At 50.3% G+C, this 65,837-nt stretch overlaps 3 protein-coding genes across 5 annotated transcripts; 1 reads left to right on the top strand and 2 right to left on the bottom strand.

Moving 5' to 3' along the window:
• Positions 1-13,525: 13,525 nt before the first annotated feature.
• On the bottom strand, positions 13,526-25,504 carry TMEM127 (transmembrane protein 127). Of its 2 annotated transcripts, none has more exons than XM_023211488.2 (4): positions 25,343-25,504; positions 24,608-24,982; positions 14,726-14,890; positions 13,526-14,010 (listed from the first exon to the last, which is right to left on the bottom strand). In XM_023211488.2, exons 2-4 carry the CDS (start codon positions 24,849-24,851, stop codon positions 13,703-13,705), a joined length of 717 nt encoding a protein of 238 aa, XP_023067256.1. In that variant the 5' UTR covers positions 24,852-24,982; positions 25,343-25,504; the 3' UTR covers positions 13,526-13,702. The 2 variants fall into 2 exon arrangements, with proteins under 2 accessions (XP_023067256.1, XP_023067257.1); XM_023211489.1 differs by having other exon boundaries at positions 24,608-24,959; positions 25,343-25,503.
• Positions 25,505-25,552: 48 nt separating this feature from the next.
• On the top strand, positions 25,553-31,473 carry CIAO1 (cytosolic iron-sulfur assembly component 1). The gene is made up of 7 exons (XM_023211487.2): positions 25,553-25,979; positions 26,806-26,954; positions 27,110-27,221; positions 27,324-27,412; positions 27,955-28,156; positions 28,799-28,886; positions 30,554-31,473. The coding sequence occupies exons 1-7, from the start codon at positions 25,841-25,843 to the stop codon at positions 30,792-30,794; spliced, it is 1,020 nt and encodes a 339-aa protein (XP_023067255.1). The 5' UTR covers positions 25,553-25,840; the 3' UTR covers positions 30,795-31,473.
• Positions 31,474-33,901: 2,428 nt separating this feature from the next.
• On the bottom strand, positions 33,902-64,434 carry SNRNP200 (small nuclear ribonucleoprotein U5 subunit 200). Of its 2 annotated transcripts, XM_023211485.2 has the most exons (46): positions 64,277-64,434; positions 63,592-63,755; positions 62,025-62,196; positions 60,125-60,317; positions 59,599-59,654; positions 58,224-58,322; positions 57,714-57,866; positions 57,502-57,601; positions 57,178-57,314; positions 56,228-56,311; positions 55,954-56,127; positions 55,525-55,662; positions 55,130-55,285; positions 54,077-54,247; positions 52,017-52,210; positions 51,675-51,798; positions 50,450-50,599; positions 50,092-50,202; positions 49,374-49,505; positions 49,018-49,206; positions 48,491-48,688; positions 47,922-48,074; positions 47,732-47,812; positions 47,359-47,442; positions 46,570-46,676; positions 46,125-46,243; positions 45,697-45,851; positions 45,420-45,609; positions 45,043-45,216; positions 43,918-44,078; positions 43,097-43,324; positions 42,556-42,747; positions 42,278-42,456; positions 41,945-42,096; positions 40,582-40,690; positions 38,676-38,784; positions 38,035-38,224; positions 37,773-37,937; positions 37,494-37,615; positions 37,067-37,210; positions 36,787-36,963; positions 36,334-36,494; positions 36,157-36,238; positions 34,818-34,910; positions 34,568-34,719; positions 33,902-34,144 (listed from the first exon to the last, which is right to left on the bottom strand). In XM_023211485.2, exons 1-45 carry the CDS (start codon positions 64,319-64,321, stop codon positions 34,576-34,578), a joined length of 6,411 nt encoding a protein of 2,136 aa, XP_023067253.1. In that variant the 5' UTR covers positions 64,322-64,434; the 3' UTR covers positions 33,902-34,144; positions 34,568-34,575. The 2 variants fall into 2 exon arrangements, with proteins under 2 accessions (XP_023067253.1, XP_023067252.1); XM_023211484.3 differs by lacking the exon at positions 33,902-34,144 and having other exon boundaries at positions 34,294-34,719.
• Between the last annotated feature and the right edge of the window lie 1,403 nt (positions 64,435-65,837).

The following is a 65,837-nucleotide window of genomic DNA, read 5'->3' as shown; positions in this document are numbered from 1 at the left end:
AAAGGATAGAAGAGGGAGATGGGGAGTATCGCAGACCTCGAGCACAGCTGCAGTGGTGGGGGCTGTGGTCATCTGATGAACCGTTAGTTTGTTGCAGAGAAAGACAAGCTGCCCCAGAATGTAGCCAGAGGAGTGGATCTGAGTGGCACAAGAGGCTGTGGATGCCCTGATACATAATCCAGATCCTCCTCAAGACAGAGGCTCTGCCCCAGCTGCGGGGAGGATTGCTGGCTCACCGCCCTCCTCAGGAATTGCCCCCAAGTGAAGAGAGCTTACCCACCCAGTGTCCCACCTCCTCTCTGAGGACAGTATGCACCCAGTGACTGGCTGAAGCTGGGGTACAAAGGTCTGGCCCCTCAGCTCGGTGGGGATGGGGGCATCTGAAGCTGGGACCTCCATGAGACTTTTCTAAGGCTTCAGAACCTTCCATGGGTTCAGCTGAGGGGACTGCCTTGCAGCCCCGCTTCTCCCTCTGAGCAAGTCGGCTTCCTTCCCTTCTCCTGTAGGTGTGGAACCTGAGAGCAGCCCCAGTACACTCCCTGCCTTCAAATCTCCATCTCAAAGTCAGCCTCCAGGGAGCCCGCCCTGAAACAGAGTCTGTCGTGAGCTCTACAGAGTATCCCTGTGTGGATAACCAGCGCTGGGCGTTAGAGCAGGGCTCTCTCCACCTGCAGGGCGCTGGGGCTCTGCCCACCCCTCTGCAGCCATCTTTGCTGGTGTCCCTTAGCTGACACCCTTGCCCTCTCTGTGTCCTTCCTCATGGCCTGCAGGTTTCAGATCCCAAGCTACAGATCGTGTCTTCTAGTTTGGGCTCTGGCAGAGAGTTCGGAAGCACCTGTTCATTATCTTAGCCGCAGCACATATGGAAATCATTTCTTGTGACCGCGGAGGGCAGGCATTGTGCAGAGGGTTACGTGGGCCTGCTCGACGTTGGTGGTGGTTAGCTCTCATGTCTATGCCTTGGTCCCTTTCCCCGCAGGACTTGGAGAGCAAGCTGTTTGAATCTGATGCAACCCCTGGGGTTCGACTATCATGCCAAAAGGCAGCAAATAAGTGCCTTTTCTTCCCTTCAGAATGCATGGACAATCCAAAGCTCTATTAGTCTATTATTCAGAATGAAAAGTGTTTACAATATTTATCCTCTTACTCCTCAGTATGTGAGACTGTTCCTCATAGTAGGTAATTTCTTCCTAATTCAAAAACTCCTCATGGAAGCATCTGTTTTTGTCATCAAAGAGGGGGCTGTATGTGGAATTGCAAGGCCAAAGACACCGCGGGTCAACTCTTCTCAGGACCAGATCCAAGTCACCAGTGAGAACACACGTTCAGGCAGCCGCCACCAGCGCCCCGCCTCAGGAACGAGGCTCCCTGCTTCATGTGGGCAAGAGTTGCCCCTGTTTTCCCAGCAGGCAGTCGGGGGTCTGGAGCCTAGGGAGCAAAGTGAAGCATACACTCCTGCTTCCTTCCTTCCCTGCAGTTGGTGAGTTTCTGGCTCAGCTTAGATTAATACCATCTCTTCAGCCTGGCCCAGTTTACCACTGTGGGAAGGAGCCCAGCAGCCAGGGCTGCCAGACCTGGAAATAGACCCGCTCATTGCAGTATGGCAGGTGCAGAGGAACACAGCCAGCCATAGCTGGAAGAGAATCTTAGGGCACAGAGATGCACAAACACATAGGAGCAAGTCGAGACCCAAGTACCAAGCTGTAGAGTTACTGCACCACAGCAACCCAGGCCAGGAGGCAAGGTAAGAGGGCGGTTACTACAGAGAGCCACGGGGCAAGAGTGGAGCCACCTTGACAGTGGGGGTGACCAGAAGCCACATCTAGGAGTGTTGACCCAGAGTCTGCACTTCCTCCTGCTCAGGACTGTAGGAGAAGCCCATCTTAAATGCCACTGTCTCCGTGAGCTTTTGGAAACCTTACCGGCTTCCTCCCATGTTCAGGGAGCTCCGCTAAGGTGACCTTCCCGCCTTGTCTCCACCCCTCTATTACTTTGCCTCAGGGAAAATAAAAGATGACCGCTTGGATAGGTAGGTGGGGAGGGGAAACTGGTCCTGCCTAGGCCGGTTGGCCCCTCCATCACCTTGGGGGTGAGCACATGCAGGGTACAAAATCCCACCACTCTCGCTGAAGGGGCTGCACCCCTGCAGGACTAAAGGAGCCTTTCCTAGTCCAGGGCTGCCATGGCTGGGCGGGTGAGCTGCCTCCTAGTGGGATTTGCATTTGCAGTTTCACTTAGTTCACAGGTCTAAAGCTGTGTCCTCCAGTCCAGCCCTCTAGCAGTAATAAAGAGGAGATTTGGGTTCCTGTTGCCATTCCTTTGTTTTATTTCTCAGGGCCCTCAAAGACACCCCAGAATAGGTTTCCCGTCCCCTTCAGTCCTGCCCTTCTTTGAGTCCCCATTGCATTTTGTGGTATGTTCCTAGCATGAACTTTCATTCTTTCAGTAGTTACCTCCTTATTTCCTTACCCCCTGCATTTAAAAATAATTTTTATAGATGAGGTCCCACTCTGTCACCAGGCTGGAGTGCAGTGGTGCAATCATAGCTCGCTGGGCCCAAGCACTCTTCCTGCCTCTGCCTCCCAAGTAGCTGGGACCACAGGTGCACATGACTATGCCCAGCTAACTTTTGTTTTTCTTTTTTGTAGAGACAGGAGTCTTACTTTGTTGCCCAGGCTGGTCTCAAACTCCTGGCTTCAAGCAGTCCTTCTGCCTCGGCCTTCCAAAGTGCTGGGATTACAGGCATGAGCCACCGCACCCAGCCTCCTTCCCTTACTAGCTGAGAACTAAGAGAAGACACTCTGGAGACAGAGGAGGAAACAATGGCGACGCCACGCGATGAATACATCATGGAGGATGAAGACAAGGCTCCATCAGGGGCACCAGCGAGGGAAGCCCAGTTCTGTGGGGAAGGTATGGGGCAGCTTCACAAGCCCAGTGTCTGCTCTCTTTGTGGGAGATGTGTTGTTTCGGCATCCATTCCCCCTTCTTTTAGGAAAAGTGCTTGAATTTTCTTTTCAGGAACCACCCACCATCCTCTCATCCATGCATTCTATTCCCGGCATCAGGGGTAGACAAGTGACTGCAGGCCTGGCCAGTTAGGGTTCTGACTCTTGGTCAAATCGGAGTGAATCCTGAGTCATTTGTAAACTCCAAGGAAAGGGCTTGCTTTGTTTTCTGTTGAATGCAGTGCTGTGAGATAACTGGAAATGAAGTTGCTTTCTTGCCACAGTGAGGGCAACAAAAGGGCCTGGCTGGCAAATGATGCCAGCGATCGGAGTGGAGCTGGAAGAGGGGGAGCGAGGAGGCCCAGACATCTTGGGGGCCCCAAATTCACCTCAGGATTTAACTTCTCTGCTGCTCAGCCAATTAACTCCTTTCTTCCATGACTAGTTTGAGTTGAGTTTTTAGTTTTTGCAACTAAAACAGCACTGACTAATACACCCTTAGGTAAGATTAGAGCAAGAATTTCCAAAAGCTGTTTTCTGCATCCTGAAATTTGGTGAGAATCTCTAAGGTTCTTTTGTCTTTTAAAAGAATTCTGTTGCAATGGAAAGTATCAACCCATATTTTTCCATTTCTCCAAAATGTTTTAGTGTATATCTACAGGGCACAAACTTCTGTCTGTAGGCCCTCTGCCATAGTTGCTCTGTGCCACTTGTTAAGGGGCTGGTATCTAGAATATATAAAGAACTCTTAAAACTCAGCCGGGTGCGGTGGCTCACGCCTGTAATCCCAGCTCTTTGGGAGGCCGAGGCAGGCGGATCACCTGAGGTCAGGAGTTTGGGACCAGCCTGGCCAACATGGCGAAACTGTAGCTCTCTAAAAATACAAAAACTAACCAGGCATGGTGGCCCACTCAAGACTGAGGCAGAAGAACTGCTTGAACCCAAGAGGTGGAGGTTTCAGTGAGCCCAGATGGCGCCACGGCACTCCATCCTGTGTGACAGAGTGGCACAGGATGGCAAAAACAAACAAAAGCTCTTAAAATTCAACAATAAAAGACAAATAACCCAATTAAAAATGAGAAAAGGGCCAAGTGTGGTGGTACTACCAGCACTTTGGGAAGTTGAGGTGGGTAGACTGCTTGAGCCCAGGAGTTTGAGACCAGCCTGGGCGGCATGGCAAAACCACATCTCTCCAAAATACAGAAAAGAAAAAAAAAATTAGTTGGGTGTGGTGTTGCGCACCTGTAGTCCCAGCAACCTGGAGGCTGAAGTGGGAGGATCACTTAAACCTAAAGAGATAGAGGCTGCAATGAGCTGTGATTGTGCCACTGCACTCTACCCTGGGCAACAGAGTGAGACCCTGTCTCAAAAAATAATAATAAAGAAAGAAAGATAAGAAAAGCATTTATTTCTTTCCTTTTTTTTCTTTTTTTTGAGACAGGGTCTGACTGTGTCCCCCAGGCTGGAGTGCAGTGGTGCAATCTTGGCTCACTGCAACCTCTGCTTCCCAGGTTCAAGTGATTCTCCTGCCTCAACCTCCCGAATAGCTGGGACTACAGGAGCGCGCCACCACACCCAGCTAATTTTTGTAGTTTTAGTAGAGATGGAGTTTCACCATATCGGCCAGGCTGGTCTCGAACTCCTGACCTCGAGTGATCTGCCCACCTCAGCCTCCCAAAGTGCTGGGATTACAGGTGTGAACCACTGTGCCTGGCCATTTTTTGCTGTTGTTGTTTTTGTTTTGTTTTTTGAGACGGAGTCTCACTTTGTCGCCCAGGCTGGAGTGCAGTGGCTCAGTTTTGGCTCACTGCAACCTCTGCCTCCTGAGTTCCAGCGATCCTCCTGCCTCAGCCTGCTGAGTAGCTGAGACTACAGCCGAGGCGCCACCATGCCTGGCTAATTTTTTTTTTTTTAAGTAGAGATGGGGTTTCACCATGTTGGCCAGGCTGATCGTGAACTCCTGACCTCAAGTGATCTGCCCACTTCAGCCTCTCAAAGTGCTGGAATTACAAGCATGAGCCACACTGCACCTGACCTTTTTTTTTTTTTTTTTTTTAAGAGAGATGAGTACAAGGTAGGGACTCAGAGGAAAGGGTGGGAAGGGGGTGAGGGATAAAAGACTGCACATTGGGTACAGTGTGCACTGTGTAGGTGGTAGGTGCACCAAAATCTCAGAAATCACCACTAAACGACTTATTCCTATAACCAAACACCACCTGTTCCCCAAAAACCTATTGGGGAAAAAAAAAAAGAAAACTCACATAAGTAAATAAATACAGGCCAGGCGCAGTGGCTCATACCTATAATCCCAGCACTTTGGGATGCCAAAGTGGGCAGATCACCTGAGGTCAGGAGTTTGAGATCAGCCTGGCCAACACGGAGAAATCCTGTCTCTACTAATAATACAAAAATTAGGTGGGCGTGGTGGCACACACCTGTAATCCCAGCTACTTGGGAGGCTGAGGCAGGAGAATCACTTGAACCTGGGAGATGGAGGTTGCAGTGAGCCAAGGTCGCGCCACTGCACTCCAGCCTGGGTGACGAGCAAAGCTCTGTCGAAAGAAGAAAAGAAAGAAAGGAAAGAAAGATGCCGTCTGGCTGTGTGGCCCAGGCTGGAGTGCAGTGGCTATTCATGGTATAATCATAGTGCACTGCAGCCTCAAAACTCTTGGGTTCCGGTGGTCCTCCTGCCTCAGCCTCCTGTGTAGCTGGTACTACAGGCTACAGCTAAACGGCTCAGCTCCTCAGTCCTTCTTCATCTCCCACAGTGGATACAGAGCGTGGCAGCCCCCTCCCAGGACGTCACAGATCTTTATGGCTGCAGGGACTGTAAAGTCACCCAGTTCAGCCCCTCATTTATATATAAGGAAACAGTCCTATAGAGAAGGCGTGCCTTTTTAAGTCACACATTTGAGCAAATAAATAATTATCTCCTCACACATTTAAGATTGCTATTACATCCTTTTCTCTAGACCTTTTCTTTTAACCTTTCATCCACTCAGAATGCTCACCTGGACCCTCTCCAATTTCTCAACATCTTTCTTTTTTTTTTTTTTGGAGACGGAGGCTTGCTCTGTCACCCAGGCTGGAGTGCGGTGGCATGATCTTGGCTCACTGCAACCTCCACCTCCCAGGTTCAAGCAGTTCTCCTACCTCAGCCTCCCAGGTAGCTGGGATTACAGGTGCCCACCACCACGCCCAGCTAATTTTTGTATTCTTAATGGAGATGGGGTTTCACCATGTTGGCCAGGCTGGTCTCGAACTCCTGACCTCAAGTGATCCACCCACCTCAGCCTCCCAAAGTGCTGGAGTTACAGGCGTGAGCCACCGTGCCCAGCTCAACATCTTTCTTAAGTGGGCCCGAGGTTGGGGGGGCGGATATCTCACCGTAGAGATATTTGTTCGATATTGAGCATGTGTAAAGAAGGCATCTGTGATGGTTAATTTTATGTGTCAGTTGGACTGGGCCGTGGGGTGCCCAGATACCTGCTTGAACATTACTCTGGGTCCATCTGTGAGGGTGTGGGGTAGGATTGGCATTTAGGTTGGTGGAGCAAGTAAAGCAGGCTGCCTCCCTAACATGGGGGTCCTCATCCATCAGCTGAGGGTCCAAATAGAACAAAAGGCTGAGTTGGAGGGTGCCCCTCCTGCATGACCAACTTTCAACTGGTGACATCAGCTTTCTTCCTGCTTTTGGACTTGAACTGAAACATCACCTCTTCCTGGATCTTGAGCCTGCTGGCCTTCAGACTCGAACTACACCTTCGGCTCTCCTGGGTCTCGGCTTGCTGACTCACCCTGCAGAACTTAGGACTCGTCAGCCTCTTCATTTGTATGAGCCAATTCCTTATAGTGTCTCTTTCTCCACATACACATGTATCTCCACATCTTATTGTTCTGCTTCTCTCGAGAACCCTGAATCATACGGTATCATTCCAAGATCAGCAGAAATGTTAGTGCTTCTGGGGAATTACTGCGAAGGGCACCTGAATAGCAGCACACGCTCTCAGTGCCCCCGCCTTCTGTTGTCTGCTGTGGTCTGCTCCCTCCCTACCCTTTGGGTTGATTTCAGAATAGAGGTATGGGGATGGCACTGGGGTGGGGTGTGCAGTTACCCAGAACAGCCAGGATGTGTGCACGCTGTGTCCCGGGAGCAGGAGCATCGAGCACTGATGACGCTGCTTGGAAAAGAAAACAAAGGAAAGTGAGGAGCTGGGTGGGTGCTGGAATGGAGCAGGAAGAAAGGGGCAAGGAGAGAAGCAGAAGAAACAATCCCCGAGACAGAGCTGGCGTAACCAAGGCTCTGTTTGCCCCACCGTTTGAGGGAGCGGGTGAGCTGACGTCAAGGCCCAGCTCTGTTCAAAGGTAGGACACTGATTGTCTTCAAGAAGGCAGAGCTGGTGAGTGGCCTCATGTCTTATCATCACGGAAAGGGGAGGGCTGGGGGAGAGAGAAGGGGCAGCCAGGGCCTCCGAGTGGTGTAGGCCTCACCCTTGTGCTCACATGTCCCAACCACTGCCAGTGGTGCCACCCCTGCATCCCAGACCCCACGTGTAACCATCTACCTGGACCACAGGAGGAAGCTCCATGTTCTTTGTCACGGTTCAGGGTAAAGGCATGATCTAAGATGGGCAAAAGAGAGTCATCCTGGTACCTTAAAAAGGAGTCTGGGGTGAGCCCCAGTCTGCTGGTGGCCGTCTTCACCACCTTTGAGGAGAGACCACCTGAGCAGACACACAAAGGAAAGAGGTGGAGAGAAACCATGTCTTTGTGTCACTGTTTGAGTCCCTGGACCCAGTCAAGCCCCCTGGACTATGCTGAACTTTATTTTCAGTTGAAAATAAAGTCCATTTAGTTAAGAAAGTCTCAGTTCTGTTTCTTGCAGCCGTGAGCCTTCCGACAACCTTGATGTTCCAGGCCCCCTTGGGCTAGGTCCACGAGCTCATTGCTTGCCACGCGCCTCACGGCATCAACTCAGTGTTCCCCAGAGCCATGCCCTTCCTTTCCTGCTTTCACACCATGCTCTCATGAAAGCCTGCCCCTTCTCCAAGGCCCAGGTCAAGTCTCTCCTTTAGGAAGTGTACCTTGGCTGTCAGGTTTGGGTGTTATCAGGTTTCCTTTTTCCTGGTGGCTGGATTGGAAGGCCTTAGAGGGCAAGGATCATGTGTTAGAATCTCTGCATCCTCCACAAGGCACTTGTGTTCAGTCTATTTGCTGAATGAATGTCACATAAAAAAGCATGACCCGGTCGGGCACAGTGGCTCACCCCTATAACCCCAGCACTTTGGGAGGCCGAGGCGGGCGGATCACCTGAGGTCAGGAGTTCGAGACCAGCCTGGCCAACATAGCAAAACCCCATCTCTACTAAAATACAAAAATTAGCTGGGTGTGGTGGCGCACACCTGTAATCCTAACTACTTGGGAAGCTGAGGTTGGAGAATTGTTTGAATTGGGGAGGTGGAGGTTGCAGTGAGCCAAGATCTCGCCACTGCACTCCAGCCTAGGCAACAAAGTGAGACTCCGTCTCAAAAAAATAAGTAAAAATGAATAAGAGAACTTCTTCCTTTATTAAAATAAAACCCGTCCACCACCCCAAGGTTACTCCAGAAGGAAACTCTCCACCAGTAGTGGTGGCACTAGACATACACTGAGAGATCCCCAAGACGGAAGGGAAGCCCTGGGGGCATCTGGGGCTACAGGGTCTACCTCGCCATACAGGGAGGCCCTTTACAGGGCTAGCTGCCATTTTCTACCAAGACAGAAGGCAGGAACCTTCCAAACAGGGCAGCCTGCAGGCCCTGCACCCTTCAGGCCCCTTTCTCAGACACCTGTACAACCCCTTAAGCCAGACGGACTCACAGCTGTCTCTGGAAAGTTCTTCGTTACCTGACTGTAGACACAGGGTTGGCTGGAGGGGTCTCTGCCTCACCTCCAACATCTTATGAAGCCGCTTGCCACCCACTGTGTTGCTGTCCCATTCAGCTGAAGGGGGCTGGCCAGTCCCGCATCAACCCTCCAGCTCTGAGATCAGCCAGTCTTCCCTGGACACTGCTCTTTCCCCCAGCAAAAAAGCCAAGAATTTTCCCCAAAGCTTATGGTGAGGGACCGGCTGTGTGTGTGTGTGTGTGTGTGTGTGTGTGTGTGTGTGTGTGTGCTGACACGGAGTCTCACTCCGTCACCAGGCTGGAGTGCAGTGGTGGGATTTCGGCTCACTGCAACCTCTGCCTCCTGGGTTCAAGTGATTCTCCTGCCTCAGCCTCCCGAGTAGCTGGGACTCCAGACACCCGTCACCACGCCTGGTTAATTTTTGTATTTTTAGTAGAGACGGGGTTTTGCCATGGTGGTCAGAATGGTCTCGATCTCCTGACCTCGTGATCTGCCCACCTTGGCCTCCCAATGTGCTTGGATTACAAGCGTGAGCCACTGCATCCAGCCAGAACTGATCTTAATTCTCAAACCAGTGACCCTAATAAACTGTCTTCATTTCAGGTGGGCTCATTCAAAATGCCATTTTCAGGCTCGGTGCAGTGGCTCATGCCTGTAATCCCGACACTTTGGGAAGGGAGGCAGAAGGATTGCCTGAAGCCAGTAGTTTGAGACCAGCCTGGGCAACATGGTGAGACTCTGTCTCTACTCACACCCACAAAAAAGACATTTTCTCTTCTCCGCAAACCTCCCGCCTCCCATTAAAATGTCACTCCCCCTAAAAAATGCAGAGGAAGAGGTAAGATGGCAGGCTATTTGAAAACGGGGGCCTGAAGTTTGTCAGTTCCCTTATGTCTCCCCACAGCATCTGTGTTCCATTAGTGCAGCGGCTGAGACCGTGGATACCGCAGGCAAGATGCCAGTTGAAGATTCTCTAGTCATCTTGGGAAAGCCGCCCTGCCCCAAATGCACCACCTCTTCCTGTGTCCCTGGGTCCTCTCCTTGTGGCCCTTCACATCCCATGGCTTCTCGTGTGCGGGCCCCTCTTCGCCTGTGTGGCTGATGCCACCTTCCAGCTGCCATGTGACAGGTAGGCAGGGACTGGGGCTCCCGCATTCCCAACTCCAGCACCTGGCTGAGACACTGGGCCCTGGGACCGACTGTGACTGCCCTCTTCCCCTTTGGCAGGTCCTGTCTCCCACTTCTGACACCCTCACTTAAGGCCAGGCAGACCCCTTCCCACTGTCACCAGTCATTAAAATAAGGCTGCATCCCTCCCTTCCCTTCTCAAAATCCTTCCAGGGCTCGTTCTGCTGTTAGTGCCTTAGATGAGTGCCCCTCACCTTTCTAACCTCAGCTCTCACCACATCCTGGCCACCGGTGTGCTTTTGCTCTTGCCATTCTCTCAGCAGCAGTGTCCACACCCCAGTTCACTCCCACGTCAAGTGTGGCTCAAGCTGCGTCCTCCAGGAAGCCTTTCATTATCACGGAGGTCAGAACTGGCTCCCTTCTGGGCACAGCACTTTTCCGAGCGGGCCGCCCACTTCACTCTGCCTTTCTGTGGACAAGTCCATCTCCTGAACTTAGGACATAAAATCCTTGCAGACGGGGTCCTGCCAGTCACTGTATTTTTCATGGTGCCTAATGGTGCTTTGTCTGAATGGACATGAAATGAGAGAGGACACACTCCCGGCTTCCAAGAAAGACGTGTATTCTCCCCAGCAACAACAACAGAGACCTAAATGGGTTGCTCCCTGAAGGGAGCCCTCGGCTCTCACCGTGATGCACACGTGGGGCTGTGTGACCGAATGTATGAAGGAAGGAAACAAGGAATGGAGAGAATGTGGGCAATCAAGGCCTGGCACTGCCCTCCAGGAGGCTTACAGGCCACACTCCAGGACTGTCTCTGTCCCCACACCTCTCCCAGTAAGATTCACTGCCTATGATTTCAAAGAAAGTGCAGTTTCTAGGGAGTGAAGGAAAACATGAAACATAGAAAATAAAAAGAGAGAAAAACACACAAATTATTAAATAAAATTTAAAAATAGAGGGAAAAAAGCGTAGTTTGTTCTGCAAGCCACAGCCCAAAGAAGTCTATTTCCTCCCACAGGATGGCCAGAGTTTAGGAGCCGCATTCTCTTCTATAGCTCACCAGAGGACGCAGCGTGAAGAGCTCAGGTTTGAAGGTTGGGCCTGGGGCAGGGGTCAGCTACTGTTTCTAGCTGTTCTAGAAAGACCTAGAAGCTTCCTGTGTGAAAACAGGATTAGGAGGCTCTGGGCGTGAAAATGCCATGCACAGAGCTGGCCCACGCCAAGTCCCTTCTAACTATTTTAAATTACATCTTTGGCCAGGTGCAGTGGCTCATGCTTGTAATCCCAGCACTTTGAGAGGCCGAGGTGGGTGGATAACCTGAAGTCAGGAGTTTGAGACCAGCCTGGCCAACATGGTAAAACCCCTCTCCACTAAAAATACAAAAAAAGTATCCGGGCACAGTGGCACACACCTGTAATCCCAGCTACTTGGGAGGCCGAGGCAGGAGAATTGCTTGAACCCAGGAGGCAGAGGTTGCAGTGAGCTGAGATCACGCCACTGCAGTCCAACCTGGGCGACAGAGCGAGACTCTTGTCTCAAAAAAAAGAAAAAGAAAAAAAATTACAGCCTCATCGATGTCTCCTGCTTCTCTGAGATGAAGGGAACAAACCAAATCAGGAAAATTGTGACAAAAATGACAGGCAGCCATTGGCATTTCCATTCTTATTTGTGGTTTCTGGTTTTTTGGTTTTGTTTTCCTTTTTAATTTTTTCTTAGAAAAAAAACACAACCGGGGGATTTATATGACAAACTATCAGTGTCAGGATGGCAGAGGGAAAGAGAAAGAGGAGGAAGGCTCAGAGACATGGGGAGTGAGTAAAAAGTGGGTTCCGGATTGTGCGGAACGGTCCACAGGGTCATGTACAGGTCCGCAGGGGATGACCGGTCCCTTTGGCATGCATGTCCGGTGCCTGGTCTTCTGGTCTGCCTGCTCAGACGCCCATGGGCAGAGCGAGCTGGCCACAAGTAAACCTGCCAACGACAAACTCAGGACTCAACAGAAAGACTCAGTTCCGTTCCTTGGCTTTGTGCTCAGGCAGCGGGCGGCCTTTCTTGCCTGAGAGAAGAGTCCAGAAGAGCAGGAGAGTCGCCTTTGAACACACTCTGGCATCACAGCAGTGAACTGCAAGCAGCTGCCCGCTCGTGTGCAGGTGTGGCCCTCGCCACCCGCGCAGGCATCTGTCCGGACATCCCCAGTCAATCCGGCCAAAGGATGGGACATGACAGTCCCTTTCTAGCCACAGCGTCATAGTGTTGTCCATTCTCCAGTCTTGCTCAAACTATCGATCACTGTAAAGGTTCGAAGAGATTGTGATCCATTTCCTTTTCAGCTCAGCAGTGGACACTGAGTCCCAAGAAGCAAGTAACTTAACAAGGACAGGTTGGCCATCTGGATCTACATTGAAGGTCTTTCAAGTTTCATCCACTTTATGCCCAGATCTCGGGGCAGAAAATTCAGCCAGACCCAGAGCAAACAGGGTGGCCGAGTGATGGCTGAGCAAGAAAGGCCCAGCAGCGCACTGCAAGACCAGAGTACATTCAAGAGGGGGAGAGGGGCGCACGGCAGGCTGGAGCCCCGAGTCAGCGTCTAGGGCAGCACTGGGTCTGAAGGACACAGCCCGGCCTGCTGGGCTGACAGGGTGGGTCTGACGCCTCACGTGACGGGGCCCGACTGGTTGTATTCCTATGTGGAGGGTGGTGGGTTCCTGCCCTGTTGTGGCCCCTGTTCCTAAACTGAGGCCAGGTTCCATCTCAGTGCCGCAGTCCTGAGGAGCACCACGCTGGCCCGCCAGCCAGGTCACAGTCCTCAGCCCCTCTGGGTTCCACAAGAAGGCCCCAGGGAGCCACAGTCACTGGGAGGGAAGGGGCCCGGGAAGGGAGGCTGCATTCTACTGGGAGAGACTCGGGAGGGGCTGCCACGGGCTTGGAAGGAGCTACAGCCCAATATTGCAGAGCCAAAAGGAATGGGATACATGTCTAAAAAGGGACAACAGTCTTGTCCCTATTTTAAAAACAGAATATTGTTGCTGTTGCCTGGTTTTGTTTTTTTCCTTTTAAAACCACTCACATTTAAAAGGTGAAGGGCTGGGAGACGTCGTCACCCGCACGCTGGTCCTCGACAGGCACCAGGGCCTCACAGGAAGCAGAGAGGGCAGCAACGGCTCTGCCTTCCCAACAGCGATTCCCTCTCCCCATCCACCAGGGCACATGTGAGGAGAAGTCCAAAGAGTAAAGTGCACAGAACTCTCGGGAGCAGGTGGCCTGGGGGTGGGTCACTCCGAGAAGGAAGGGGTCTGGGGGGCGTCAGCCCAGAGCTGCAGCTGTGGAGCAAACACTGACCCCCGTGAGGTGAGCCTGCGGGCACAGTCCCCTTTCCCTTGGGCCCTCTGACACTTCTTTCTGGGACTGTCCACGCTCAGCAGCTCTCCAAGGAAAGATACGGCCCATGCTGCAGGGAACTGGGATGACCTTCCCTGGCTGGTAATGACTCACGAACGTGAAGGGGGCAGGATGCGGCAGGAGGGAAAGAGTACATTATAGAAAACCAGTGGGCCTCCGCTTCTAAGAGCAGGGATACTTGGATGACCCTAAAGGCAGAGTCTCTCCTGGGGAAGGTTTGGAGAAGATGGTCAGGATCCTACCAGTGAGGCCTGCTGGGGAAAGGAGCTCCTCTGGGTGCGAGAGGAGCTGCAGAGTTGGGGGAGGGCCTGCCGAGGAAGAGAGCCCAAGGCTGGCATTAGGGTGTGTAGGCAGGGGGTGGCTGGAACTGGTTGATGACCTCATATTCCGCCGGGTAGGGCTCGTTCTCCTCCATCTCGGAGAGCAGCTCCAGAGCCTGCTCCTCTTCCTCTGTGGGGTAGTGGCGCAGGAGGTTGGCTGCCGTGGCCAGGATTGAGGCTCCACCAGCTCCTGCCACCAGGTAGAAGCTAACGGCGAAGGTGACATAGACCTGGGATCCATGGTACTTCTTATGCTGCTGCTGCTGGGCCAGGATGAGTTCAGAAGCCCAGTAAGAAAAGCCAATGACGGTGGCACACTGCAGGACTAGGGGACAGAGGGACAGCACAGAAGGGGAATTAGTAAGCACGCCATAGCCGGGGTGCTTGAGGACCCAATCACAGCCTCTCTACCCAAACCCCATTCTCAGAGAACCTGCCTGGCCCGACTCTGCAAGGAGGAGCTCTCCTGGCCATGGGATTCCTGGCCCGAGGCTGGGGACAGCAGTCCGACCTGATCTGGGCCAGTCAGATTCTCTCTGTCTTAAGGAGCAAACAGGGTCATGCAGGTTGGGAGCTGGAGTAGGCACACCACAATTGGAACCAGCACAGCAGTGCGGGCATGAGGGAGGAGGGCAGCTGCATACAAGAAAAGGCGGGTCTGTAGGGAAGCAGGAAGCTGGAGAGGAGAGAATCTGACCAGGAGCTCCAGGTGAGACATGGGAGATTGCCTGGTTCCTTCTTCACTCGTGTCAGGTCTGAGCTTCAAATGCCATTTTAGAGAGCTGTGAGCTTCTTTGTGGAATTTCTAGCAACATTTCCCCTCTACAGCTGGGCTGAGTGGGTTTGTGATCCTGGCATGTTAGCAGCTAGACTGGAGCAGGCTGCTGACACCCTGACACTCTGGGAAAGACTGGAGCTTGGCACATGAGCTCCTGGAAGGGTGTTTGCTCAGAGAAACCGGAGCCCTCACCGGCAACTCAGACAGGATGCCCCTGCCCCATAGCAGTTCCTCCCCCACTACAAGCAGGCCCTCAGCTCACCCGTGAGGATATGGGCGAAGGCATAGCGACGGGTGATCTTCAGGGCGGGATGCTTGGGTCCAAAGACATCCAGAAGGAAGGCGGAGAGACTACACAGGATGCCCAGAAAACAGAAGGCGGCGATGACCCGCAGGAGCAGCACTGTCTGGGGATTCATGCAGAAATCTGTAGGGGGAGAACCAAATTTTCAGGGCCCCAAGTAACGCCTGGTGCAGGAAGCCCGCACCCAGAAGGAGTCTGATCCTCTCACCAGAGTCTCTGGAGGACACTGTCTTAGCTCCTGCTCCTGGGTCGTCTGCAGGGAGCTGGAACAAATTCCACACTAGCAAACAGAAGCCCTCTGGGCCACTGCTCTCCTATACCTCAAGTCCTTCTCTCTCCAACAGGACTCACCTGAGTGCAGGACTCTGCTTCACTGTCTATGCCATGCCCTTCTAACCATTTTTAAAGACCTGACATGTTAATGCTAGAGGATACTTTGAGCTGGCAGGAAAAGCCTGACTTTGGAGCTGAGACAGCCAGAGAGGCTAAGACCACACAGGTCAATTCATACTGATTCTCCATGTACTCATTCATTCCCTTTTTGTTCCAAAAAGAAGCTGAACTTGAAGATACTATGCTAAGTGAAATCAACCAAATGTAGGACAAATATTTTATAATTCCACTCATATGAGATACTTAGAATAGTCAATTTATAGAGACAGAAAATATAATGGTGGTTGCCAGCGGGTAGGAGAGGGCAGAACAGGAAGTTATCATGTAATGTGCACAGAGGTTCAGTTTGAAATGATGAAAAAGTTTTGGAAATGGATAGGCGTGATGCTTGCACAACAATGTTCATGTGCTTAATATCAATGAACTCAACACTTAAAATGGTTAATACTGGGTGGCTGAGGCAGGAGGATTGCTCAAGGCCAAGAGTTTGAGATCAGCCTGGGCAACACAGTGAGACCCCGTCTCTTTGAGAAAAAAAAAAAAATTAGCTGAGCATCGTGGTCTTAGCTCCTTAGGAGGCTGAGGCAAGAGGACTGCTTGCGCCCAGGAGTTACGGTAAGCTATAATCACACTACTGCACTCCAGCTTGGATGACAGAAAGAGACCCTGTCTCTTAAAAAAACAAAATATTGGCCAGGCGCAGTAGCTCACGCCTGTAATCCCAGCACTTTGGAAGGCTGAGGCAGGCAGATCACAAGGTCAGAAGATCGAGACCATCCTGGCGAACATGGTGAAACTCTGTCTCTACTAAAAATACAAAAAGTAGCCGGGCATGGTGGCGCGCACCTGTAGTCCCAGCTATTGGGGAGACTGAGGCAGGAGAATCGCTTGCACCCAGCAGGTGGAGGTTGCAGTGAGCCGAGATCCAGCCTGGTGACAGAGTGAGACTCTGTTTTTTTTTAAAAAAAAAAAAAAAAAAAAAGGTTGGCAGGGCACAGTGGTTCACGCCTGTAATCCCAACACTTTGGGAGGCCGAGGCAGGTGGAACATCTGAGGTCAGGAGTTCGAGACCAGCCTGACCAACATGGTGAAACCCTGTCTCTACTAAAAATACAAAATTAGCCGGGCATGCTGGTGCAGGAGAATCGCTGAGGCAGGAGAATTGCTTGAACCTGGGAGGTGGAGGTTGTGGTGAGCCAACATCGCGCCTTCACACTCCAGCCTGGGCAACAAGAGTGAAACCCCATCTCAAAAAAAAAAGGTTAAAAATGCTGTTTAATGTTATGTATATTTTACCACAATAAAAAAAAAAAGTAAAATAAAGAAAAGAGGAAGAAAGAAGTTGCAGCAGTTTAGAGAAATGTGCAGCTACAAGAAAGCATTACATAGATTTGTAAAGTTGGTAGACTACATCATCGCATTTAGTTTTGCTCCTTCCCTGAACTCTGCAAGAACAAAAGAATTCTTTTAAAGGGCAACCCACACAAAAAGAAAGGGAGGTATAAAACAAGGCTCCAAAAACTGGAAAGTAAAGGGACACAGACCTACCTAAAAGGGACTCGGCAGACTCGGCAGAGCTGGGGACAAGCCGTCAACAGGAAAAGCTAGAAAGCAACCACATTTATGCCACAAAAGCCCCAGAAGGTTTGGACAGTGCCAGTGTGCACACATCAAGGGTACAAATGAAGGAAAAGGAAGAGGCTGAAAGAAAAGACGCAGTACTCAAGGGGTTCCTGGGGGTCATGGTGCAGGGAGAGCCCATGACAACAACCACGCACCAGACACACAGTGCGACTTGTACTTCCCTCCGGTACGTCAGCCATTCTTCAAAAAGCATTTCAACTAGACGACACTGTCTGTCTCCTTTGATAACTATGCAAACTGCAAAAGCTCCCAGAAGCATAGGGCTGAACCAAAAAGAAACCAGGCCATGATTAAGTATTTTAAGCTTTAATAAAAAGTAGGAAATGGGGCCGGGCACAGTGGCTCACGCCTGTAATCCCAGCACTTTGGAAGGCTAAGGTGGGTGGATCGCCTGAGGTCAGGAGTTTGAGACCAGCCTGACCAATATGGTGAAACCCTGTCTCTACTAAAAATTTAAAAAATTAGCCAGGTATGGTGGCATGCACCTGTAGTCCCAGCTACTCAGGAGGCTGAGACAGGAGAACTGCTTGAACCTGGGAGGTGGAGGTTGCAGTGAGCCAAGATCACATCACTGCACTCCAGCCTTGGTGACAGAGTGACTCTGTCTCAAAAAAAAAAAAAAAAAAAAAAAAAGCAGGAAATGGGCCTTAACTTCCTCTCCTTCCTCTGTTACAGTCACTAGCAAGTTCTTCTTTTATTTAGGTCATGGGTCACCAAGTGACTTAGGAAAATTTGGAAAGGGCTGGCAAGACTCAGGCTATATAGCGTCCTTTCCTGAACTTGATCTCAGGCAGAGAGGGTGTGGGATGTGATCATCGATCTCTAGGACGCACCCAAATCACTGGGGCACCAGCTGAAAGCGTGTTCCCAGGTCCCCAGAGAGTCCGAATTCTAGGTCTGGAGCAGGGTCTAGAAATCTGGATTGTAACAAGCAGCCTAGGTAATCCCCATGCAGGTGATCCAAGCCTCACACTTCAAGCAGCACTGGTTCCAGACCTCAGAGGAAGGTGGACTGGTGAGGGAAGGTCCAGGAACCTGGGGACGGGACCTAAACCCAGCAAAGATGACTTAGCCCAACAGATGCCAGCGTCACAGGTTCTGGGGAGAGGGAAGCCCTGGGCCTTTGGGATTGAGCACGCAAACCCTGCCTCAGGCTCAGAGTTCGCCCGGCAGAGGCTGGCTGGGCCCACACAAGGCTCATAGGCCTCTGTCTGGCTTTGGGTCACCCACCAAGGAGCCCTCAGAGCTACCTGTCACGATCTCTTAAGAGAAATGTGCAGCTACAAGTAAGTATTACATAGATTAGGAAAGTCGGTAGACTGTATCATCACATTTAGTTTTGCTCCCTCCCTGAACTCTATGAGAACAAAAGAATTCTTTTGTCTGCTGACCATCTGTTTTGGGCCCAAGCATCCAGTCTGGGTAGCTGTCTACTGCCAAAAAGCCTGCCTGTGTGTGAGCCCTGCCTGCAACTGGGACCAGCCTTCATTGAACCCGCCCTGCGGTGCTGTAGTGCATGGCGCCTCAGTGAAAGAAAAGCTCTAGGAGACAGGGGCTATCTCCTGGCTTTATTGTAAATATTATTAAGAGCTGGGAGAGTTCTTCTTGGGGTCCATGTGGCATGTGGCAGGGATGGGGCAGTGCTCTTGTAGTTAACCTGCCAGAGGCCACACGCCGCTCTGCCGCAGGCCATGTCAGATTCCACTCTCATTACTAATGAGGCCAGGCACTTAGGAGTAAGAAAAGTAATACGTGGGGGCTTCAAGGAGCCTGTATTGTTTCTTTGGCTGGATGGTGAGCACAAGGATGTTCATTTGATTATCCTTAAAAATGTACATCCATGACATATACTCCTATTGCCTTATGTTTCATTATACATGAGTTTTAGGAGTAAGGAGACATGAACACGATAAAAAGCTTCCGCGAGGACGTCCCTTCCCTTGTGGGTGTCCACCTGCTCCTCCCCAAAGGCAAATATTGTTGGAGGGGCCTTGTACACCCCTCCTGGAACAGCCTGGGCACACAGAAGGGCCAAGTGCCCCCCGGGGGATTTACCACAGCTCGGATGAGGAGTTGGGGGCTCCAGGAGGTGAAGTGGCTTCCTCCAGGCCACACGCTGCAGAGCTAGATTCCAAACCATGGTCAGGCTCCCCTGCACTGTGCTGCTCGGAATCACCAAGTACCAGAGTCAGCCACTGTATTTTTGCCTGGAGATAACCAATCAATTCCTAAAGAGTTGTGCGTGAATGAGGGATCAGAAGCCAACAGGAATACCGGCGGAGCCATCCTCGGAGCCAGCTGCTAAGCTCACTAGAGGAACAGCTTGAAGCAATGAAATCTCTCAAAGAAGCAAAAAAGGTTTGGGTTATTAAGTCCTCACATGGGGAATTATTGGGCAAAGCCTGCCAGGCATGGTGTCCAAGCTCCTGCAGCACTGCGACCATCAGAGCCTGCTCCACGAAGCGGTCAGGACACCAGGAAGGCTCGGGACCCGTGCCGAATCCTAGCTCTAGCAGAGACTGTGTTACTCTGGGCAAGTCCCTGGACTGCGCTGGACCCCTGCTCTCCCATCTATCCACGAAAACAGTAACATCTGCCCCACCCACCACCAGGGCCTGCTGGGTCAGCCCGTGAAAGAGCAGCCGCCTGGACTGTTACTAACCAGAGGCTGCTTCAGCTGGGCCAGTGTGTCCCCTCGGCAGGCCTCTCCCTCTTCCACCAAGACCTCCCCGACCACACATGTCAGCCTGTGTGGACCAAAGCCTACTAAAGCCAGACTAAGGGCCCACCCTACAAGTGAGACAATATGATAGCGAGAAGAGACTTCTGACCTCACACTCCGACAGGTTTTGTTTCAATGTAACTGCCTTTCTCCACTCCAAAGCTGTGAGTAAACCCTCATGGTCAGTAGAAAACCAAGTGTGAACTTCCCGCTGGGTAACGTTAACAGACACCCCGGGGGCCTGCCCCATGTAACAGGCGGGCTTTCCTCAGAGGGTCTCAGAGCACAGCGGAAGAACAGGCAGTTATCCCAGGCAGGCTTGGAGCCCAGCTCAGAGGCTCTTCTGGAGTCAGCATCTCAGTGTGTGTCTCTCCTCCCTCCCTAGACATCAGGACAGCGGGGAAGGTGACAAGCACCTGCTCCCACGAGGGACTGCTAAAGAAAACCCCTGAAGGTTATGGATGTAGGATTTTATTTGAGAGAGAAATGGCACGCAAGGCAGGACCCTAACTTGAAATTCAAGCCAGTGGTATAGTCCACGATGCCCTGGCTAGACACAGAACACCTCCTCTCCTCCAGCTGTGCTCTGGCCTGTTGATTTTGGTAAACACTGCTTGGTGGTGCCCTCTAGTCATCAGGGAAGTAGGCAGCTGTAACAGGATCCCATGAACTGACTTTGCTCAAGGTCACTGGTGAGTCACCGGGCTAGATTTGTTTTGAAGGTCCTGCCTCTTCCTGCCTATCTGCCCATTGCTCTAACCACTCCTGACCCAAACAGTTTGCAGGCAGAAAGGCTAAAGGGACTCCTGTCCTACCCCGCTCCCTCCTTGCTGGAGTCCCTGTGAATTAGAGACACTTCCCCAACGCCCCAATCCCTCTTTATGCATCTGTGCACCCTGCTCAGCCTCTCCCCACTGTGACATTTTTTAGCTTCCAGACAGGCCTGTGCACAGGCCTCTAACAGAGCCCTCTAGTGCCCAGCCAGGTTATCCCACAGAAACCAACAGGCCCCGCGGGACCTGGCAGTGTCAGCTGCCCGGGTCACGACCTGTCAGGCACACAGGCTCTCCCTGGAGGCCTTTGAGCTTCCACTGGCTGCTGCCAATTGAGATTCACCTGACTTCTACTCCCCAACTTCCTCATTCTCCAAAGATGCTTCCTGGGGCTGTTGCCAGTGCTCTTTGGTGGCCACACTTGAGAGGCAGAGAGTCTCAGAAGAAAGGACTGACTACCTGGGGCCCCTCTTTCTGGAGCCATTAGAGGTCTGAGTCTGTCTCCACCCAGGGCCAGGTTGAGAGCTGTGTGAGAAGCAGGCACCGCGTGCTGGAGCACTGGAGAAAACCCATGATGAGGTCTTTTTTAGAAAAAGGGTCTCACTCTGTCACCCAGGCTAGAGTATGAGCCACAATGATAGCTCACTGCGGCCTCGAACTCCCGGACTCAATAGATCCTCCTGGCCTCCTGCTTCAGCCTCCCAAAGTGCTGAGATGACGGGAGTGAGCCACCACACCCAGCCCAGGATGGGGTCTTTGGAGCCAGCTTTCATTGGCTGAAGCCTCTGAAGCTTTGTGAATGACAATGGTAGAGTGGCTTTGCCCTGGGATCACCAACTAGAGCCTCAGCACTGCGGTGATGAAGTTATGACAAAAAGCACAGCTTTGGCTGGGCTTGTGATAAAACTCAACTAGAACAGGAAGGTGATAAGCCTTGGGCAGCTTTGATGGGAAGTAAACTCAGAGCTCACTAAGGTGTTGCGGTAAGAGTATGGACTTTGGAGTCAATGTCCACTCGGATTAGCTGAGCAAACCACCCAGCCTCCCTGCACTGGGAGCTTCGTGAAGTGGGGCTGATGACAGTACCAAACAGAGATGCTGTTTAGGAGGAAAACGCAGGCCTGGCGTGTGCTTAGTGTAATGTCAAAGTGTGGCACTCGGGCAGGGGCTGAGAAAGGGTAAGGCTGCTCCAGGGCCTGCTGGCTGCCTGACTGCCATCACCTGCAGAGACCTGCAGGGCCTGTTCTCCCTCTGGAAGTATCTATACGCGTCTGGGAGCCGTGGCTCACGCCTGGAATCTCAGCACTTCAGGAAGCCAAGGCGGGTGGATCACCTGAGGTCAGGAGTTTAAGATCAGCCAGGTCAACAAGATAAAAGCTTATCTCTACTAAAAATACAAAAATTAGCCGGGTGTGGTGGAGCACCTGTAATTCCAGCTACTCGTGAGGCTGAGACAGGAGAATCGCTTGAACCCAGGAGGCGGAGGTTGCAGTGAGCCGAGATGGCACCACTGCACTCCAGCCTGGGCGACAGAGCAAGACTCTGGCCCCCCCAAAAAAAATCTATATGCACCACATCTGCGCTTGACAGCTCTGCTCCCTCCTGAGATGTGGAATACTCCAGGCTCCCAGGTCAGGACATCTGTTAGGCCCACTGGGTATCAAAAAACCAGTAGGTACAAAGAAAAGGGAGAGAAGATGCAATCAGGGGCCTCCGTGATTCTTCTGTGATAGCTCATGAGGTGCCACTGCCAACTCTCCTATTCAAGACCACAAAGTGCTCCTAGGAGACGGCCACAGGCAAGTGAGTGGAAACTACACACACATCTCTAAATATGTGAGCAAACGTAACGAAAAGGTTAAGAAAACATGCTTTGCAAAAGACAAAACGGGGCCTGAATAATTTCTTCCTTTTTTCTTTTTTTTTGAGATGGAGTCTCACTCTGTAGCCCAGGCTGGAGTGCAGTAGTGTGATCTGGGCTCACTGCAACATCACGTCCCAGGTTCAAGCGATTCTCTTGCCACAGCCTCCTGAGTAGTTGAGGCACCAGCCACCAGGCCTAGCTAATTTTTGTATTTTTAGTTGTGATGGGGTTTCACCATGTTGGCCAGGCTGATCTTGAACTCCTGACCTCAGGCGATCCGTCTGCCTCGGCCTCCCAAAATAGTGGGATTCCAGATGTGAGCCACCATGCCTGGCCTGGCCTGAATAATTTCTTAGAAAGGGTAAATACACATGTGAACAAAGAAGAACCTGCACCAAGAATTTACTTCTTTTTTTTTTTTTTTTGAGATGGAGTCTTGCTCTGCTCTGTTGCCCAGGCTGGAGTGCAGTGGTGTGATCTCGGGCTCATTGCAACACCTCCGCTTCCGGGGTTCAAGCGATTCTCCTGCCTCAGCCTTCAGAGTATCTGGGACTATAGGCGCACACCACCACACCCGGCTCATTTTTGTATTTTTAGTAGAGACAGGGTTTCTTTCACCATGTTAGCCAGGCTGGTCTCGAACTCTTGACCTCAGGCAATGAACCCACCTCAGAAGCACGAGCCACCGCACCTGGCCTTTTTTTTTTTTTTTTTGAGATGGAGTTTTGCTCTTGTTGCCCAGGCTGGAGTGCAACGGCGCGATCTCAGCTCACTGCAACCTCTGACTCCCGAGTTCAAGCGATTCTCCTGCTTCAGCCTCCGGAGCAGCTGGGATTACAGATGCCTGCAACCACGCCCGGCTCAAAAATTTACTTTTATTTTTAACATGCCTTCGACAAGGATACACACCAAAGTTAAATAATTATGAGATTGTTTCTTATGACAGCTGAAGTAAAACAAAGGATAAAAACCATACATGACACAGCATCATTTTATATTGGCATCAACAGATGTGGGGTAGTCCCAGCTCTGCCACCCCCAACTGGGTAGCCTTGGGGACATCATTCATTTTTCTGAGCCACAGCTAAGCACACCCCATGCGGTGCTAGATTTCAGAGATCTAGCTTTCTAGATCCGATGGGTCTAGTGGTGGGAAGGTGGTATGTGTGCTTCAAAGAAAGCAAGTACAGGGCAATGTGCCAAAAGAAAAACCACCAAGACTCACTCAAGCTTAACGCTCTTTGTACCATTAGCAACATGACACAGAAAAGGCTGCATATAAGGCCTCTGTCGTGTGCATAACTTTGGCTTTAATGAGCCACCCCAGCAAAGAGTACCATGAAGGTGAAATCTGGAAACAACCAGAAGCCCCCAACCTTCTACAAAATCACCCTACAGCTTCTCAAACTCAAGAGAGATGGAAAACAGTAAGAGAACACTCAGAGAAAGGCAACATTTGGCCACAAGGATGAGGCTTTTCAGCCTAGACCTGCAGTAGCAGAGTACTGTCCAATGCACAGCGGGGAACTTGGACCTTTTCACCGAATCCTGGTGCCTGAATCCTTCAGGAGGGAACATGAAGATATCTAACAGGAGGTGCTTCTGATAGGCGGTGCAATAAACTTCTGGAATGCATCACAGCCAGGGAATAGCACGGAGAGGATATAAGACCTTCAAGATGGCTCAAAAGACCTTGGGGTTGATGAACTATGCTGTTCATAGTTGGGTAAAAAGCATTGTTAGGGTAAAAAGCAAGTGATACGGTCCAGTCCTGTCCTCACACTACACAATTTTTACTGGAGACAAGACTGGGCAGGATGAACTACGGGGCCCATAGGACCCTCCCATAGTCTGCTGTCTATCTGGCTGGAAAGCACGATGATGAACAAAGCAACCTTGCCTTTGTCAGGCACACTTATAATGGTTCCAAGAGCCAAATTCCAACTGTTGAACTGAGGGTGGCAATGGGACGGTCTTCCGATTACCTAAAATGCCACAGATCCCCTTCTCCAATACACATCCGATTACCATAGAACTCTAAAATACCTTTTAAATCCTAGCCATATCAAAAGTTCCTTTTTCTCCATTAATCAGTCTGCCCCGAAGAAGCTTTTCCGTATCTCACAGACTCTCAGAAGGGGCCAGCTAACCGTGATACCTAGCACCCTTATCTTTCCTCGATACACAGCGTCCTTCCTCCAGCAGAATCCGAAAATAGTAGCAGTCCGGATTAACATGGCTGTGAGGAGTAGGTGCTTAGCTGAATAACATCAGAATTAATGAGGGGCCGGACCCCAAACAGAGCCACCTGGTGGGCATGAACACCAGGCAGCTATGGGGCCATTTCCTTCAAGCAAGTGTCTGGTCCCTGGCTATCTCTGCTTCAGCCAGAACACATTCTGCCCCCCACCGAGGCCTGAAGGGCCAGCGCGCAGCGCCCTCACCTTTCAGCAGATCCGGGTGCACATAGCCCAACACGTCGGAGACCCCCAGCTCCTGGCGCGAACAGGTGCCTCCGTGGATGTGCAACCAGGCAGGCTCGGCGAGGGCAGTGCACAGCGCCGTGATGGACAGGGCGCCAGGCAGGGCCGAGGCCAGGCTACGCTCCGGCTGCTTGGGCAAAGCGCTGCCTCCCGGACTCCTCCGCCGGCGCCCGCCGGGCAGCCCTGTGCCTCCGGGGGCGTACATGCCCGGGGCCGCCCGCCGTCGCTCCGCAGTCGCTGCTGGTCGCCACCGACCTCCGCGGGGCGCGCAGAGCCTGACAGTCCGGTGGAGGAGAGCAACGCTCCGGGCTCGCTGCAGGTGAGGCCGGCACTGGGCTGTCAAGGTTGACACCAGAGGATAGGGGGGTGGGACCCAGTGCTGACGGAGACGGGGAGGGCTGCGGGGATTCGGGGGGCGGAGACAGGAGACTCGGGAATGGGATTGCGGGACGAAAACCGGACAGGGCCGGGGGCCAGATGGGGTCTGGGCAGAGTCGAGTCTCCGGGGGGCGGAGGGATCGGGGATCGGCTACCGCGGGAGCAAAGACCCGGACTCAGGGTCTCGGCCAGAAGGTGCCGAGGGGCGGAGGACCGGGCTGGGCCGCGGGGATCGGGGAACGGTGATCTGGGACCGGCGGTTTGGAATGTGACCTGTGCGGAGAAAAGACCCTCCCCACGCCGCCCATTGTTCCTCACCAGTCAGCAGGCCACAGGGCTGGGATGGCGCCGCTCAGCCCAGTCACAGGCTTCTCGGCGGCCGGGGGCCGAGCGTTCCCAGGCCCCAATCCCGCAACGCCCGGACAGACCCGGGTTCGATGCACTTCCGGCTTCCTCCTCCTCTGCCTCCGCCTCCTCCGGTTCCCCGCCCCGTCCCCCTCGCGCGTCACAGCCTGGGCGCGCCGCCGGCTCTGCCCGGGCCTCACGGGACTGGTAGTTCGAGGCGGTCCCGCGATGTTTTCCCTGCCGAAGTGAGGGGAGCGACTACAACTCCCAGAGGGTATCGCGGCCGCAGCAGTGGGCAGCTGAGTTCCCGGGGCGACCCCGGTCCTCCGGCGGAAGCGGGAGCCTCAGTTGGCCGCGGAAGCCTGGAGTGGGCGGTACGCAGACGCCCGCGGTGAGACCCGCTGTCTGCGCCGCGGATCCTGCCCGCCCCCACCTCCTGCCCGCCCCCACCTCCCCGTGCGTCGGGCCGCCATGAAGGACTCGCTGGTGCTGCTGGGCCGTGTCCCGGCGCACCCGGACTCCCGCTGCTGGTTCCTGGCTTGGAACCCCGCGGGGACCCTGCTGGCCTCGTGCGGCGGCGACCGGAGAATCCGCATCTGGGGCACGGAGGGTAAGGCCCAGCCTGGCTGCGCGGCCCTCGGCGCTGAGGGCTCCGCTTGCGCGTCGTGCGGGCGCTCAGCCTGCGGGGGAGGCTGACCCTGTTCCTGGCTGAGGGAGAGTCGGATGTTAGCCACCCCCAGAAGGGCTTTATAGGCAAACAAGTCTGCGACTGCTGGGAGGAAAAACGTCAGCAGACAAGTTGAAATGTCGAGGGAATTGTGGTAGCTGCTGAGGAAGGAAAATGGGAAAAGGAGGGTGTTAGGAAAGTGACTTTCAGAGTAACTTGCGACTGGATTGTCACATTTTATCCCGAGGGCATTGGGGAACCAATAGCAATTTTAGATTAGATTTGTTTTAGAAAGATGCCTCCAGAGGCTGGGCGCGGTGGCTCACGCCTGTAATCCTAGCAGTTTGGGAAGCAGAGGCGGGTAGATCACCTGAGGTCAAGAGGTCCAGACCAGCCTGGGCAACATAGTGAAACCCCGTCTCCATTACAAATACAAAATTAGCGGGGCGTGGTGGCGGGCACCTGTAACCCCAGGTGTTCTGGAGGCTGAGGCAGGAGAATCCCTTGAACCCGGGAGGCGAAGGTTGCAGTGAGCCAGGATTGTGCCATCGCACTCCAGCCTGGGCATCAGAGCAAAAACTCGGTCCAAAAAAAAAAAAAAAAAAAAAAGCCTCCAGAGGAAGTAGAGTCAGTTGCATCTTTGTAAAAGCTGTGAAAGACACTCCCTGAGCTTTCCCCCACTGGCTTGACTCCAGTGCTAGCCCCCAATATGGAATGGCTTCATGGTGCTGCACCCAGCTCCAGAGCCTGGCCTGCGCTCCACCTTTAGGTGACAGCTGGATCTGCAAGTCTGTCCTTTCTGAAGGCCACCAGCGCACCGTGCGGAAGGTGGCGTGGTCCCCCTGCGGTAATTACCTGGCCTCTGCCAGCTTTGATGCTACCACTTGCATTTGGAAGAAGAACCAGGATGACTTTGAGGTACCCAGGCTGGTTGGGACCAGAATTATTGCCTGTTTCCTCCCCAGAGCTGGTTCAGGAACCTGAGCCAACCTGCGCCAATTGGGCTGTACCCATGGGAAGGGCCTTAGCGGTGTTAGCTGCTGTTAATTCTCATTTTCCTTCTCCTTTCACAGTGTGTAACCACTCTCGAGGGCCATGAAAATGAGGTCAAGTCAGTGGCTTGGGCCCCATCTGGCAACCTCCTGGCCACTTGCAGCCGAGATAAGAGTGTTTGGGTCTGGGAAGGTGAGTCCAGGTCCCTCCAGGTGGATTGGGACCCACCTGACACCCCGCTCCGTGTCCGTGACAGGGTCGGCTCTTGGGTTCCCTTCTTTTTCTCTCCCACAGTTGATGAAGAGGATGAGTATGAATGTGTCAGTGTTCTCAACTCCCACACACAGGATGTCAAGCATGTGGTTTGGCACCCAAGTCAGGAGGTAAGAGTCAGGCAGGGTCTCTTGTGGGAAGGGCTCTGGTGTGCAGGCTTGTGCCCAGCCTTCCTCTGCTTTTCCGCCTTAATCTAGCTTTTACAGGGACCTCCATCTGTGAACAAAAAACATTAGTCCGTTTATAAAAACAGATCCGGCTGGGCGTGATGGCTCACACCTGTAATCTCAGCACTTTGGGAGGCCACAGTGGGTGGATCATCTGAGGTCAGGAATTCAAGACTAGCTTGGCCAACTTGGTGAAACTCCCTCTCTACTAAAAAGACAAAATTAGCTGGGCGTGGTGGTGCATGCCTGTAATCCCAGCTACTCAGGAGGCTGAGGCAGGAGAATTGCTTGAACCTGGGAGACGGGGGTTACAGTGAGCTGAGATCATGCTATTGCACTCCAGCCCGGGCAACAAGAGCGAAACGTCGTCTCAAATAAATAATAAAATAAAATAAAAACATAAAAGCAGATCCCTGGGACTGACCTGTCCTGCACTTCGTGGGCCACACAGACACATGTTGGGTCTCCTTTCCCTCTTCCCCCAGCTCTTAGCTTCTGCCAGCTACGATGACACAGTGAAGCTGTACCGGGAGGAAGAGGATGACTGGGTATGCTCTGCCACCCTTGAGGGCCATGAGTCCACTGTGTGGAGCTTGGCCTTTGACCCAAGTGGCCAGCGCCTGGCATCTTGTAGTGATGACTGCACTGTGCGTATCTGGCGTCAGTATCTACCAGGCAATGAACAAGGTGAGGGTCCATTAATAGAGTATTTCTAAAGAAGTACTCTACGTCTAAAGTAGACTCTACTTCTAAAGTACTTCTAAAGAAGACCCATCTCTCAAGGGGTTCACAGTCTGCTAAGACACATACATGAGTCGGAGCAAATGGGGGTAAAAGGTAAGATGTGCCACAAGAGGGCTCGGGATAGAGTACTGGAACAATCAGGAAAGCTTTGTGGAACAGGGGCCGTTGCATCTGAATTTGAAAGGGTATGTAGGATTTTAACATGAGAATTTCAGGTGAGAATTCCAATTGGAAACTCAACAGCTTTTGTGAGTAAAGATAACAATGGCGGGAATGCTCAGACTTAGTGAGGCGTGGTCATTCGTTTAAATGGGGCATAGGACATCAAGGGTTTGGAGAGGAATAAAGTGGGTTGGGTTGGCTGGTGGGTGGCAGCAGAACAGGGACGTTTCCTTCTCGGAATTCTGCTTGAGAAAGGCCGGTCTGGCCAGAGTGTGTAAGGCAGATCAGCAGGGATGGGTACAGGAATGGAGACGTGGACTCATAATCAGTTGAAGATGAGGGTGAGGGAAGCTAGGTTAGGTTCTCCTTTGAGGCGCCGGGGACATAGGAACGTCTGAAGTGTAAGAGAAGTCTGCCTTGCAGGGGTGGCGTGCAGCGGCTCTGACCCCAGTTGGAAATGTATCTGCACTTTGTCGGGCTTCCACTCAAGGACCATTTATGACGTTGCTTGGTAAGACTCCATCCCCTACCCCCATCCCATCATGCCCCATGCAGTCCTCTGCAACCCTGGGGGAGTGCTTAGGAATTGAGGGCAGCCACCCCCATTCCTTATCAGGCCTGACTCTAACATGCTGCTTTACAGCTGGCTGGGCTGGCATTCACAGGAGTAGGGAACAGTCCCGGGCTGTGAGGGCAGCACCAGCACTTGGGGTTCACACAGCTTGTGCCATCCAGAAGTTATCGAATCTGTGCATTCATCACTGGGTTGTTATTTATTTATTTATTTTGAGACGGAGTCTCAGTCTGCACCCCAGCCTGGAGTGCAGTGGCGTGATCTTGGCTCACGGCAAGCTCCGCCTCCTGGGTTCACACCATTCTCCTGCCTCAGCCTCCCAAGTAGCTGGGATTACAAGCGCCCGCCACCATGCCCGGCTAATTTTTTTTTTTTTTGGTAGAGATAGGGTTTCACCGTGTTAGCCAGGATGGTCTCGATCTCCTGACCTTGTGATCTGCCCGCCTTGGCCTCCCAAAGTGCTGGGATTACAGGCATGAGCCACCGCGCCCAGCAGTGGCTGGAGTTTTTATGGGTAACGCTGACTCTGCCCTTGCAGAAGCTGGAAAAGCTGCACCATTCATATAGGACAGTAGGTCAGAGGGTAGTTCTGGCCCTGAGAATTGATCCCTGGGAAATAATCTAAAACAGTGAAAAAAACTGAGTACTCAAGCTTGCTTTATATTAGCGAACATTTGAGAATCATCTATTCAACAAAAGTGAACTTAAGTAAATTATGGTAGAACTTAGCTTGCTATATCACTGTTTAAAGAAAGGGGTTAAGAGTACTTTATGATGGGGTGGGGAGCGATGGGTCACGCCTGTAATCCCAACACTTTAGGATGCCGAGGTGGGTGACTCATGATGTCAGGAGTTCAAGACCAGCCTGACCAGTGTGGTGAAACGCCGTCTCTACTAAAAATACAAAAATTAGCTGGGCGTGGTGGTGCGCGCCTGTAATCCCAGCTACTTGGAGGCTGAGGCAGGAGAATCGCTTGAACCTGAGAGGCAGAGGTTGCAGTGAGCCGAGATTGTGCCACTGCACTCCAGCCTGGTGAAGGAGCAAGACTCCATCTAAAAAAAATAAATAAATACTTTATGATGGCTGGGCCCAGTGACTCATGCCTGTCATCCCAGCACTTTGGGAGGCTGAGGTGGGTGGATCACTTGAGGTCAGGAGTTTGAGACCAGCCTGGCCAATGTGATGAAACCCTGTCTCTGCTGAAAATACAAAACTTAGCCGGACATGGTGGCACATGCCTGTAGTCCCAGCTACTTGGGAGGCTGAGGCAGGAGAATCGCTTGAACCTGGGAGGCGGAGGTTGTAGTGAACCATCTCAAAAAAAAAAACCTTTATGACATGGGAAACTGCTTATGCCAAGTGAGAAAAGTGCAGTTCATAATTGCATGTTGTTTTTTAGGGTAATCATAGTAGGGGAAAAAACTAGATTGCAGCATCTGTGGATATAAGTGGGTGATATTTGTGACTCCTTATTAGTTAAGGAAACATTTTAATAAGAGGTTTTTAGCCGAAGCCTGAGGTTAGAGAAGAGAACAGGCCAGGAACCATGGACCAAGTCTGGCCTAATTTGTCAGGTGTACCACTGATGTCACTTTCCTCCCAGGTGTCAGCTGACAGGGGCTCTGGCTACAGCTTGTGGGGACGACGCAATCCGTGTGTTTCAGGAGGATCCCAACTCGGATCCACAACAGCCCACCTTCTCCCTGACAGCCCACTTGCACCAGGCCCACTCCCAGGATGTCAACTGTGTGGCCTGGAACCCCAAGGAGCCAGGGCTGCTGGCCTCCTGCAGTGATGACGGGGAGGTGGCCTTCTGGAAGTACCAGCGGCCTGAAGGCCTCTGAGCTACCTCGATGTCGGACAGAGTAATGACTCCCCAGAAAATGTCGTAAGACTTTCCCAGCCCCTGAGAAGACCAGGAGGAGCATCCTTGACCTTCATTTAACTTGGCTCACTTCTCTTCAGACTTGGGTAGAAGTATGGAGCCCCAGAATTGCTCTCCTTCCCCTCCTTTGACGTGAGGCCTTCAGTAAAGAGCTACAGAACATCATTACCTTGTTATACCGCAGATTTTTCTCGCATTAGGGCACAGTGTTAAATTCTTTGGAGGTAAATATACTATTTATAATCGCTATATATAGTAGGAGGGGGTGTGTCTCAGGCCTTTCTAAAGTTGTAAGACTTAAATAATCCATCTGCATCCCAAGTCCTATTTTATAAGGATATTCATAGAAGAATTCCATGGTGAATCCTTGTCCGAAATAGGTCCTGCCTTCCCAGTTTGTGTAAATCTTTGCATTGAAGACATTCAGTCAATACTGAAGGAAATTTTTTTTCTGAATGTAGGTTTGAGTCAGGGGCACCTCTGCTTTCCCTTAGAAACCCTCATATACCTCCTGCACCGTGAAGCTGTGATGGCAACGGGGGATAGAAAAAATGGGGAAAGACAAGAAAAGGGGGAGTTATTACTGGCCACAAGCCCTATATTCTCAAAGGGATGCAAATTGGTTCTTCAGTAGGGATTAAAAACGCTGCCATCGGCAGGCAGTTTTCAGGCACACTCAAGTCGTCTCCTGACAGTTCTACGTGGACGTGACAGTGGTCTCCAAAGCTACAGCCTTCCCCTAAGTTTCAGCCGTGACCTTAGATTTTAGAAAGACAGTGGGGCGATACCTAGAGTAGTGGTCCTCGAAGAATGTGGTCTGCAGATCCTGGGAGTCCCAAGACCCTTTCAGGGAGGATGTGTGAGGTCAACTGTTGGCACTGCGGCGTGAATCAAGGTGGTGGCAGCAAACTTCTAGTAGTTTTGACATGTCCTTGTTAGAACAAATAACAGTGATGAACTATACTAAATGTTGACCTAGCCAGCGCTGTGGCTCACACCTGTAATCGCAGCACTTTGGGAGGCTGAGGTGGGTGGGTCACCTGAGGTCAGAAGTTCGAGACCAGCCTGACCAACATGGAGAAACCCCGTCTCTACTAAAAATACCAAATTAGCTGGGCGTGGTGGTGCCTGCCTGTAATTCCAGCTACTTAGGAGGCTGAGGCAAGAGAATCACTTGAAGCCAGTAGGTGGAGGTTGCAGTGAGCCAAGATCGCACCATTGCACTCCAGCCTGGGCAACGAGCGAAACCCTGTCTCAGAAAGAAAAAAAAAAGTTAACCTTGAGAACACTTAGACTCTGAGACGACTGAAAGCATGCATAAAGCCCCTCTGCTGTGCACTGAAGTATGGATGCCTTGAGGAAAAGCAGTGGTACCATTGAGTTGCAAGCTGAATTGGCTGTGTTCAAGGCATGCCCTTTAGAGTTGAAAGAACTAGCAGATTATGGTATTTACACTTGAATATTTGGCTGACATTTTCTGGGAAATGAATGGAATGAGCCTCTCACTTCAAGGGACACAACTGATAGTGTTGCCAATGATAAAAGAAAGCTTTCAAGCAAAAATCAGAATTTCTGAAAATCTGTACTCCACCATGAGCTTTATTGTTGGGGATATTAACAAATGTGATTTGTATAATAAAATGCATTTCATCTGGAAGAATTCAATGAACCAGTTTTCCAAAACCAGTACGTGATGTTACAAAATCATACGTGGCTCGAAGATTCATTCAAAAGTGTGACAGGCCAGTGGATTTTAATGTATTAACAATATAAGAGTGCATCAAGTTTTCAGAGTCCACATTGCCTTTAAGAAACTATCACTTGTAGGCCGGGCGCGGTGGCTCAAGCCTGTAATCCCGGCACTTTGGGAGGCCGAGACGGGCGGATCATGAGGTCAGGAGATCGAGACCATCCTGGCTAACACGGTGAAACCCCGTCTCTACTAAAAATACAAAAAATTAGCCGGGCAAGGTGGCTGGCGCCTGTGGTCCCAGCTACTCGGGAGGCTGAGGCAGGAGAATGGCGTGAACCCGGGAGGCGGAGGTTGCAGTGAGCTGAGATCCAGCCACTGCACTCCAGCCTGGGCGACAGAGCAAGACTCCGTCTCAAAAAAAAAAAAAGAAACTATCACTTGTAGTAAGCCGGGTGCGGTGGCTCACGCCTGTAATCCCAGCACTTTGGGAGGCCGAGGTGAGTGGGTCACAAAGTCAGGAGTTCAAGACCAGCCTGGCCAATATGGTGAAAGCCCATCTCTACTAAAATTACAAAAATTAGCCGGGCGTGGTGGCAGACCCCTAGTAGTCCCAGCTGCTTGGGAGGCTGAGGCAGGAGAATCCTGTGAACCCAGGAGGTGGAGGCTGCAGTGAGCCCAGATCGTGCTACTGCACTCCAGCCTGGGCGGCACCGTGAGACTCCGTTTCAAAAAAAAAAGAAACAGTATCACTTGTCTTGGCATCAGAGAACAGCCACAATTCGCTGAAGAGGCCGTTTAGAACCCGTCTTCCACCTGCGTGTCTGTGTGGAGTCAGCTTACTGCAACGAAAACCAGTTTGGATGTAGAAGCAGCTGTAAGAATTCAACTGTTTCTTATAACAAGAGACTAAAGATACTGTAAAACGCCACTCTTCTCCTTGGATTGTTTTGGAAGTTATTCTTCACAAAAAATGTTAACATGGACGGGGCATGGTGGCTCATGCCTGTAATCCCAGCACTTCTGGGAGGCTGAGGTGGGCAGATCACTTGTGCTCAGGAATTCAAGATCAGCCTGGGCAACATGCTAAACCCTGTCTGTATTTAAAAAAAAAAAAAAAGTTAACATGATGATTTAAAAGTGCGTTAACCTAGAAGAAAAGCTTTTTGGGGCAACCTCTGGAACTGAAAAATAGATTTGTTATTTAAAAAGAAAAAAACCTCTTTGAGGTTCTTAGTTTTTAGTAGCGTAAAGAGGTCCTACCACCAAATCATTTGAAAACTGCTACCCTGAGGAAACTGCCCTTCAGACTCATCTTTCAGTTTTGTGTGCATTTAGTCTAAAGAACAGAAGGTAAGAATTTGGAGACAATCAGATCTGGATTAGAAAACCTGTTTATTAAGACTGGGTCACATCCAACTGGTACATTTCAGTGTCCTTTCTGGTGCTGCCTCCCAGGAGCAGACACTGCAGATTTCAGAACACCCATCTAGAGAAACGCCTAACCTGTGATCTAGCTTCCGAGGCTCAGTGTTGGTTCCTGTGGTCGTCCTGATGTGTGGGTACCACTGGGGCCAGGCCACAGTCGGATGTTCCCTCCTCCAGGCTGACTCACAAGGCTGCAGGGAACAGCACGCCTAATGAGCAGGTGTGTCCTCCAGAAGCACTCATTACAAGCACGTTTCTGGCTAAAAAATAACCAGGTCTTTCTGGCCATGCCCTCAGGTTGGAGAAAGAAAACTTAATTTGGAATCACTGCAAAGACAAATGGTTTCTACAAATTATTTTATTAGAATATCAGACTCAAAAGAACTACCAGGAACATGCCTGAAAATGCTATCTATGATTTATGCTTCCCCCGTGACACCTGCTGTCACTGGATCCAGAGTGAGCAAGGGAAAAGGAAGTGGAGGTGGGCAGGGACGGCACCAGCCCTGGCTGGCCAGACCTCAGGCCCACAGACCTGGTCCCCACAACCAGGATCCCTACAAGGTACACATTCCTAATTCAGGCTCGACTCTCCTTTACCCAAGAGTACATGCCTCAGGACTCAATCTGAATCACTGTCCGTCTCAGCTTCTTTCACATCCACGCTGAATTTGTACTCCTGGTCACATCCCATGTAAGCGTCACTCATGAAGTACAGAGTGTAGTTGTGGGCGCCAGTGGCTGGGGCCACAAAGTCCAACTTCACCTAGAAAGAGCAGGCAGAAATCATGAGCATGGACACGGGAAGCATTCTCACCCTTCCCCCATGCCGGAACAAATGCTGGGGCCAGTGGACACACTCACCTTGGCCTTCTGCTGGAGGGTCAGCCTCTTGATGGAGATGAGACTATTGGACTTCGCATCTCCAATCACCACCCACCAGCCCTCTTCACGTTTCTGCAGTGATCCAAAACCAAGAATTTCAGCATGTAAAACTTGATGGCCATAGGCAGCCATGAAAACAGTTACGGTTACAAAAGAAATAACAAAAATCAGATAGCTTTCCAAAGTGTCTTCCCGAAATACAATTAGATACAACATTTTAATACTGTCAAAAGTTGTCTCAAACAGGCTTAATTATTTAAGTAAGTAGATGAACTCATTTGTTGGTTCTGGCTCATTTCCTTGTGCCAAGGTACCTTCTCCCGCTTAGTACCTGCTGTTAAGTCCAAGGTACTACTATTAGAGGTCTAGTCTTTGGGGCCTGGGAGCTTTGAGTTCCTTAGAGATACTTTTAAATACAGGGCATATCTGTCAGATGAGAAAAAGCTTAACCCAGAGCTGAATGTGCACAGAGATGATCGCCAGCAGGCCTTGCAGCCCTGTCTACCGGCCGCCCCACTGTCACAAAGACCAGGAGTCCTAGTTAAAAGCACTCGTTACTCAGAGCCTGTGAATTACACATGACAGGATCTGGTTTCCGCTGTCAACCTTCAATTCTTCTCCCATATAAAGAGAACCAGAATTAATTTCTGGTGGTAAAAAACCAAGCACCCAGAAACCCAGTAAGTGGCAGTGACAAAAAAGAAGAAACAACCAGGAAAGCCCAAGTGTCCTGGAGCCATGGGAGTTAAAGACAAATGCATCCGAAACAGCCAGAGAGATGGAAATATTGCATGACTGACGGGTTTAACAATGACCAGTCATCTAAATCTTTTTTTTTTTTTTTTTTTCTGAGACGAAGTCTCACATTGTTGCCTAGGCTGCTGTGCAGTGGGGCAATCTCAGCTCGCTGTAGCCTCCACCTCCCGGTTCAAGTGATTCTCCTGCCTCAGCCTCCCGAGTAGCTGGGCCTACAGGTGCCCACCATCAGGTGCGGCTAATTTTTGTATTTTTAGTAGAGATGAGGTTTCACTATGTTGGCCAGGCTGGTCTCGAACTCCTGCCCTCGTGATCTGCCCACCTTGGCCTCCCAAAGTGCTGGGATTACAGGCGTGAGCCACCGTGCCCGGCCCTAAATTGTTTAAGCAGAAATAAACAGAAAAAAAAAAAAAAACCCATAGCCTCAAGATTAATTCTCAGCCTTGTAAGCTCATTATCAGTCTAAAGTTTCCCTCCCTCAGGGACAGTGTGCGCTTGTACCATGCACCTAGCCAGCGGATAGGGGAGTTGACACCTGGCCAAGCCAGCTACCAGGACGCACCTGCGGGAAGAGGGGCGCAATGACGGGGCCTGTGACTTCCTCCTCGCGCTCCAGCTGCACCAGCACCACAACTGGCCCGCCACTGCAGGGGGAGAGGAGGGGCACACATCAGTGATGTGGCAGTGGGCTCCCAGCATACTATCATGCTGTGCCCAACAGGTACTACCTCTGGCTCACCTGCGGATGCTGTCCTTATCCACCACCTCATAAGACAGTTCGATATTAGGGTAGCGGTTACAAAAGCGAGCCACATCTGCAATCTGGCTGTCAGTCAGCTGAAGCAATGCGTTCCGTTCTTCATCCTCCATCTCCATGATGTCGAAAACACTCTCCACTCCCTGCAGTGAGTATTCAGACGTCAGGAAAGAGAGAACACAGGCCAACAGCAAATGACACAGGCGCCAAGAGCTGCTAATTTTACCTCCTACACCATCAAGTCATCTAGAGAAAACAGTTGAAGAACACGGCCCACAGTTGGCAGCCTCTCTGGCATCTCAACAGGGAGCACCTTCAGAGGAACCATAACTACAAGTTTCACTCACTGAGACCCACCTCCCACAACCCGCCCTCGGTCCACAACACTAGGCTCTCAGGCTCGCCCACCTGACCCTCTAGGCTGACCCGGCTCACCTTGTCTGTGCAACGTTTGATATGCTCTGAGGTGAAGTGTGGCAGCTGCTTCAGGTATGAGTCCTTGGACCACATGGCTTGGGTGACCATCTGGGCCAGTTCCATAGCTGCCAGAGCAGGGCTGAGCCACCCATTGCTGGAGAGGACATCCACACAGGCCTGGATAAGCCGGATTGCCTGCACACGAAAAGGCGTACCAAAGTGGGCGGGGTTGCAGCTGAGACGTCTGGAGCACCACTGGCCCCTCAGCCCCACACCCACACCCACACCCACACTCTACCTTACTAAGGATTTCCTCCGTATCTGACTGCAACTCAGCACTCAGCTGCATGCGGGACAGGTGAGCCTGCAGGAGCAGGTTGGTCTTGACGTGCGGATCATTGAACTTAGGGTTATTCAGCTTGTGGGGGACCTTCTGAGCCAACTACGAAGTGGAAGAAAAATAGTTGGTGATGAACAGGTGACCCTGCCTGAGACGGGCTCCGGCCAAAGCCCCACGTGGCCCAGGCTCACACAGCCCTTCAACACCCCGAGGCACGTGGGTGGCAGTGGGATGGAGATGGGTGTGAGGGAGGTATGGAGGGGAGGACATATGGCGGGGGTCGGGGGATGCGTATGGGGGTGTTGGTGGCAGGGATGCCATGTGCTCCGGGCACACAGGCAGAGTTTGTTGTCCCAGGATGTTCTCCTGACGCTGCTGTCCTCACCTGCCGCAGGAGGTTGTCTTCATGGTGCCGGATGGGAATGTTCTCGTACTCGGCCGCATTGGAAATGATCTCGATAAGCCCTCGCACCTTGGTCTTGGCATTGAGGGACATGCTAAAGAGCTCTGACAGAAAAAGGACATTTGAGAGAAGCCAAAAGCAGGCGGAGGAGGAGCAGAACTGCCTGGGCTCCCCTGCTCTCCCCTGCGGTGCCATCCCGCTGACAGACACGGGCGGACCTCTCATCCCAGTGGACAGGACACGGGCCGTGCCGGGCCTCACCAATGGTGGTGTAGTTGATGTAATAGTAGGCAGCGATCATGCCCAGGTTCAGAGGCGCCACATCCATCTCGTCCTCGATGCTGATGCACTTGGACTGCTCCAGGTCACTCAGGGTCTGCTCCACCAGCTCTGACAAGTGGTCAGACAAGTGACGATGGGAGATGCCTACGGAGGTAAGAGGTGAGTGGGGAGCCTTGAGAAGATGCCCAGCAAAGGCTGTGAGAACCACCAAAGAATCACGTGTGCTCCCGAGGCCACTGACCCTGCAGGTTGTAGTAATTGGGGTTCTGTGTCATGCGGCGGTACAGAAAGGTCCAGGTGAGGTAGTCCACAGCGTCCTGCTTGTTCTCAATGGTCTTGGTGACGATCTCAGCATTGAAGTGGTCATGCATACAGTGGTCCAGGTGAGACTCCACTGGCAATGGCTCATACAAGAACTTCTTGAAGAAATCCTGTGGGTTGGAGAAGGAGAAGCATTAATAAAGAATTAGTGACAACATGGTCACAAAGGGCCAAGGGCAAATCAACAGGGCATGGTCCCCGTGTGAGACCTAACTAATACCAAAATGGAAGAAGCCACACGTTTAGAAAGTGCGTTACTGGCGACAATACGCAGTGGGAACAGAGGCACAGCGAGTCACGAGGGCAGAGCAGTGGGCAGCCCAGTGAGGAAGGAGGGAACCAACTAGCGGGCGAAGCCCTCAACACGTGGAGCCAACGGCAGCAGCAAAAGCAAAAGGCAGCAAAATTCCAAATGGGTGGCAGGCTCGTTACAAAGAATTGTGTAAATAAGAGAGGCAGAAGTTAAGAGACTAAAATTACTGAAGACATCTATCAAAAGAAGGATTAAAGAATCCATTCTGAGGCTCCGGATCCAAGAGGCTGCATGAGTCCAGGACTGACCTTCTTGGAGCCCTGACACATGATGACGCAGCGTCCCTCATCGTCCTGCAAAGGGCGGTTGGCGTGACCCACCATCTGAAGCACGTCGTAGATGGGGTAATCCACATAGCTGGTGACAGATGCGGGGAAAGAAGGAAAAGCCGCCTCAACACGGAGACCATGCTCAGGAGGCCCGACTCCCTTCGCCAAGTAACAGTAAAATGTAAATACGGGGAGGCGTGGTCAAATCACAGCACGACTCTGTTTATGAATCTCTGCACTTAGAACTGGCTTCACTGGTTGGCCTGTACGTCATTTTAGCATTTAGTGTAACGGCCATGAATTTCCTGCTCAAGTGCCATGAACCAGGCTATAAAACTATCTAATGCCAAAACCAAAATAACTCCCTATTCGAGGATCAAATACATAAGTCAAACTTCCCAAACTTTTCTCCTTTAATTAAAAAAATTTTTTTTTTATTTTTTTATTTGTTTTTTGATAGAGCATCTTGCTCTACTGTCCATGCTGGAATGCAGTGGCACAGCCACGGCTCACTGCAGCCTTGACCTCCTAGGCTCAAGGGATCCTCTCACTTCAGCCTCCAGAGCAGGTGGGACTACAGGTGAGCACCACCACACTTTCCAAACTTCATAGCTGTGCATTTCATGAGTCATCAAGTCACCTGACTTTAACCCAACCTAGAAGTAGGTTCAAACATTAAAAATGAACCTGTAAATAAAATTCATTTCAAACTAATCTGCATTTCGGGAAAAAGTTATTAAGCATTGGGCCAGGCACCATAACTCACGCCTGTAAAGCACTTTGGGTGGGTGAATCATCTGAGCTTAGGAGTTCAAGACCAGCCTGGGCAACATAGTGAAAACCCATCTATACAAAAAAAAAAAAGGCAAAAATTAGCTGAGAGTGGCAGCACATGCTGGTAGTCCCAGCTGCTTGGGAGACTGAAGCAGGATGATTGCTTGAGCCTGGGAGGCAGAGGCTGTAGTGGGCCAAGATCATACCACTGCATTCCAGCCTAAATGACAGAACAAGATTGTCTCAAAAAAAAAAAAAAAAAAAAAAAAAAAAAAAAAATGCAGATGTTTTTCTGAGAATGATTGACTCTTCTAACTTTTTTTTTTTTCTTGAGATGGAGTCTCGCTCTGTTGCTCACTCTCAGACTGGAGTGCAGTGGCGCAATCTCGGCTCACTGCAACCTCCGCCTCCCAGGTTCAAGCGATTCTCCTCAACCTCCCAAGTAGCTGGGATTACAGGAGTGTGTCACCACACCTGGCCTTTTTTTATTTTTTTGAGATGGAATCTCACTCTGTTGCCCAGACTAGAGTGCAATGGCACGATCTTGGCTCACTGCAATCTCTGCCTCCCAGGTTCAACTGATTCTCCTGCCTCAGCCTCCTGAGTAGCTGGAAGCACAAGCGCGTGCCACCATGCTCAGCTAATTTTTATACTTTTAGTAGAGACAGGGTTTCATCATGTTGGCCAGGCTGGTCTGGAACTCCTGACCTCAAGTGATCCGTCTGCCTCAGCCTCCCAAAGTGCTGAGATTACAGGCATGAGCCACTGCGCTCAGCACTGTTCTAGCTTCTATATAGGTGTACGACCTTGACCAAGTCACTTTTCCTAATCTACAAGATGTTTGAGGTTAATGACATAATGTCAAACATTCCTCCTGGCTCTAACTTCCTACCTCTCCCAACTGCTCAATGTGGAAGCACAATGACTAAAAAACAAATGTGAGCCTAGGTATTGAGACACAAAACTCCCAAACACTTGGCTCTGGTGGCATCTCAGCTGTTAACTTCCCTAACACCTTTCCTTCATCCTAGCTTGCTTTCTGTGTGTCTGCAGATTCACACTCATTTTAGGAAGGAGGTCTGGGCTAACACAGACCACCAGTTGTACTCACGCGTGGATCTTGCCATTGTAGTACTGGGTGTCCATGATGATTACCAGGTGGGCAGCCACGTTCATGCCCCAGCAGAGACTCCGAGAAGCCACCACCACCTGGATAGCTCCTGAGCAGCAGAAGGGAGAGGAAGGCTGAGGACAGGGGTCTCTGGGCGAAGCAGGCTCACTACCTCATGGGCAGGCCATGGCTTACCCTGTGCTACGTTTCAGAACTCACAGCGAGGCTGGCTAGGAACAAGGTCTAACATGAATGAGAGCTAACACATTGCTATGAGATAGCTCCATGATGCTGGTGCCTTGCTGTGGGACTATCCAGGAGAAAACAAGTCATCATAGAACAGAACCCAAAGCCCAGGAACACCAAGGCATAACTACTGCTGATGGACTGCTCCTCTGACCGGAAAGTGCTAACACTCATGCAGCCACGGGCTGGCTCAGCCACGCCAGCAAACCGGAGATCACTCTAAGCATGCCCCAAACAGGCAGATTCAAGGGCCAAAGAGTGACAGGAAGTGATTCTGGCAGGAGGATCTCCAATGAGGCTCCATTAAGCAGTGTTAAAAGGTAAATCTTTGCACAGAATGCCACAGGTCAACAAGGGACAGTGGCCAGCAAGAGTGTGCCCAAGGGAGAATCAGAGCTCTCCTGTGTGCTAATCTCTAAAGTCTAACGATCTTGGTGAGATGGTTTGGATCTGTGTCTCCACCAAATCTCATCGAACCGTAGTCCCCAGTGTTGGAGGAGGGGCCTGGTGGGAGATAACTGGCTCACAGGGGCGGAGTTCTCATGAATGGTTTAGCACAACCCACCCTTGGTACTGTCTAGCGAGTTCTCACAAGATGTGGTTGTTCAAAAGTGTGTAGCACCTCCCCACTCCCGCTCTCGGTCCTGGCTCCTGCCATGTGAGATGCCTGCTTCCCCCTGGCCTTCCTTGAGGCATTCCCAGAAGCAGATGCCACCATGCTTCATGTACAGCCCGCAGAAGTGTGGGTCCATTAAACCTCCTTTCTTTGTAAATGACCCAGTCTCAAGTATTTCTTTATAGCAATGCAAGAATGAACTAATCCAGGGACAAGCAGCAGTCTAGTGGCCAAAGGTCCTGGACTCTAGAAAACCGGGTTCTGAAGTGGCACAGCCCGACGTGTCTGCCTGTTTTCTCACCTGGCAAGCAGGGACAGTGTTTGTCTCACCTGCCTCACGAGGTTCTTCGAGGATCAAATGAGTTAACAGCTAAGAGTCCCAGACAGTATTCTGAAAAGGTCTAGTGTGCTGTAGAGAAATACTGCCGCCCGGACCCCTCAAGTTTACCACCACCACTTGGTGATACCCTTGCTGTGCTCCCCTTCCATGGCCTGACTCACCTGAGCTAAAGAGCTGCTCCACTAGGCGCCGCTCCATGGGGCTGAGCCCCTCATGCAGGTAGCCCACCCCATTCAGCAGCGTTTCCTTGAGCGTGCTGTCACTCAGCTTCTCCAGGTAAGGAATCAGATCCTTCTCGGTGCAGTGCAAGAACCTGTGCGGCACAGGCAATGGCTCAGCTCAGAGTGGTCCCAGTCCTGGCAGACATCCTGCCAGCTGTGCAGAACCTGGCCCCGAGCCACATGGGCTAACCCCACCCTCATGAAGAGGACACCCTTGGAGTGGGCCAGCCTCACTTAACCTAACCCCAACCCCAGACACCAGGCCCCGCCCACCTCTGCCGCTGGATGTCTGCCGCACACGTGGTGAGGATGTCGATGGCAGTGAGGCGGGTCTGCTTGCGAGACGGGACAAAGACAATGACAGGCTTCTTGGGCGAGTGCTTGGTGATAGCATGGTACACGGGCTTGGCCATGGAGAGCAGGCGGGTTTGTGTATGGCTGATGTTGAAGCCCTGGCGGCCGGGGAGAAGAAAACACACCAAGGTTATCAGACCTGGGTCACTCAGGATCTAGGTGAGACCCCACAGACGGATGAGGAGAGTGGGTCCTACCTGGATGTGCAGCTCCAAGGGGACAGGACGCACATTGGGGTGGAAGTTGAAGGTGGAGGTGGCGCTGCAGCCCAGCCAGTGGGCCACATCCTTGGCATTGGAGAGCGAAGAGCTGAGTGCTACAATGCGAATGGGCCGCTCAATCTGGGAGGAGATGTAGCGCATTCGGGAGCAGATCACTTCTAAGACAGGCTGGAAAGAGGGAGGGAGGGTCACTGCAGGCCGAGGCTCCCATCCTCTGCCTGGAGGTCCCCTTTGTGAACAGCCCAGCAGCCTCAAAATGACCTCTTTCTTCCTTCTAAGTAGGAGCTCTCATGTTTTTGGTTCTACCTCCTCCACAGCAGCCAACCTCCACTGAACAATACTGTTTTCCTAAAGTACTACCAAAAAAGCTGACACTGTCCCTTTGGAACAGGGCAGCAGGCAGAATCCTCCAGGGAGAAGCCCTGAGCCTCCATCCTCAGACCCAAATATAAGGCCCAATGCCAAGGTCACTTGGTCAGTCGCAGTCCCTCATCTGTGCTGCAAGGTCACGCCATACCCCATTCTCGCCCCCGATAAGGTGGACCTCATCCACCACGAAGAGGTTGATGTTCTGCACGTTCTTGCGCTGCTTCCACCGCCGGGAAAGGATGTCCCACTTCTCAGGGGTGCTGATGATAATGTTCCCTTTGCCCAGCAGCTTCAGGTCTGTGCTGGTCTCTCCCGTCAGGAGCACCACCTTCTTGTTGAGCCTGTCCTGGAACTTCTCATACCAGTCCATGTATACCTGGCAGGCAGAGGAGGGAGGCAGAGCAACATGAGGTCATACCAGGCATCTTTCACTTACCTGAGGAAAACCTGAGATGCCAAACAGAGACCTATTGACCTGCAGATCTCAAGCTACGTTCTAATCCCACAGTAGCCTTTATGCGATGGGGCAGCTTTTCTTTCCTTTTTTTTTTTTTTTGAAATGAAGTCTCGCTCTCGTTGCCCAGGCTGGAGTGCAGTGGTGCAATCTTGGCTCACGGCAACCTCCACCTCCCAAGTTCAAGCAATTCTTCTGCCTCAGCCTCCCGAGTAGCTGGGATTACAGGTGCCCGCCACCATGCCCAGCTAATTTTTGTATTTTTAGTAGAGACGGGGTTTCACCATGTTGGCCAGGCTGGTCTCGATCTCCTGACCTCAGGAGATCTGCCCGCCTCGGCCTCCCAAAGTGCTGGGATAACAAGTGTGAGCCACCACGCCTCGCTGGGGTGGCTTTTCTTTAATACACAAACTGAAGAAATGACCCTGCAAATTTCCGGCCTAAAAAAGCCTTTATATGGAATCACAGATGAAATGCTTCTGGGCAAATTCACACGACACAGCGCCATATCATACCTGCTCTGCCAGGGCCTCCATGGGGGTGATGTACACACAGCGCCCCTCCGAGCTCTGCAGCAGCATCCGCAGGATGGCAAACTCTGCACAAATGGTCTTCCCACTGCCCGTGGGGGCCCCCACAAACACATTGTCGTCACTGTTGTACACAGTGTTAAACACTGGAAACCAACAGAAAGAAGCAGTGTGAGTATCAAGAGGGAAGAAGAGACGGACTGGGACGTGGACCACTTGTCAAAACAAAGGACAACATAAGAAATGAAGTCAGGCAGTTCTGGAGTGCAGACAGAGGAGCATGGCATCCGAGCCTCTAACTCCAGGCCGGCCCTGCTGTACCCCCTCACCTGCTACCACTTAACAGGTAAAAGCGAAGAGGTCAAGATCAAGAGCCCAGGTCCCCTGGAGATGTGTGGGATGACAACAAAAGCAAAGCAAAAGAAGCCACACATCCTTCTTTGCTTCTCAGGGACTAGGATGCAGGACAGAAAGGAACTGGATCCCTTTCTCTGCCCCTTCAACACTCCCCTGCATTTCCTAGAAATAGCCTAAGGTAGAAAGCAAGAGCCTTAGCTCTGGCATCAACACTGAATTAAAATACAAGTTCTATTTATCAGTTGGTTCAACTGGGGCACCACCTATGCCTCAGTTCCTCACCTATAAAATGGAACGCTAATAGCAGTATCTCCAATAGTGATTCCTTTTAGGCTTGGTGGGAGGAGTAAGAGAGAAAACACTGGTGATGTACTCAGCCAAGGACTGAGAACACAGTGCCTGCTCTGTGAATGTCCGTTATTTATCATGATGTGGGGGAGGAGGCCTCAGTGCCACCCCATGGTTCTGGTTCAATACTTGAGCGCCAGGGGCAGGCCTCTAAGCCCCCGGGCCCGAGAAATAACCATGCTATGTAAGGCCTTGCTCTGCTGCCCCTCCACAGTGACACATGCAGAGCAGCAAAGCAACCAAGGCTTCTGACAAAGGAAAAAGTCCTGGTGGGTCCCAGGGGTCACGCTGAGGAGCTCCCAGGCCTACCAAGTGCCTGAGCGCCCCCACTCCCCTGCCTGCCACAGAACACATCTGTCTCCCAGTGACTTCAAAAGCCTCCAGAGGAGGGATGGAAACACTTACCCTGGGTCTGGATGGGATTGAAGAAAGGAAATTTATCTTGGTAAAGACTCTCAAAGGCGCTGTTTCTCAGAGCAGACACGGGCAAGGGCTGCAGGTCCAAAAGCTCGGTGGGAGGTGGGTACTTCTCCGGCAAGATCAGGTGCCGGAAGGAGACAGGCAGCTGGGTCTCACAAGCTACCAGAAAAGAAACAGGAAGGAGATAAGCACTGCTCTCTTTACCTCACTCGCCTCTAGATCCCCTCCGTGAACACTGGAAACCTAGGCAGCGTATGTATCACTCTGTCCCCAGCAAAGGCAAGCCCGGGACAAAGTGCAAGACATTCTTCTACTGTCCTTGGAGGGACTGTTCCTGGGGACTCTAGAGAGGAGACACTCACAGAGCCAGCGGTCAGACACCACTCGGATGAAGTACTGAGGGGGCAGCGGTTCAAAGACAGGCACGAAGAACGTAATGAGGTGCTCGTCCTGGGCGTACTTGGCCTTGAGGAGAAAATACTCATGGTGCAGAATCACCTCGCTGTCCACGTCTTCCACCAGAATCCAGAAAGCCTCAGATGAACCATGCACCTGCCAACAGAAGCAAGGGTAAAAGGAATGCGAGTCAACGTAGACAGCGCGCCTCCGATCCAGCTCCTCTGCCCAGCAAAGCCTCACCTTTTCATCCCACTGGAAGTCTGGCGTGATGGTCAGCTCCACCTTCAGGGTGGAACGTGTGATAGGCTGCAGGTGCACTGACAACTCCAACTTGGGAAACAGATGGACATATTTGTGGATAGTCTTCCCCATCTTTGGCATGCGGATAAGCTCCCCTACGAGGAAATGAGAGTACTGAGGCTACAGCCCAGCCTGCCCACTATCCTGCAAACTGGGCCTGAGGGCCACTGTGGGAAAGGAGTAGGGTCTTCCCTTTATGGTCAGTGGAGCCCAGGATTCCAAGTCCCCAGACCAAGGGCCAGCCCTTCAATGGGACTTGGGGAGGGAACACAGGACACTAATGCACAGGGCTAGGAACAGGAAGACTGCGTAGGCAGACTGGGAGAGACACCCAGGCCGTGAAGACAAGGCAAGAGCATCCCACACACCGATCTCATTATGATTCAGGTCGTACAGACGCTCAAAGGGGAAATTCTTCTTCTCAATCTTCTTCACTACTTCCTCAGGGAGTTTCCGGAACTGGCGCAGAGGACACATGGACTGCCACCTATCCAGGAAGGAGACAAAGCTGTTGGTCCCTTCTGCAGGGATGTGACAAACCGTCCACATCATGGCTTCCAATAGTTCAGCGGTGACCACACAAGACACAGTCATTAAAGGCAGACACTGATGCTGTGCCAGCCCTGGCCTCCACCTTTCTCCTACTCCCCAGCCCTACCACAGAGGGCCTTCCCTCTTCTCAACATGCAACAAGGTTCAGATCATACTTCAGACGTCGGGTCTGGAGATCAGATGCACCGAGTTTTCCCCATCAGACCCTTGGGCTGGGGACCCCACTCATGGGGACCAGCATCCGGATCACTGGGTCCTTACATGCGTTTGTCGATCATCTTGCAGAGGTTCAGGGTCTTGTCTGTAAGCTGTGCCCATCCTCGGTTCAGGACAATTTCAAATATCGCTCGCATCAACCGGCCAGCCGACTAGGCAAAGAAGCATCATTCCCACTGTTAAGTCTTGACTATCCCCAAGCCTTGTGAGCCACTCTACACACTGTTTCACCACCTCCAGCTCTGACACAACCACCCATCCCAACTCAAAGGCAAAGTCCCCCGTCTTTACGCCTTTCTCCCTTCTATACAGTAGATGCCTGCCGAATGGGGAACAATTAGAAAAGTGTGGCTCAAGGTCACTGCACAACATTTTAACCTAACATTCACTGCATGATTTTAAAGCTTTTTTCTCATTTAGCGTTTAGAGTTCTAGGAAGAGTTGAGGGTACCAGTGACCTGTTCTTAGAGGTAAAGATGAAGAGCAGCTAATAAAACCCCATGCCATTTTTGGATTTATTTATGAGCTGTGCAGCAACAGTGGGAAATCACTCCGCTGCTGGGAAGCAGACACTGTGTGCTATGGCTCTTCCTGTCTCTGAGGGCCTGTGGAGCCTTGAAGCATTCCCTCTTAAGGTCTGACCTTTCCCACGTGCTCAAGATGTGTACTACAGAGTGGCCGCACCACACATGCACCAACGACCCCGCAAGAGCAGAAATGAACACTCCTTCCATCTCACTAGCATCGGGCCTCCTTTTCCCAGGATGCACACAGAACACAGGGATTGAACTGTTCAGGCCCCTTCTCACAGCTCCCACACAACTCCACCCTCACCTGTGTGACATACACCATGTCAGCCATCAGTGCAAAGCCCTCCAATTTCAGCTGCGAGATGAAGGCTTGCAGAAGAACATTGATCTGTAAAGAAGCAAAATCAGCCAGCAGGAGACCAATCACTGAACAGTCCAAGAAAGGGAATTACATTTCTGCTCTGAGCATCCAGGCCAGGTGAGATTTTCTACAGGTCTTGATTTACAAATACTAAATAATTGTTATGTCATATAAAAAGAACATGCGAGAAGGCTGCAAAAACTAGGAGAACTGAGCAGGATACCACACATGAACCCAAATTCAAGGTTCATCTTTTAGAAGATTATGAAAACCACTTAATCCTCAACTGATCAAAGCAAAGAGGAAAGGAGCTCACCTTGGCGCTGGGTTCCTCGATGCTCTCTTTTACAGGGATGGGCACCCTCTCCAGCAACTTCTGCAGCTCCAGCTTCTCCTCCTGCCACAAGGAGGAAAAGGTCAAGGGAAAGCCTTGTGGCCGAGGAGGGAAACCATTCAGTGACTTGGTGAGCACCAACTCCCCGCCCCACCACACTGCATAGGCTCACCTCTCTCACTGTGATGTTCTTGAACTCAGAGGATAACGAGAAGACTCTGAAAAGCTCAATCTCACTCAGGGTGGGCTTCAGCAGCTGGTTGTAAGTCTGCACTGTGTCATTGGTGATGTAGTAGTGGCTGGCTATACGGCCCAGTTCTGTCACCTGGAGAGAAGGTAGGCTCAAACCAGTGCTGACTACTAATGAGCTCCCACCTCTAACTGTGGACCGTAAGTTATTGTCTTATAGGTTTTCTTGTGCGATTTTTGGTCAAGTGTATGACTCAATGTCCTATAGGTTATTGTCCTAATAGGACAACTGGATGAAGTCACAGCAGTACAAGTGCCAGGCCAGGCCCAGGCACATGAAGAAAAATGGCACAATAAGCTGACCCATAGTGAAATGGTGTCTGCACGGACAAGACAGCTGAATTATCCACTTCAAGTTATGGGAAAAGCAACCCACTTTTCTGCTGTTCTAAGCAACAGGTAGTTGCTCACATCGAGAGCACTCTGAGAAATTTTCTCCCGGGCCAATAACTTTTGCTGAGACCTTTGCCTCAAAACCCTCACCCCACGCACCTGGAAGTTGCCCGTCTTCTTGTCGTACTTGACCAGATTGTTCTTGTCCAGCATCAGGGCAGCCGTGTGAACCAGATCTAGTCGGCGCTGGTCCAGCAGGGGATCTCCCTTGAGGTCATCATGAGAGATGCCATAGAGGGTTGGGGATCGCAGCATTCGGATATACAGGTAGGCATAGCCCAGCCAGTTCACTGCGTCCTACAAGACACAGCTCATGGTTCTTAGTATGAAGAAACTCTTGATGTCCAAATGAAAGGCTACCATGAATTGCTTGGAAATTAATTCCCAGCTACAAGGATGCATATTACATCATATTCTGAATGTGCTCAGCATTTCATTAGTAAAAAGATCTAAGCCTCTTCTAAGATCTTGTAACAAGGGGAACTATCTGCCAGACCCAAGATGCGGGTGCAGGGACGGAAAGCCCCGGACGCTGCTGGCCCGCGGCACAACAGGGACCGACCCACGCCTGGTGCCTTGGTGTCTGCGGGGAAGGCATGAAGCACAACAGGCAGAGCCTCCCCTACCTTGGCATTCTGGACATTCCCCAGCACGATTTCTGCGTTGAGCATGTCAGGAAGCTTTGAAACCATCTGGCTTTCAATAGGAAGTTGCTGGTTGAGGAGGGACAGGTAGTACTGCAGCTCCCCATGAGACGTGATAAGGATGCCTTCGCCCTTGGTGTCATACTGGGGTCTTCCAGCACGTCCCAGCATCTAGATCAGGGACAGCGAACCAAGAATGCTGTAGCAAGAGAATGTGTGATTTTGATGCAGGGATCTACATTACAGAACTAGGCCTCTGATCTGCCAGCTTTCCAGCATCTCTGCATTTCAGGCAAGGATATTGGTCCCCACTGAGAATAAACTCAAAGGCTCTGTACCTGCAGAATGTCCAGTGCTCCCAGTTCTGTCCAACGCCCCTTCTCTGGACTGTACACCTGGGTGCCTTTGATGATGACCGTATGTGCAGGGAGATTCACACCCCAAGCTAGAGTTGCTGTGGAAACTAAAACCTAGAGAGGCAAAGCAAGGCAATGAGAACAGATGCCACCATCAGGGGTTACTATCCCCGGCTTCTCTAGGCAGTTGCCTCAGAGCTTCTATCAGGACTAGCCAGTGGGGGTGGGGGGGTCCCAGTACTTGTCAATGTGACACCAGAATAAAGAGGAAAGGTTTCCTTGGGTTCCTCATCTATTCAGGAACAAACATTTCAAGGTTCCAGAGGCACAAGTGCAGACCTGTATTAAACCACCTTAAAGTTACTAGAAAAGGTAAAGCAGAGGCTATCCGGAAAGAGGGAGCGACACGGCCACGCATGCCCCCATGAGGCGCTGTTTGGAGCCATCTGAAGTCACCAAAGTGCTTGCTTCACTATGCTTCTCAGACTGTCCAAAACTCACTCACCTTCCCTCACACAAGGTGTGAAGAGTTGGGAGAGTGGTTTAAGGTTCTGTTTATTGTATCCACCACAACCCTCTGACCTGGGCTAGCTGGGCCAGAAGCAATAAAGTACCAGGAGTAAACATGGCACAACCTTGACACTGCTAGTCTTCTGAAGTATGTCCCACCTGCTCCTCCAAAAGCTTTGCACCCCCTCACCTGAATATGTTTATCAGCAAAAAGATCCTCCACAAGTGTTCGGTCAACCCTGGTCATGCCTGCATGATGAATAGCAAAGCCGTAAGGCAGAAGATCCTTCAGCTCTAGGTTCTGTGGAACAAACGACCGGGGATGAGGTGAGCCTTCCTGTAGGACTCACCCAAGGACTATGGAAATCTCTTCCCATGAGACCCTGCCCCTTAACTACTATGTGGAATAGTAATAATCACATCCAGACAATCAACCTGAACCATGGGAAACAACAGTCCCACAGTACAGTCCTAGAGGAGCTGTCTGAGGCCTCGGAGCGACACGGCTGCCAGGTAGGAATGAGGGAACCCCACCGGCCCCTCCTCACCTTGCACTGCTCCGCTTCTGTTCGCAGGACTTCCGTGGAGGCTGAGCCCTCCCTCAGAAACAGACCCAGAGTGTCCTTCTCCAGGCACATGTCCCGGATGGCCCTGGCCGTCTTTCCAGTCTCCTTCCGGGAGTGGACAAACACCAGCACCTGAGGAGAAGCCACAGTTAGTTTGCCACAGTCACGAGATACTAACAGCCCCAGGGCACCTGTGGCAGGAAGCAGAAGTTGCCCCATCACCACCAGAAGCCAAGGTCCTAGAGAGGGGAAAGGGCAGGAATGTGTACAGGCTCAGAGCAAGCCTCAACAGGGCTGGAGAGACTTCAAGGGAATGCACCCACCAGTTCACAGTTCTGGAACTGAGAAGTTAAACTAACTTCAACATTCTACCTTGAACAGCAAGTTTAAATAGACTACGACTACAAATTCAGGCCTCTCAACTCAGAATTGATGTTCAAGCACCTAACAAGAGTCAAAGCTGCATGAAAATGTGTCTGGAATATAACAGCTAAAACATTCTACTACTTATAAAAGGATTTAGGAAATAAGTCTGAGACTAATACAGTGTTGTAGGAAATGAAGTCTTCCTAGTATTTAGTGCCAAGAAAAGATCTGTCTCTTCATAGAAATTCATATGCTTCTTTTCATCAGACAAAAAGAAATACAAAACCAGTCACTTTCCCTTATTTTTTGTCTTAGTTTAACATTACTCAACTCAACTTTCAATTTAAAAATTCTATCTCACTGTCTAGTAAAATGCCCTCTTCACTAGCTTTTCATTTTCTCTTTTCATTGTCTTGTATTTTTAGTGTAAGCGACCCCAAACCTTCCATGGAGGGACCCTGGATAATGTGAATGGACAAAACGACTATCTGGGACTGGGGATTGCTTGTGGGGGGATTTTTAATTCTCCAAACTCTCTAATGGTTGTAAGGCTATTCAGGTTATCCATTTCATCTGGGCTGAGTTTTGCTAGTTAACTAGTAGTTGTTGGAGAACTGGTCATTTCTTCTGAATTTTTAAAGTTATGAGCATAAAACTACTCATAGTATTACCTTATTATCTTTCCAGTGGCTATAGGTTCTGTAGTAATATCCCATTTCATAGCTGACATTGGTGATTTATGTTGTGTCTTCTTTTAATTTCTGTCAATCTTCCCAAATTATTGGTAAATCAAACATTTGAAAGAACAGGGTTTAAGAGTAACCACAAACCATGGGCAAACCTGATTTTTCCCAGCATGTTCCATGATTTTTTCATAGACGATTTCATTCATGATCTGGAAACGCTTGATAGCTTTTTTCTCTGTGATACCCACGTACGTCTGTTCCAGAGGTACTGGACGGAAGCTAGAAGTTCAACAGTTAGACAAATGAGGCTTTGGCAGAAAATACTGAGAGAATAAACAGTCTTTCTCCTGCCCCAAGAGCAATATTCCTCCTCCTTGATTCACAGCACATCAAACCCAAAGGTCCTTCTAAAACCCAACACAGCAGCACTCCTTGGAAAAGGGGAAGGAGAGCAGGATGGTCACCTTGACAGAACTTCGCCCAGTCTTTTCTGATACCTGTTGTCAAAGTAAAAGAGACCCTTGGCAGGGTCAACACGCAGAAAGGTGGCTACGTCTTCATAGTTGGGTAGGGTGGCACTGAGACCAATGAGTCGGACATCCTCCTGGGTCATCTCAATGTTTCGGATGGCCCTGGCCACCAAAGCTTCTAAGACAGGACCTCTGTCATCGTGGAGAAGATGGATCTCATCCTGTGGAATTGGAGGACAGCAATTACCTCTAGCACTGGAGGTACGTAGTTCCTTTTCCTGGCCTTGTCCCATATTGTAGGCATATAACCTAATGCCTAAAGAAAAACACACGGGATCCCAAGCCAGAGATGCCCAAAGGATGGAGACAATATTTACCATGAAATACTCCAGAAAGTAACAGACTCTGACCATGAGTTGCTTTGGTACAGTTCAGTAACATACTTTGTAATAAGAAATTCTGAAACTCAGATAAATGAGTTTACAACTTTACTTAAAGGTAAACTTCTTTATGAAAAAGGATATAAATATGATCTGATCAGAAACTTCACCTCTGGCAGTTACAGTTCCCAAGAACAAAAGTTATCATGCATCAAATGATAAGTTCTCACGGTCTAAAGCAGTGCTTCTCAAATTTTATTAAGTATCCCAAAGCCAGGGGATGTTCTTAAAATGCAGATTGCATTCAGCAGGTGTGGGGTGAGGCCACAAATCCTGCATTTCTAACAAGCTCCTATTTCATGCTGCCGCTGCTACGACTCCCGCCGTGGATCAGGCTTCAAGCAGCAAAGCTCTAAAGCAGGGGCCAGAAACTTTTTTTTTTTTTAAGTCAGATGTTCCATCTCAAAGAAAAAAAAGCCAGGTGCAGTGGCTCACGCCTGTAATCCTAGCACTTCGGGAGACCGAGGTAGGTGGATCACCCAAGGCCAGGAGTTTGCAACCAGCCTGGCCATTATGGCGAAACCCCGCCTCTACTGAAAATACAAAAAATTAACTGGGTGTGGTGGTGGGCAACTGTAATCCCAGCTACTCAGGAGGCTGAGGCAGGAGAATTGCTGGAACCCGGGCGGTGGAGGCTGTAGTAAGCTGAGATCATACCACTGCACTCCAGCCTGGGCAACAAGAGCAAAACTCCACCTAAAAGAAAAAAAGCCAGATAGTCAGTATTTCAGGCTTTGGGCCATGCAGCCCCTATTGCAAATATTCAGCTCTGCCAGTGCAGCACAAAAGCCGCTGTAAATAATACATAAACAAATGGATACAACTATGTTCCAACAGAACAAAGCCAGTAGCCACAGACTGCCAACCCCTGCTCCAGAACACTGAAAACCAACATGTGAAGTCTCCTTTCTTGCTTTTCCCAGACAACTTAAACTACACTCACTTAGTCACTAATCTCTGGAAGCTTCTGTGTATACAGAATACCATATCCTGATTCCTCATTCATTCCCTCAGAGAATGGATTCTTTTACTTATAAAGCCCTTCATGATGTTGGATATGATGGTTTTTTGCCTATCTGTTTATATTTGTTTCAAAATATTTCAGATATCGTTTCTCGGCCTTTTGGCTAAGATCAAGTGTAGTAAAATATTTCAGACATAAAAAATATATAGAGAGAATAACGTGGCAGGCTGGACACAGTGGCGCACAGCACTTTGGGAGGCTGAGGTGGGCAGATCACAAGGTCAGGAGTTCGAGACCAGCCTGGCCAACACAGTGAAACCCAGTCTCTACTAAAAATACAAAAAGTAGCTTGGCATGGTGGCAGGCGCCTGTAATCCCAGCTACTGGGGAGGCTGAGGCAGGAGAATTGCTTGAACTTGGGAAGCAGAGACTGCAGTGAGCTGAGATTGTGCCACTGCACTCAGCCTGGGTAACAGAGCTAGACTCCATCTCAAAACATAAATAAATAAATAAATAAATAAATAATAAAAAATAAATAACATGGCAAACACAAGCTGACAATAACTGTCATTACAAGGGCTACTACCTACAGAAAAGGCAGCAAAGAAACATTGTGCATGAAAACCCAGCAAACCTTCCTTGACACAACTGGCCTCTATGTTCTACGAGCGCTCCCAACTCACCAGAATGATGAGCCGCACCAGCTGGGTGTAGGTGCGCTCGCCACCCTTGCGGGTGATGATGTCCCACTTCTCGGGGGTGCAGACGATGATCTGAGTGGCACTGATCTCTTCTTTGCACAGCTGGTGGTCCCCAGTCAGTTCAGCAACAGTGATGCCGTAAGTGGCCAGGCGCTGTGGGAGGAAAACTACATCAGACAGGAATGCTTGAAGGGGCCTGGACACCACACTTTCTGTTTGGGCGGTTGGAGTGTAGGGCCTTGGGAGCAGGCATCAACCCATCAGGTGAATACTAGGTGAATCAGAACGTATGAGCATATCTTCCTCAAGCAAACAGAAATTTAACTCAGGCAAATAAAGCAGACAAAAGATCTCTCGGGGCCAGGCACGGTGGCTCACGCCTGTAATCCTAGCACTTTCAGAGGCCAACGAGGGCAGAATGCTTGAGCCCAGGAATTCTAGACCATGGTGAAACCCCGTCTCTACAAAAAATATAAAAATTAGCTAATCTGGTAGCACACCTCTATAATCCCAGCTACTAGGAAGGCTGAAGTGGGAGGATCAGTTGAGCCTGGGAGGTCAAGGCTGCAGTGAGCCATGATTGTACCATTGCACTCCGGCTTGGGCAACAGCAAGACTCTGTCTCAAAAAAAAAAAAAGATCTCTGGGAACTCTGTACACAAGAGGAAGAAATGGCAACTTGTAGATAACAAGACCTAGAATAACACCACTAGGTCTATTACTATCCACATCCATTTGATGTTTCATAAATACTTCAATAACACAAATGATACCAACTGCAGGAAATTGCCATGGAGAAGATGAAAGAAAGATGCTAACCCTTGTAAAAGATGGCTCAGGACATTCTGACTTCAGAAACTCTGCACCTGGGTTAAGTTCCATCTTGGAAATGGGGAGAGAAAAATAAAAAATAAAAACAATCCCAGGAAGCATTCCAGAGATGCCCTAACACAAAAAGCGGTGAGGTCCAGGCCTGTCCACAACACTTTGACAGCTGCGCCCCGTAGCCTCTGGAGGAAAGTTCTACTCCCTCACCTTTCCAAAGCTGCCCACCATCTCCTGCACCAAGGAGCGCATGGGGGCAATGTAGATAATCTTGAAGTCATCCACATTGATGGTGCCGTCCATGTTGATGTGTTTCCCGATCTCTCGGAGCATGCACATCAGGGCCACGTTGGTCTTCCCAGCACCCTGCAGGAGAGGTCGGGGATGAGCACGCCTATTCACCTGGTTGTTCTCACTGCCCTCACTTCCACGGGCTTATTTCCCAAACAGAGAATAGAGTTTGTCCTGGGTACTTTATCCTACCATTTAATCTCTCTTTCATCAAAGGACAAAGAATTAGGGGGTGGGGTGGAAATAAAAAACAATCTTCCAACAGAAACTCCACCCATATTCCCCAAGAAAAAAGCAGGCAGGGTGGCACTTACAGTAGGAGCACACAGCAGCAGATTCTCATCCGTCTCAAGGGCAGCACGGTAGAGCTTACTCTGGATCCGATTCAGTGTTTTGAAGCCCTCAAACCCAGCCTGGGCATACTTTGGAAGCTTTTCCACCGGAAGCAGTTGCTAGAAGAAAAGAAGTGCCATCGATATCATGTTGGCAGCATCCTTGAGCAGACTGTTTTTGTGGGACTGCCAGGATTTTGTTCCCTGGCAATCTCTTCGCATAACTCTCCATTAAAGGTCAGTCCAGAGATCAGTATTGTCCCTGGGCTCAAAATCAGAATGGGAAAATTCTGTTGCAGCTTTCAGCCCTAAAATAAACTATATATGAAACAAAGCTACATTCTGGTCAATGGTTGAAATCCAAACCAGGAGGCGAACTAAGCAGAGAACTGAGGAAAGCAATTCACTTACTTCTTCTGAGCCAAAGGGCTTGGGCTTCAGAGCAGGCACATGCACCTCTTCGTAGCCCTTACGCTGGCGACGGAAGGATCCGTCAGGAAGCTGACAGCGTTTATTGGCCATAAAGTGGCTCCCTTGGGTAAATACCAGGTCCTCCAAGTCCAGAACCTGCCGTGGAGCCAGTGCCTGGGAATGTGAAAGACAAAAACCCCAAGGAAGTGAGCAAGCCGAGCAAGCGAGTTTTCCACCCAACAAGGCCTGGGACATAAATCGCCCTGGATCCTACCTCTCCACCCTGGTCGAGATCCATGGTTTCCAGATCTGTGTCCATTCGAGACTGACGCACTCGCTCTCTCCGGGATCTCTCCTCCTGTAGTGGACGAAGATGAAAATCACAAAAACCATTCATCAGTGTCATAGGTTCTTGTCCTTTTCTGTCCCTGCTTAGCTAATACTTGAGTCACAGGTGCTAACTAGTAAGTCGCCAAACAGAAAGACAACGCTTTACATGGGGACCACCAGAATGATCAAAGCGCACACACACCTTTAAAGGGGCAGTGCATAGTACAGGGACGCCGGAAACAGACGTTCTGTAATTAAGTACCAAGGGCTACCCCTGAGGGGTAAAAGTGTGGGTTCTGTTAAGCAAGTACATGTGTTCTGTTACTCTATTTTAGTAAACACCACGTATTTACTGTGCAAATAAATAAAGATCCCCATAGTGCCGGTGAAAGACAGCAGCAGGTCACTGCTCTCACGACCAAACCAATGTGGATGTGTTGATTCTAACCTGTATGCACTGACAAACCCCGAAGAATTTAGAGAAATTACTTTTTCAACTTCCACTTTTTTTTTTTTTGAGACGGAGTCTCGTTCTGTCGCCCGGGCTGGAGCGCAGTGGCCGGACCTCAGCTCACTGCAAGCTCCGCCTCCCGGGTCCACGCCATTCTCCTGCCTCAGCCTCCCGAGTAGCTGGGACTACAGGCGCCCGCCACCTCGCCCGGCTAGTTTTTGTATTTTTTAGTAGAGACGGGGTTTCACCGTATTAGCCAGGATGGTTTCGATCTCCTGACCTCGTGATCCACCCGTCTCAGCCTCCCAAAGTGCTGGGATTACAGGCTTGAGCCACTGCGCCCGGCCTCAACTTCCTCTTTTAATACGAATTTAGCTTCATGCTGCAATCTTCTAGCCACTGTTAGCTCAGAAATCAGACAGATAAACCAACCCAGTCCTTACTCGGATCAGATCCTCCTTCTCGGTTTCGTGGAGCTGGTAGAGGAACTTGGATAGCTCTGGGTCAGCTTCCATCTTTCCCATAATCCTTTCCTTTTCAGCTTCACTTTGTGCACTGGCCAGCAAGGTACAGTATAAAACTACACACAACAAAAGGAACAAAGGAAAAGTGAGGAGGAGGAAATAAGGCAAAAAACCTTCATCCTTAGAGTAGAAAGAAGAAACATAAAAGAAACAAGCACTTAGGCTGTGAAAACAACAGAATCTCCATCTCACACATGCACACATATGTACTCACTCTGCAAGAAGAGCCCACCATATACTCACTCATCATCCTGTGCTGCCGCAACACTTTAATGAAATCAAAGGTATTGAAACCAAGCAGCAGAACCAGCTGGTTCTCACATTCCCGATCATCACTGGCCGTCTGCGGAGAGAAGGTAACACCACCACTAAGGACAAAGCCATCTGCCACTTCATACGCTGTCCCCATGTGCTAAGATACACTAAACATACAACTATTGTTATCTTGGCCATACCTTCAAAATCTCCAATACTTCATCTGCCTTCTTCTGCGACACGATGGCATCATCATAGAAACGACTGAGCTGCCGCTGTAGCCAAAATGCATCAATATCCCGAGGGTGCAAATCTTTCTTCTTGGAACTCATCAGTTCACCTGAGGCCACGAGCTACAAAAGTAACCAGGCATTTAGCTCACCAGGTCTCTGCCAGCCTTGATCACTTTGCCACCACCCTGCAACCAAGTTCTACTTGCCACCCCACAGCCCACCTTCTGTGAGGACTTTCCAGAGGGAAAAACTCTGGAATACTGTGTTCAGAATACCAGACTAAGACTTCATCAACATATATCTTTGGGAAGGAAGAAAACCGACTGAAATCTTAAGAAACTCTAGACACCAAGTGTTTATCATAGTTCACTCTAGCAAAAGGTGGCTCAACAAATGTAACAGGACCTAGGCATGGGGAAGAAGCACTAACACACAGAAGTAACCTTGCAGCAATGAGAAAAAGCAAACTGAACTTACATTAGCCGAGAGGGTGCAGCGCACGACAGCCTCATCCCCTTCCATGTCATCATCAGATGCCTCTTCTCGAACCTCCCCGTACACATCTTCATCACCTTCCTGTGGAAATGGCCCCAACTCAATCATTATCTGGAGCTGATCCTGCATCACCACAGAACTTCTCCCTCAAGTCACCCTAAATTAGCTCAATGGTTAGAGAAATGGCTTTGGGGTGAAACCGAGAGCCCATTGGAACCAAGGTCAGCCTTATTCCAGTGGACATGTAATAGAAAGATTGCTTGGCACAGACTTATTAGATGCACCTACCTTCTGTTTCTTACCTTAGGCTGCCACAATGGAAATCAACTGGATCATAGCCTCTCTTTAATATACAAACAATCAACACTCAAAAACAGTGATCAGCTAACAGGAGAGAAGAGCTATGCAGAGGCATGCCTGGGAAAGCAGATGGTGACTCGGGAATGAAGAGATCACACTAAGCTTGCTCACCACTCCGTTTACTCACACACTGCACATTAGGCAGACTTGGCACAGTGTCATAGTCAAAGCAGGTGCTTCAATAACGAGCACTGCTAAATGAATGAACTGCTACAAGCAAAGCAGTTTGTTGCTACTTAAAATCATCAGATCCTATTAACTATACTGTAGGAAGAGGCTTAGCAATCATCTGTTGAAATCGCCTCATTTTATAGAAAGAGAAACTGAGGCAAGATGACCTGCCAAGATACAGGACTCAAATTCAGAAGTCTTGGCTCCTAGTCCTCTAACACTCCCTGTGCAACCCCTTCTTCCAGCCCTGGTGTATATACCAGGGATCCATTTTCCCTTTCAGGAGCCAAATCTACTCACTGAGAACTCTAAGGCACTCTGCAATTTTTTCAAAGTACCCCACTTATTCCTATTTATATTCAAGGAATTCTATTAGATGGTAAACATTAACTCCAGTGACTTAACCATGTACGAACTACATCCATGCTCTAAGGCAAATGTGCAATCTTTTGAAACAGGCAGTGGGGACACAGTAATGAAAAACGGGAAAAGATTGTAATACGGTTAAAATGCAGTGAAACATGAGCAGATACATTCTCAGTGAAAGTATTCACTGCACTTCATCTTTTGTCTTTCTTTTTGCTGATCCACTTGGTATATTTTAAATAATCACATTGCTTTACATTTGTTAAATTTGCTATAGAAAAGTTAAAAGATAAATGCATTTCTTTTAAAGCAAAAGAACATATAATGCCTAAGTCTGAAACCCACACAACACCGTAAAATGTATCTGGTTTAAACTAGGGAGCTTCTTTACACTACAAGGGGTCCCTTTACCCTCATCAACTTCAAAAACAAGAAGGGACTGGGCCTGTTTATCACTCACCTCCTCATCAGATTCAAACTGCACATTCACACCATATGTCTCATCAATGTTGTCATCTGAAATGATGAAGGATTAGAAAAAGAGGGCAGTGAATGGCTTGTAAAACAAGGCACTCTGGAGCCGATGTCCTCCCCAACTACCTCTCCTCAGGAAAGATCTAAGTGCTAAGGACACACACAGGCACTTAGATGATCAACAAGAGAGAGCCACCTATGCTGCCACTGCCAAGACCTTCTCCACCTGCCAGCCCTGGAGTCAGCCCAGCTCTGCTTGCTCAACCACTTGAGCCCCCAAGACTCTGCCCACATTTTCTCCCATATTCTACACAACAAAAGGGTCTCAGTAAGGAACAGCTGCTGAAATCTAGGGATTCTGGTGTCTATCAATTATAACTCTTCAAAAAACACACAACAAATTATGGGAACTCACTGACATTAAGGTTTTTAAATGAATGATGCTAGAAGATGCATGTTTAGGGGTCAACAACAACCAGTGAACATGATCAGGACATAAAGAGCTCACTTACCCATATTTTGGATTTCCTTGTCTCCACCATAGTCTGTGATCTTTTTGCCCAGGTTGACTAGCACATGGTATCTGGTATCATCTGTTTGACCCAGCAGCAGGTCAATCTCCTTTCGCCTTTCCTTGTCCCGCAGCTTTTCATTCTTTAGAACAGCTAGAACCTCATCAGCTGCCCCACAAAGGATATCACGTGGCTGGTAGCAAGAAACAACCAACCAATATTGAGAATGATGACAGGCAGAACATCACCAACCAGGTTTATGTGGCGGCAGGATGCGAAGAGCCACACTTCCTCAAAACCTGTTGCACACTAGGCTCTGACCTTTCTCACTGATGCTGATTTAAAATGCCACAACTAAAGGAAGACTCGTCGGTTTTTAAAAAGATTAGCTAGGCGGCCTCAAGCAGCAGGATACAGCTTCCACAACAGCTTGCCACATCTCCAGGTGGCAGTCACTTGGCAGATCTCCTCTAGCCTGCCACACTTTTATAATTCTTTGTCCTCACTTCCTCTAGCACCCACGTCAGCAGAGCTCCTCAGACTCATAATGGTCCCCAATCTAATCACACATGTGTAATGGTTCGGAATACAGATTCTAGAGATAAACCATCTGGATCATATCTTGGCTCTGCCAAATGCTACTTCTGTGACTTGGGAAAATTACTTAATTATTCTTGTCTCACATCTCTCTTCTATAAAACGGAAAATGAATATTAACAGCACCTATTCATGGAGTTACGTGAGGGGGGCGGGAAAAAGACACGTGCTGTTCCACACAAATCAAGTGCTTGGTAAATATAAGCCACTTCTGCAAACCAGTACGTCCCACAAGGGGATCCAGAGGCAAGGTTCATCTGGAACCTCCCAGTTGTGACCCTCTCCTTTTCTGACACGTGGTCTCATCCTCTGGCCGCCTCGCTCTGAGAATATAGAAATAAAAGCAAACTTGGCCAGGTGTGGTGGCTCGCGACTGTAATCCCAGCACTTGGGAAGGCGAGGCGGGTGGATCACGAGGTCAGGAGATCGAGACCATCCTGGCTAACACAGTGAAACCTCGCTTCTACCAAAAATACAAAAAATTAGCCGGATGTGGTGGCGAGCACCTGTAGACCCAGCTACTCGGGAGGCTGAGGCAGGAGAATGGCATGAACCTGGGAGGCAGAGCTTGCAGTGAGCCGAGATCACGCCATTGCACTCCAGCCTGGGCAGCAGAGCGAGACCCCAACTCAAAAAAAAAAAAAAAAAAAGAAATAAAGCAAATTCATTTTTTTCTATACTCTTATAACAATTAAGACACAAGCTGGTGTCCTCAAATTCAATTCCATTCCAACACTAACTACCGGGAGATAGAGTCAGATCCCACAGGCTGAGGACTCAGTCCCACAAGCCTGCCTCCCACTCCATGATGCCAATCACAAGCACAGGCTGTGTGACTTGTGCTTCTCACTGTACAGCTACAAATCGAGCTTTCCACAATCCTCTTTTGGGATTCAACTAATTTGCTAGAGCAGATCAGGGACACGCTTACTTTCACTATAAGGCACATTACAAAAGATGCCTACCAACAGACAACAGATAGAAGAGGTGCACAGGGCAGGCACGTGGGAAAGGGTATGGCGCTGCCAGGCCCTCTCAGGCGCACCACCCTCCAGAAACCTCCATGTGGCAGCAAACTCTCTAAACCTAGTCCTTTTGGGGTTTTTATGGGGGCTTCATTACGTAGGCAGATTGATTAAATGACCAGCTTCCATTCTGAAGCTATCTAGGTGCTGCCAGCCATCAGTTAACTCATCAGCAGACAAAAAGACGCTTATCATTTCAAAGATTCCAAGGATCGTGGAAGCTGTATGCCAGGAAATGAAACAAAGACCGAATATATATTTCACAATATCATACTCACCTGGTCCCCAAGAGCAGCCTGGATGAAGCTGAGCAGCACCTCATAGGTCTCCCGGGTCTCCTTAGTTTTGGGCTTGTAGATGATCCCCACCATCTCATCAATGCCCTCCGACAGCAGAGTGTAACCCTTCATCTTGTTGATGTCATGCCGGTCCTCATCACGCTTTCTTCGCCTAGTGGACACGTGACGGTGAATGGCAGAACCTTTGCTCCCCGAGGGAAGACTGGATCAAGCCCACCCTCCTCTCCTCGGCTTTGTGGCAGGAAGTTAATATCTGAAAACCGGTACCTGAGCCTCTGCAAATGATTCCTGTTGGACCTTGATCACTTGCAGGAGTATTTCTTTATGGGACCCAGTGACAGAAAGAAAAATTTCCCATCATCTTCTCACTAGATACACTACACATTACAGTGAGATATGTTTCTCATTTAAAAAATGCAACCCTTTGGCCAGGTGCAGTGCTTCACGCCTGTAATCCCAACATTTTGGGAGGCCAAGGCAGGCGGATCACCTGAGGTCAGGAGTTCAAGATCAGCCTGGCCAACATGGCGAAACCCTGTCTCTACTAAAAATACAAAAATTAGCCGGGCACAGTGGCGAGCACCTGTAATCCCTGCTACTCAGGAGGTGGAGGCAGGAAAATCACTGGAACCCGGGAGGTGGAGGTTGCGGTGAGCAGAGATCATGCCACTGCACTCCAGCCTGGGTGACAGAGCGAGATACCACCTCCAAAAAAAAAAAAGAAGTATAACCCTTCTCAAAAAAAAAAAAAGTACAACCCTTCATACATTGTATGAGACTATTATATAATAGGATGTTGACTAGTTTTTCACCTCTCAAATGCATTTTCCTTTTCTAGCTAGAGAAACAAGCTCTAACAGAATCTACTGCCGTTGACTATCAACCAATTATAACAAAACTGGAAAAGAAGATATAGCACAAAGTGGAGATAATGTATTAACTCATTTCAAACACAACTACTTTAATCAAACTAAGCCCATGAATTTTGGAAACATCATCATAGGAAAGGGAGCAAGACACCAAGACATTCAAGATCAAAAGATAATGGTGAGGTAAAGGTAAATTTTGAAATACATCCCCAAGAAATATTTAAAAAAAGAAAAAAAAATGCAAAATAAGAAAGAAAACTGTCTTTCATACCGTGGATGCTTAAATTAGTTTGTAACAACAAAATAGGTAAGAAATAGGCAAGAGTAAAGGGAAAAAGTAGGGGTAGAAAGTTAGTAATGGAAAAAAAAGAAAAGAAAAAGAACTACTGGGACATAGGAATAGTAAGGGTCTTGAAAACACCCTGAAGAAAAGAAAGATCTGTCTATGGACTAGAAATACACATGTAAGAAAAAGGTACCAACAAGTTATTTTCCACTTTAGGTACACTTTTTAAGGTCAAAAAAATCTTTAAACTCTCCTGTTCTGCTTTCACCTTCACGAAATAGTTTTAATGCCACTGATCTTACACCAAGCATTCCGGCCAAAATGCTGCTCTAATGTTAAAGGGAAGAGACTTTGGATCTGAAGGAAAAAATAGGATTCCCTTAGCACTCACTTGGCTCTTCTTTCTTCCTGCATCTGCGGTTTGGTCCGTTGAGCCTTGTCTCCCATACGGGTGCCCTCCAGCTTCCCAACAAGCGACAGCACCTCTCCTGTGGGTTCATCCCGGCGGGTCCGGTCAATGAGAGAACGGTCAGCTTGGAGCACAAGATTCGAGTTCTGAAAAGATCAAAACATTACTGAAGCTTTGACATGAGCAGGGCCAATTCCTACTATCACAGTTACCCCAGCTGATGGAAGAATCGTAGTAACTAGTTGCCTATAATCACTAATTCTAACAAAGATATTTTCCTTAAGAATTGCATGGTATGACGCTGTGCAAAAGCGTAGAGCTGAATAAGTCTTACCGCCTGTCGAATCAGCCAAGCAATTCTTGTTCCTAACAATGCCCATCATAACCCACACCTGGGAAAAATCGTGAGTGGGTTGGGAGTGACGTGTGGAATGGGGCGGGCTTAGCGTTGAAGGGACTCGAGGAACTCCTCCTAGAGAGATCTTAGCACTCCCCAGACCCCCGTAGGTTATTTACGTCATCAAATAACCCACATCTTCACGGCGATTCCACTTCCCCTCCGTTTTCGTGGCTCTCCTGGAGGCCTTTAGACTGAAATGCTCTTTTTCAGCCTCCCCCTCCCCATTGGACTCCTGAGCCTGGAATCCTCCCACGATCCCAAACGTACCGCCTTGTACTCGTACTGCAGACTACGGGCGGTTACATCCGCCATGGCCGCGGCTGCTTGGAGACTTCAGGCCTCCACGCCCCCCTGCTGCACGCTGCAAACGGCCGTGGACCTCCGCTCCCGCCGCGCCGGAACGACGCAGGAAAGATGCGCTGGGGGAAGGAAAAGAAACGGCCTCCCTTCCGCTTCCGGGTCGCGCCCCGGACGTGCGGGTCGGGGCGTGTCCCTGGCGTGTGCGCGCGGCTTCCCGCAGCCCTCTGAGCGGGATGTGTGGGCCTGGTGCATTTGGGTCCCCGAATCCCCAGACCCGCGCACTCTGGTTCTGGCCGCCCGCTGGCACTAAGGACCCAGGGCCCGTGCTCTCCCCGACCTCAGTCTCCAGCCCCCCGGCACCCCTCACATCGTAACGAACGTACGGCCGCTTAGCCCCTGTCCCGTCCCAAGACCTTTCCTTCCGGTTCCTTCCTCTTTGGCAACAGTCCCATGAGGTAGGCAGGAAAACAGGGCCTGAAAAGCCCCGTTTCCGTTTGAGGTAACGGAAGTACCCAGCGAGCGAGGTGACGGGCGCGTGTGTCTGTGTTTGCGTGTTTTAATGACTGGCGTCTTGGGCGGATCACTTGAGGTCTGGAGTTTGAGACCAGCCCGACCAAAATGGAGAAACCCCATATATACTAAACATAGAAAATTAGCCGGGCGTGGTGGTGCACGCCTGTAATCCCAGCTACTCGGGAGGCTGAGGCAGGAGAATTGCTTGAACCCGGGAGACGGAGTTTGCAGTGAGCTGAGATCGCACCATTGCACTCTAGCCTGGGCAACAACAGTTAAACTCCTGTCTCAAAAACAAAACAAAACAAAATGGCGTCTTGCTTTGGGTTTCTCTTCCGTGTTCAACAATTGAAAAAGAAAGCTACTGTCCCCCAGCCGTCCCAGCTAAACCTGTGGCCCCAAGACCCTCGTTCTCACCCAGCGGAACGAACAGGGCCGGGGCCCCCGTTCGCTCCCAGTTGTCGGTAACATTCTATGGTAGGGCCTGTCTGCCGCCCAGGAAACCGGTGCAGGCGGGGCCAGAGCCTTGGTGACAATGACTTGTTCCCCAGCTACGTTCCCCACCGCTTCTCGCCAGTAGAATGGCACCTTATGGCTGAAGGTGACCTCCCTCCTCACTTAGAGCATGTCTGCTTTTGAGAAGATGAATGAATGAACAGAAGGATGGGTAAGCCAGAGGAATTCATCCTCAACAGCAGTCTCCTAGACCAGATTTGTTCTGTGGTGTTACTGTGTTTGGCTCCTTCTTTAAAAATTGGGATAATTCATGCAGACTCTGGCTGTCCCCCCATCAGTTGAGAAACCAGAAAATCAGCCACATGACACCCAGCACCCACACTCCTGCATGGCATTGCCTGCTGCTGGTCGGCAGCTGCCCAGGTCAGAGGACAGACGGTCCTTCCCACTGCTCCTCTTTTCTCATGCCTGCCCGTCTCCTTATTTTTACTTGCCCAACCCCTGTAGGCATGGAGTTTGCTGCTTTGGTGGGTGGTTTTTTTTTTTCTTTTAAATATCT

The sequence above is a fragment of the Piliocolobus tephrosceles genome, chromosome 15 (assembly GCF_002776525.5).
Source record: "Piliocolobus tephrosceles isolate RC106 chromosome 15, ASM277652v3, whole genome shotgun sequence".
Taxonomy (NCBI): Eukaryota; Metazoa; Chordata; class Mammalia; order Primates; family Cercopithecidae; genus Piliocolobus; species Piliocolobus tephrosceles.
Note: the sequence above shows the minus strand (reverse complement) of the source record. Positions and strands in the feature narration are given on the sequence as shown.

Excerpts from the sequence above, each read along its gene's own strand:
- TMEM127 (XM_023211488.2), bottom strand. The coding sequence starts at position 24,851 with ATGTACGCCCCCGGAGGCACAGGGCTGCCCGGCGGGCGCCGGCGGAGG. Across the intron at positions 14,891-24,607 it reads GCACCCGGATCTGCTGAAAG|ATTTCTGCATGAATCCCCAG; the intron begins GTGAGGGCGCTG and ends CTCCCCCTACAG. Across the intron at positions 14,011-14,725 it reads CTTCGCCCATATCCTCACGG|TCCTGCAGTGTGCCACCGTC; the intron begins GTGAGCTGAGGG and ends TCTGTCCCCTAG.
- CIAO1 (XM_023211487.2), top strand. The coding sequence starts at position 25,841 with ATGAAGGACTCGCTGGTGCTGCTGGGCCGTGTCCCGGCGCACCCGGAC. Across the intron at positions 25,980-26,805 it reads CCGCATCTGGGGCACGGAGG|GTGACAGCTGGATCTGCAAG; the intron begins GTAAGGCCCAGC and ends CTCCACCTTTAG. Across the intron at positions 28,157-28,798 it reads TCTACCAGGCAATGAACAAG|GGGTGGCGTGCAGCGGCTCT; the intron begins GTGAGGGTCCAT and ends TCTGCCTTGCAG.
- SNRNP200 (XM_023211485.2), bottom strand. The coding sequence starts at position 64,321 with ATGGCGGATGTAACCGCCCGTAGTCTGCAGTACGAGTACAAGGCG. Across the intron at positions 58,323-59,598 it reads AGTTTGAATCTGATGAGGAG|GAAGGTGATGAAGATGTGTA; the intron begins GTGAGTGATAAA and ends CCATTTCCACAG. Across the intron at positions 55,663-55,953 it reads AGCCCTTTGGCTCAGAAGAA|CAACTGCTTCCGGTGGAAAA; the intron begins GTAAGTGAATTG and ends CTTTTCTTCTAG.